This window comes from Panulirus ornatus, chromosome 10, assembly GCF_036320965.1.
Source record: "Panulirus ornatus isolate Po-2019 chromosome 10, ASM3632096v1, whole genome shotgun sequence".
Classification (NCBI taxonomy): Eukaryota; Metazoa; Arthropoda; class Malacostraca; order Decapoda; family Palinuridae; genus Panulirus; species Panulirus ornatus.
Window position 1 is genome coordinate 49,688,488 of NC_092233.1, and position 72,089 is coordinate 49,760,576.

The 72,089-nt window shown below is 40.9% G+C and overlaps 1 protein-coding gene across 1 annotated transcript; it reads right to left on the bottom strand.

The window, feature by feature from the left end:
* Window positions 1-1,442: 1,442 nt before the first annotated feature.
* Window positions 1,443-48,589, bottom strand: LOC139750691 (uncharacterized). The gene is made up of 4 exons (XM_071665372.1): window positions 48,428-48,589; window positions 30,759-30,980; window positions 13,328-13,450; window positions 1,443-1,838 (listed from the first exon to the last, which is right to left on the bottom strand). Exons 1-4 carry the CDS (start codon window positions 48,494-48,496, stop codon window positions 1,785-1,787), a joined length of 468 nt encoding a protein of 155 aa, XP_071521473.1. The 5' UTR covers window positions 48,497-48,589; the 3' UTR covers window positions 1,443-1,784.
* Window positions 48,590-72,089: the final 23,500 nt, after the last annotated feature.

The following is a 72,089-nucleotide window of genomic DNA, read 5'->3' on the forward strand; positions in this document are numbered from 1 at the left end:
TACACATACGTATCTGGTGCTGGTAGTCTCAAAGATGACCACATCTCAAGCGTTCTTCATCAAAGACTTGAACCATTAAATCATGATGAGTGATTTCATACCCTATTTCTTGTCTGATTGGCTCATCCTATTGCAGAAAGGTTGTTGTAGTTATCTACAAACACCTTTAGTTACGATGAGAGTTTGAAAGTAAAAAAGAAAAATTGATGCATGCCTGTTCGCCTTTTCCCACAATAGCACCTAAAACAGACGAAGAAATATCACTCATTTACTCACATCTGGTCTGTAGCTGTTATGTGTAATGTACTAAAAACAGAGACTCGTCCCCCTCCACCCACCCTCCGTTAATCAACAGCCAGGTTGTGCAACATTTCCTTGGTTTCCCCTGCCAACTTCTTGTGCCTCAGTTCAGCCCTTTGATTGCACATGACTCCCTGTTTTCCACGTTGCACAAATTTTCAATAACCCACGCACGCCTCACAACCTCCTCCTGCACGTTCACTTCCCGATTACTCTCGTCACTCCTTCCTTCAGTCTCATCCAAGGTCTTCACCTCCCGCTGTACCTCTCACTTTTGACACATTTCCCCTGTTACTTAGTCTCTCCTCTCTCATCCTCTCCATTTAAAATCCAAACTATTTCAACACACCTGATCAGCTCTCTCAAATATACTTTGCTTGACCCGCACCTTTCTCTTTCAGTGTCATTTCTTACTCGATCGCCTCTCCCCACACCACAGAAATTCCTCATGCATTTCATGTTCAACACTGATGCTTCTTTCTTACTTTTGAATGTAAGCCCACAACTCACGTCCATATAGCATCATATACCAACTCACGTCCATATAGCATCATATACCCATTTTTTAATGTAAGCCCACAACTCACGTCCATATAGCATCATATACCCATTTTTGTCCTCAGAGACAGTGAACACTCGACACATCCCTCAACGCAGCCAGGCCCACACCCTGTGGTTCACTTTACTTCCGATAGTTCCGCCTTGTCAACTCGCAGGTACATGAAGATACCCTACTTCCATAGTGGTCCACATTGATCCGTCTCGTTCCCCTGGTAAAACTCATTACCTTACTTTCGTAATCACATCAATTCTCAACTTCCTCCTTACATACATACATACATACATACATACCCTCCCAAAACTCTAGCACTACGCTCTTAATGGTAACAAAGTAGTGGATGATTGGAAGAAGCTAATGATGAAAGTGAATGTCGAGAGTATACAACGTACGAGTTGTATAACTACAGCAAGGCAAGTTCCACGTGTGTGACAACTACCTCCCTCCCTGTACTGTACGAATAGGTTAACACAGACTCCAACAATATCTCTCATTTTGAGAAAGTCAGATATGGAAATTTTCAGTGATTTCTAAGTTGCTATTAGAATATATGCCTTAGTATGAGGAAAAATGAAGGTGTTGGTCATTCCAGTAGAAGTTTTATACAGTCGGGGTTACACAAGGCATCATTATAAAACATCTCTTACACCCAGCAGTGATGCACAAGTACATGTCATCAGGTGTATAAAAGGAAAAGCTATATTTGCACATCCATAAATGATCCCCTATAACCGTAAATCCATAAGGACCAGCTATACATCTGTTCTAGTGTCACGTACATGTCGTAGTATAGATGATTGGCCTCATTATGTAGTTACTCATAAGAACTATTGTCTAGGTGTCTTCACGCTGCATCATAACACCCGTATGTTTATAGGTGGTGTTTCTCCCACGTCACGCTTTACTTCCAAACTTTTGTGTATCTTTACCTAATCAAACTGACAAGGCGCTGGAAGATGGAATCATCCACTGCAGCGTTCTGAAAGGAGAGAGAGAAAAAAGATCACTGATATATTCATTATGGTCGAATCTTACCAATATCAATGCCAGTCAACTTGTTAAGCCTGCCAGCTACTATATGCATGTCCAGGAATATGTTGCTATTTCATGACGGCAAGACTATATATGTTCGGTATGGTACAGGTATATCCCAACACACCATATTAGTCCATAACCTCCTTGAAACACATTAGGGTTTACAGTCATCCCTGCATGATAACCTCCAACACGAACCCCTGTCTTCTCAGACACGTGCATTCTATTAATTAGCGTGCTCTTAACATGTCCTTTCCATATGCTCATATAATTCAAAATGTTCTTTTTTATCATATAATTCATTTCTTATATTATCATTATCATTATTATTTTGCTTTCTCGCTGTCTCCCGAATTTGCGAGGTAGCGCAAGGAAACAGACGAAAAAAATGACCCAACCCACCCCCATACACATGTATATACATACACGTCCACACACGCAAATATACATACCTATACATCTCAATGTACACATATATATACACACACAGACACATACATATACACCCATGCACACAATTCACACTGTCTGCCTTCATTCATTCCCATCGCCACCTCGCCGCACATGGAATACCATCCCCCTCCCCGCTCATGTGTGCGAGGTAGCGCTAGGAAAAGACAACAAAGGCCACATTCGTTCACACTCAGTCTCTAGCTGTCATGTAATAATGCACCGAAACCACAGCTCCCTTTCCACATCCAGGCCCCACACAACTTTCCATGGTTTACCCCAGACGCTTCACATGCCCTGATTCATCCACTGAAAGCACGTCAACCCCGGTATACCACATCGATCCAATTTACTCTATTCCTTGCCCGCCTTTCACCCTCCTGCATGTTCAGGCCCCGATCACTCAAAATCTTTTTCACTCCATCTTTCAACCTCCAATTTGGTCTCCCACTTCTCCTCGTTCCCTCCACCTCCGACACATATATCCTCTTGGTTAATCTTTCCTCACTCATTCTCTCCATGTGCCCAAACCATTTCAAAACACCCTCTTCTGCTCTCTCAACCACGATCTTTTTAATTCCACACATCTCTCTTACCCTTACATTACTTACTCGATCAAAGCACCTCACACCACACATTGTCCTCAAACATCTCATTTCCAGCACATCCACCCTCCTGCGCACAACTCTATCCATAGCCCACGCCTCGCAACCATACAACATTGTTGGAACCACTATTCCTTCAAACATACCCATTTTTGCTTTCCGAGATAATGTTCTCGACTTCCAAACATTTTTTAAGGCTCCCAGAATTTTCGCCCCCTCCCCCACCCTATGATTCACTTCCGCTTCCATGGTTCCATCCGCTGCCAGATCCACTCCCAGATATCTAAAATACTTTACTTCCTCCAGTTTTTCTCCATTCAAACTTACCTCCCAATTGACTTGACCCTCAACCCTACTGTACCTAATAACCTTGCTCTTATTCACATTTACTCTTAGCTTTCTTCTTTCACACACTTTACCGAACTCAGTCAACAGCTTCTGCAGTTTCTCACATGAATCAGCCACCAGCGCTGTATCATCAGCGAACAACAACTGACTCACTTCCCAAGCTCTCTCATCCCCAACAGACTTCATACTTGCCCCTCTTTCCAAAACTCTTGCATTCACCTCCCTAACAACCCCATCCATAAACAAATTAAACAACCAAGGAGACATCACACACCCCTGCCGCAAACCTACATTCACTGAGAACCAATCACTTTCCTCTCTTCCTACACGTACACATGCCTTACATCCTCGATAAAAACTTTTCACTGCTTCTAACAACTTGCCTCCCACACCATATATTCTTAATACCTTCCACAGAGCATCTCTATCAACTCTATCACATGCCTTCTCCAGATCCATAAATGCTACATTCAAATCCATTTGCTTTTCTAAGTATTTCTCACATACATTTTTCAAAGCAAACACCTGATCCACACATTCTCTCCCACTTCTGAAACCACACTGCTCCTCCCCAATCTGATGCTCTGTACATGCCTTCACCCTCTCAATCAATATCCTCCCATATAATTTACCAGGAATACTCAACAAACTTATACCTCTGTAATTTGAGCACTCACTCTTATCACCTTTGTCTTTGTACAATGGCACTATGCATGCATTCCGCCAATCCTCAGGCACCTCACCATGAGTCATACATACATTAAATAACCTTACTAACCAGTCAACAATACAGTCACCCCCCCTTTTTAATATATATATATATATATATATATATATATATATATATATATATATATATATATATATATATATATATATATATATATATATATATATATATATATATATATATATAATTCGGATAAAAGTGACTGCTCAAATTATAAAGGTATAAGGAGTAGCACTACTCCTGAAACAGGAGTGGTGAGAGTATGCGATAGAGTGTAAGAAAGTAAACTCTACATTGATATGGGTAAAACTGAAAGTGGATGGAGAGAGAGATGGGTGATTATTGGTGCATATGCACCTGGGCATGAGAAGAAAGGTCATTAGAGGCAAGTGTTTTGGGAGCAGCTGGGTGAGTGTGTCAGTGGTTTTGATGCACGAGACCGGGTAATAGTGATGGGTGATTTGAATGCAAAGGTGAGTAATGTGGCAGTTGAGGGAATAAATGGTGTACATGGGGTGTTCATTGTTGTAAATGGAAATGGTGAAGAGCTTGTAGATTTATGTGCTGAAAAAGGACTGGTGATTGAGAATACTTGGTTTAAAAAGAGAGATTTACTTAAGTATACGTATGTAAGTAGGAGAGATGGCCAGAGAGCGTTATTGGATTACTTGTTAATTGATAGGCGAGTGAAAGAGAGACTTTTGGATGTTAGTGTGCTGAGAGGTGCAACTGGAGGGATGTCTGATCATTATCTTGTGGAGGCGAAGGTGAGGATTTGTAGAGGTTTTCAGAAAAGAAGAGAGGATGTTGGGGTGAAGAGGGTGGTGAAAGTAAGTGAGCTTGGGAAGGAGACTTGTGTGAGGAAGTACCAGGAGAGACTGAGTACAGAATGGCAAAAGGTGAGAACGTAAGGACGTGAGCACATAAGGGGAGTGGGGGAGGCATGGGATGTATTTAGGGAAGCAGTGATGGCTTGCCCAAGAGATGCTTGTGGCATGAGAAGCGTGGGAGGTGGGCAGATTAGAAAGGGTAGTGAGTGGTGGGATGAAGTAAGAATATCAGTGAAAGAGAAGAGAGAGGTAATGGGACGATTTTTGCAGGGAGATAATGCAAATGGCTGGGAGATGTATAAAAGAAAGAGGCAGTTCAAGGTGAAAAAGAGGGGAAATTACAGTTGGGGTGAGAGAGTATCATTAAATTCTATGGAGAATAAAAGGTTATTTTGGAAGTGCGTAAGACACGGGAACAAATGGGAACATCCGTGAAGGGGGTTAATGGGGAGGTGATAACAAGTAGTGGTGATGTGAGAAGGCGATGGAGTGAGTATTTTGAAGGTTTGTTGAATGTGTTTGATGATAGAGTGGCAGATATAGGGTGTTTTGGTCGAGGTGGTGTGCAAAGTGAGAGAGTTAAGGAGAATGATTTGGTAAACAGAGAAGAGGTAGTAAAAGCTTTGCTTTTGATGAAAGCCGGCAAGGCAGCGGGTTTGGACTGCATTGCAGTGAAATTTATTAGAAAAAAAAAGGGGGTGACTGTGTTGCTGACTAGTTAGTAAGGTTATTTAATGTATGTATGATTCATGGTGAGGTGCCTGAGGTTTGGCGGAATGCTTGCGTAGTGCCATTGTACAAAGGCAAAGTGGATAAAGGTGAGTGCTCAAATTACAGAGGTATAAGTTTGCTGAATATCCCTGGGAAATTATATGGGGAAATATACAGAAAGGTATTGATTGAGAGGGTGAAGGCATACAGAGCATCTGATTGGGGAAGAGCAGTGTGGTTTCAGAAGTAGTAGAGGATGCGTGGATCAGGTGTTAGCTTTGAAGATTGTATGTGAGAAATACTTAGAAAAGCAAATGGATTGTATGTAGCATTTATGGATCTGGAGAAGGCATACGAGAGTTGATAGAGATGATCTGTGGAAGGTATTATGAATATATTGTGTGGGAGGCAAGTTTTTAGAAGCAGTGAAAAGTTTTTATCGATGATGTAAGGCATGTGTACGAGTAGGAAGAGAGGAAAGTGATTGGTTCTCAGTGAATGTTGGTTTGCGGCAGGGGTGCGTGATGTCTCCATGGTTGTTTAATTTGTTTATGGATGGAGTTGTTAGGGAGGTGAATGCAAGAGTTTTGGTAAGAGGGGCAAGTATGCAGTCTGTTATGGATGAGAGACATTGGGAAGCGAGTCAGTTGTTGTTCGCTGATGATATAAAAATACATAAAAGCCCACACCCGCACATATACATACCTATACATTTCAACGTATACATACATATACATACACAGACATATGCATATATACACATATACATATTCATACTTGCTGCCTTCATCCATTCTCGTCGCCACTCCGCCACACATGAAATGACAATCTCCTCCCCCTGCATGCGCGCGAGGTAGCGTTAGGAAGAGACAACACAAGCCACATTCGTTCACACTCCGTCTCTAGCTATCACGAGTAATGCACCAAAACCACAGCTCCCTTTCCACATCCAAGCCCCACAAAACTTTCTATGGTCTACCCCAGACGCTTCACATGCCCTGGTTCAATCCATTGACAGCACGTCGACCCCGGTATACCACATCGTTCCAATTCACTCTATTCTTTGCACGCCTTTCACCCTCCTATATGTTCAGGCCCCGATCGCTGAAAATCTGTTTCACTCCATCCTTCCACCTCCAATTTAGTCTCCTACTTCTCCTCGTTCCCTCCACCCTTGATACATATCCTCTTTGTCAATCTTTTCTCACTCATTCTCTCCATGTGACCAAACCATTTCAATAACCCTCATCTGCTCTCTCAACCACACCCTTTATTACCACACATCTCTTACCCCTTTCATTGCTTACTAGATCAAACCACCTCACACCACATATTGTCCTCAAGCATCTCATTTCCAACACATCCACCCTCCGCACAACCCATGCCTCACAACCATATTCCTTCAAACATACCCATTTTTGCTCTCTAAGATAACTTTCTCGCCTTCCATACATTCTTCAACGCTCCCAGAACCTTCGTCCCATCTCCTTACCCTGTGATTCACTTCTGCTTCCATGGTTCCATCCGCGCCAAATCCGCACCCAGATATCTAAAACACTTTCAGTTTTTCTCCATTCAAACTTACCTCGCAATTAACTTGTCCCTCAACCGTACTGTACCTAATAACCTTGCCCTTATTCACATTTACTCTAAGCCTTCTCCTTTCACACACTTTTCTCAATTCAGTCACCAACTTCAGCAGTTTCTTACCCGAATCAGCCACCAGCTTTGTATCATCAGCGAACAACAACTGACTCACTTCCCGGACCCTATCATCTCCAACGGACTGCATACTCGCCTCACTCTCTAAGACTCTTGCATTTACCTCCCTAACTACCTCATTCATAAACAAATTGAACAACCATGGAGACATCACACACCCCTGCCGCAGACAGACCTTCACTGGGAACCAATCATTCTCCTCTCTTCCCACTCGTAAACATGCCTTACATCCTTGGTAAAAGCTTTTCACTGCTTCTAGCGACTTACCTCCCACACCATATACTGTTAAGAACTTCCACTAAACATCTCTATCAACCCTATGGTATGCCTTTTCCAGATCCATGAATGCTACATACAAATCCACCACACACATTCATCAAAGCAAACAACTGATCCGCACAACCTCTACCACTTCTGAAACCACATTGATCTTCCCCAGTCTGGTGCTCTGTACATGCCTTCCCCATCTCAATCAATACCCTACCAAATAATTTCCCAGGAATACTCAATAAACTTATGCCTCTGTAGCTGAGCACTCACCTTTATCCCCTTTACCTTTGTACAATGGTAATATGCATGCATTCTGCCAATCCTCGTACATATATACATACACTGAATATCCTTACCAACCAATCAACTGCACAGTCACTCACTTTCATAATAAATTGTACTACATTACCATCCAAACCCGCCGCCTTACCGGATTTCATATTTGCAAAGCTTTCACTCCCTCTTCTCTCTTAACTAAACCATTCTCCCTGACACTCTCCCTTCGCACACCACAACCCGACCAAAACACCCTATATCTGCCACTCTATCATCTAACACATTCAACAAACCTTCAAAATACTCACTCCATCTCCCTCTCACTTCACCACTACTTGTTATCACCTTCTCACTTGCCCATTTCACCTATGTTCCCATTTGTTCTCTTGTCTTACGCACGTTATTCACCTCTTTCCAAAATATCTTTTTACTCTCCCTGAAATTTAGTGAGACTCCCTCATCCCAACTCTCATTTGCCCTCTTTTTCAACCTTTGCACCTTTCTCTAGACCTCCTACAGCTTTCTTTTATACAACTCCCGGTCATTAACACTCTTTCCTTGCAAGTATCGTCCAAACGCCTCTATTTTCTCTTTCACTAATAACCTTACTTCTTCATCCCACCACTCATTACCCTTTCAAATCTGCCCACCTCCCACCTTTCTCATGCCAAATGCATCTTTTGCATAATCCATCACCGCTTCCCTAAATACATTCCATTCCTCCCCCACTCACTTCTGGTCATTTGCTCTTACCTTTGCCATTCTACACTCAATCTTTTCTGATACTTCCTCACACATGTTTCCTTTCCGAGCTCACTTACTCTCACCACTCTCTTCACATTTTCTCCTCTTCTTAGAAAACCTTTTCAAATCTGTCATATATGTGCTCGGGATCGAGCCTGGGGCCAAATGAATAATTACCAACGAGCGCAGACTTCTATACCACCCAGACCAAACAAAAGCCACGCATCTTAGACCACTTTTTATGTGATGAAAGAGATCTTCTATCCCTCTCTAACCACCCCAAACCTAGGAAGAGCCTGCCAGCACCAAGGAGGTGAGGTTTCTGCTCGAGATCGATAAACGGCATTCCCATGACATCGCCTCAGGTTTACAATACGCATTCGATAAAAACTTTTTCACCAAAATGTGCTCAGGATGAAACCTGTCTTGCACTCACTGGTAATCATTCAGTTGATCCCTAAATCGATCCCTGGGGATAAGAAGAAAGAATACTGCCCAGTTATCTACACGTCGGAGTAGGTGTCTAAGAGGAGCAGATGCTGTGGAAAGGAGGCCGGAAAATCCTACCCTCCAGTATCATCTTCCAGAAGAAGGAACGCAGAAAGGAGCCAAACGAGGATTTCTTCTCTTAAGCTTAGTCAACTGTTCTTGACGCTAACTTGCTCACACGGGAAACAATGAATATGCATGAAAGCAAATATATACTAGACTAATCTGACGCCCATCTTATCAACCGGCCCCTGTGGGAGGATGAACAGGTGGACTAACTACTGTCGCGCCTAGGATTCGACCCTCTGCAAACTCGACCAGTGAATGTGTCACGGTGAGAGCCGCTAATCCATCCACCTTAAAGGAGAAATGGAATATAACGACTAAAGATCATTCAAATGGGAACAACATACTGAAATTTAGAAAGTGTGATGGTAATAAATTCTCAAGATATGAGGAACCACGCGAGTGTATAACTTCCTACCAGTGCAGTGAAAGTAGTTAATTGCACACCATTATTATTTGCAGTAGTAATAGTGATGGTAGAGGTAGATTAGTAGTAGGGTTAAGGGTAACAGGAGTAGTAGTAGTTGTTGTTGTTGTTGTTGTTGTTGTTGTTGTTGTACTAGCAGGTACAGTAATATACAACACCAGGATTCATCATCCAGGGGTTTCTGTAGCTCTACGGCTGCACTATACTGTACTGTACTATACTGCATTATACTGCACTTTACTGTACTGCTCTATACTGTACTGTACTGTACTGCACTATACTGTACTGTACTGTACTGCACTATACTGTACTGTACTGTACTCTACTGTACTATACTGTACTATACTGTACTGTACTGCACTATACTGTACTGTACTGTACTGTACTATACTGTACTGTACTGTACTGCACTATACTGTACTGTACTGTACTGCACTATACTGTACTGTACTGTACTCTACTGTACTATACTGTACTATACTGTACTGTACTGCACTATACTGTACTGTACTGTACTGCACTATACTGTACTGTACTGTACTGCACTATACTGTACTGTACTGTACTCTACTGTACTATACTGCACTATACTGTACTGTACTGTACTGCACTATACTGTACTGTACTGTACTGCACTATACTGTACTGTACTGTACTCTACTGTACTATACTGTACTATACTGTACTGTACTGCACTATACTGTACTGTACTGTACTGTACTCTACTGTACTATACTGCACTATACTGCACTGTACTGTGCTGCACTATACTGTACTGTACTGCACTATACTGTACTGTACTGTACTGCACTATACTGTACTGCACTATACTGTACTGTACTAGGTTGCACTATACTGTACTGTACTGTGCTGCACTATACTGTACTGTACTGTACTGCACTATACTGTACTGTACTGTACTCTACTGTACTATACTGTACTGTACAGCACTATACTGTACTGTACTGTACTGCACTATACTGTACTGTACTGTACTATACTGTACTGTACTATACTGTACTGTACTTTGCTGCACTATACTGTACTATACTGTACTGTACTCTACTGTACTATACTGTACTGTACAGCACTATACTGTACTGTACTGCACTGCACTATACTGTACTGTACTGTACTGCACTATACTGTACTGTACTGTGCTGCACTATACTGTACTGTACTGTACTATACTGCACTATACTGTACTGTACTTTACTGTACTGCACTATACTGTACTGTACTGTACAGTACTGTACTGTACTGCACTATACTTTACTGTAGTGTGTTGCACTATACTGTACTGTACTGTACTGTACTGCACTGTAGTGCACTATACTGTACTGTACTGCACTATACTGTACTGTACTGTACTGTACTGTACTGCACTATACTGTACTGTACTGCACTATACTGTACTGTACTGTACTGCACTATACTGTACTGTACTGTACTGTACTGTACTGTACTGCACTATATTGTACTGTACTGCGCTATACTGTACTGTACTGTACTGTACTGCACTATGCTGTACTGTACTGCACTATACTGTACTGTACTGTACTGTACTGCACTATACTGTACTGTACTGTACTGTACTACACTATACTGTACTGTACTGCACTATACTGTACTGTACTGTACTGCACTATACTGTACTGTACTGCACTATACTGTACTGTACTGTACTGTACTGCACTATACTGTACTGCACTATACTGTACTGTACTGTACTGTACTGCACTATATTGTACTGCACTATACTGTACTGTACTGTACTGTACTGTACTGTACTGTACTGTATTATACTGTACTGTTGTGTACTGTGCTGTACTGTACTGTACTGTATTATACTGTACTGTTGAGTACTGTACTGTACTACACTATACTCTACTGTAGTGTACTGTACTGTACTGTACTACACTGCACTTTACTGCACTATACTGTACTGTACTGTACTGCACTATACTGCACTGTACTGTACTGCACTATACTGTACTGTAATGTACTGTACTGTACTGTACTGCACTATACTGTACTGTACTGCACTAAACTGTACTGTACTGCACTATACTGTACTGCACTATACTGTACTGTACTGCACTAAACTGTACTGTACTGTACTGTACTATACTGTACTGTACTGTACTGCGCTATATTGTACTGTGCTGTACTGCACTATACTGTAGTGCACTATACTGTACTGTACTGCACTAAACTGTACTCTACTGTACTGTACTATACTATACTGTACTGCACTATATTGTACTGTACTGTACTGCACTATGCTGTACTGTACTGCACTATACTGTACTGCACTATATAGTACTGTACTGCACTGCACTATGCTCTACTGTACTGCACTGCACTATACTGTACTGCACTATACTGTACTGCACTATACTGTACTGCACTATACTGTACTGTGCTGTGCTGTACTGCACTATACTGTACTGTACTGCACTATATTGTACTGTACTGCACTGAACTATACTGTACTGTACTGCACTGCACTATACTGTACTGTACTGCACTATATTGTAATGTACTGCACTGCACTATACTGTACTGTACTGCACTGCACTATACTGTACTGCACTATACTGTACTGAACTGCACTGCACTGCACTATACTGTACTGCACTATATTGTACTGTACTGCACTGCACTATACTGTACTGTACTGCACTGCACTATACTGTACTGCACTATAATGTACTGCACTATACTGTACTGTGCCGTGCTGTACTGCACTATACTGTACTGTACTGCACTATATTGTACTGTACTGCACTGAACTATACTGTACTGTACTGCACTGCACTATACTGTACTGTACTGCACTGCACTATACTGTACTGTACTGCACTATATTGTACTGTACTGCACTGCACTATACTGTACTGTACTGCACTGTACTTTACTGTGCTGCACTATACTGTACTGCACTATACTGTACTGTACTGCACTAAACTGTACTGTACTGTACTGTACTATACTGTACTGTACTGCACTATATTGTACTGTACTGCACTGCACTATACTGTACTGTACTGCACTGCACTATACTGTACTGCACTATACTGTACTGTGCTGTACTGTACTGCACTATACTGTACTGTACTGCACTATACTGTACTGTAGTGTACTGTACTGTACTGTACTATACTGTACTGTAGTGTACTGCAGTGTAGTGTACTGTACTGTACTATACTGTACTGTAGTGTAATGTAATGTACTGTACTGTACTATACTGTACTGCACTATACTGTACTGTAGTGTACTGTACTGTACTGTACTATACTGTACTGTAGTGTACTGCAGTGTAGTGTACTGTACTGTACTATACTGTAGTGTACTGCAGTGTAGTGTACTGTACTGTACTATACTGTACTGTAGTGTACTGCAGTGTAGTGTACTGTACTGCACTATACTGTACTGGACTATACTCTACTGTATTGTACTGTACTGTACTGTACTATACTGTACTGTACTGCACTATATTGTACTGTACTGTACTTTACTGTACTGTGCTGCACTATAATGTACTGTACTGTGCTGCACTATACTGTACTGTACTGTACTGCACTGCACTACACTGTACTGTACTGTACTGTATTGTACTGTACTGCAGTATACTGTACTGTACTGTCCTCAACAGCCTTTTCACTGGCGGTGTAACCTGTATCAAGCGGAGTCCGGCAACACCTGGTGAGAGGCAGAGATGAAAGGGAACCTCCAGACATACAACATAAGGTGTTTGCCCACCTCCGTCTTGGTTGCTTGCTCCTCCCTCGCCAAGATGTCCTCGAAATCTGAGATGGTGTAGCGTGGGTGGCGACTGTCTGCCTTGGTCTCAGCCTCGACCTGCCTCTGATACAGAGCCTTCACCTGGAAGACGTCAGGACTCATGTTAGCGAATGGGTGTTGATCAACCACGATATGGTTAATCCTTTCACCCGAAAATTCTCTCTCTCTCTCTCTCTCTCTCTCTCTCTCTCTCTCTCTCTCTCTCTCTCTCTCTCTCTCTCTCTCTCTCTCTCTCTCTCGATAAAGAACGGAGGCAGCCACATGATTCTGAAGGACTAATCAGACAGAAATGGGACCAAGCGGAAAACTTGTCCAAGATGAATGTTCAGTTGAACAACACGAAACGTTAAGGTATATTACAAAAAGACTAGATTCTGTATCACAGCCACATTTGCTCCAGTAATGACTACACTCATAATGTCTTCATCCCAAAACTTTTTATATTCTTTGAAAAACTGTCAGCGGACATAATGACAAACACTGGAACTAAAATCCCTAAAGAACGAAATATTTTAATTCATTGGAGACAACACAGAGAATATGAATATGGACGTAGCCATGAATAAAGACTTGATAAAGATATAGATATATGAACACGAAAGTTACCATAGCTATTCCAAGCTTAAGAATTGAGAATTATGGGATGCAAGTGAGTGATATGATTCTCATCCATATGACAGAAATATGGCTTGATGAAGAAAGATAGAATGAAACAGAATACTATGCAGCTCTCACAACTGACAGAATATAAGTAAACCAACAGTCTGTGTTCACACCACATTAAACATCCGATGTATATTAGCCATAGAGATTATGACGTAGTTCTAATATACATCCTAAGACAAACCAAAGTAAACACAGTGACATATTCGCCACACACAGAACTGATCTAGAATTGAATGAGACATCATCACAAGCAAGAGAGATGCAAGTGACGTCCGAGCTTGGCTGGTTGGTTGTTTCAGCTGCAAGACTCTCTCATCAAGGGTCGGTCCACATCAAGATACTACATATGCCATCTGAGAAATCTTGAACACTGTCTTTAGGTCTTAACTAATTGTAAAGCCACCAGCGCTCTCACTGTATATGTGGCCCAGGAAGTTCTAAAAGCGAAAGAATGAACCAATTATCGTGGTCTGAAGACTTGAATTTCCACGTTTTTCATTTGGAAGATCAAAAGGACCAGATTATGGTTGTGAATTGGTTGACCGTTTAGTCGTTAGGGTTTTAGACCTATCAATTGTCGAGGTCATCAAAGACAATCACCAACCGATTAATCTTCACGTGTTGAGGATAATTTGAAGACCATATACGTTATCAATATCTCTGACCCAGGATGGAATATCAAATATGAAACAATAATGGATTGCACATGACGGCTGAGAAATGGATATTAGCGAATGCTGCCTTTATACTTCTGTTCCTGGCGCTACCTAGCTAATGCAGTGAATGATAAAAAATGACATATATATATATATATATATATATATATATATATATATATATATATATATATATATATATATATATATATATATATATACATACTTCTTTTCCTTCATTCGTACATTTCGCCATTTTCCGCGTTAGCGAGGTAGCGTTAAGAACAAAGGAAAATTAAAAAAGAAAAAACGAGAGGGGAGGTTTTCCAGCCACCCGCTCCCTCCCCTTTTAGTCGCCTTCTACGACACGTAGGGAATCCGTGGTGAGAATAAGTGAGCTTGGGGAGGAGACATGTGAGAGGAAGTATTTGGAGAGAATGAGTACAAAATAGAAAAAAGTTGTGTGAGGAAGTATCAGGAGAGATGAGTACAGAATGGAAAAAGGTGAGAACAAAAGACAAAAGGGGAGTGGGGGAGGATGGGGATGTATTTAGGGAAGCAGTGATGGCTTGCGCAAAACATGATTGTGGCATGAGAAGCGTGGGAGGTAGGCAGATTAGAAAAGGTAGTGAGTGGTGGGATGAAGAAGAAAGATTGTTAGTGAAAGAGAAGAGAGAGGCATTTGGACGATTTTTGCAGGGAAATAATGCAAATGACTGGGAGATGTATAAAAGAAAGAGGCAGAAGGTCAAGAGAAAGGTGCAAGAGGTGAAAAAGAGGTCAAATGAGAGTTGGGGTGAGAGATTGTTAAATTTTAGGGAGAATAAAAAGATGTTTTGGAAAGAGGTAAATAATGTGCGTCACAAAAGGGAATCAATGGGAACTTCAGTGAAGAGGTCTGATGGGGAGGTGATAACAAGTTGTGGTAATGTGAGAAGGAGATGGAGTGAGTATTTTGAAGGTTTGTTGAATGTGTTTGATGATAGAGTGGCAGATATAGGGTGTTTTGGTCGAGGTGGTGTGCAAAGTGAGAGGGTCAGGGAGAATGATTTGGTAAACAGAGAAGAGGTAGTAAAAGCTTTGCGGAAGATGAAAGCCGGCAAGGCAGCGGGTTTGAATGGTATTGCAATGGAATTTATTAAAAAAAAAAAAAAAAGGGGGTGACTGTATTGTTGACTGGTTCGTAAGGTTATTCAACGTATGTATGACTCATGGTGAGGTGCCTGAGGATTGGCGGAATGCTTGCATAGTGCCATTGTACAAAGGCAAAGGGGATAAGAGTGAGTGCTCAAATTACAGAGGTATAAGTTTGTTTAGTATTCCTGGTAAATTATATAGGAGATATTGATTGAGAGGTTGAAAACATTTACAGAGCATCAGATTGGGGAAGAGCAGTGTGGTTTCAGAAGTGGTAGAGGATGGGTGGATCACGTGTTTGCTTTGAAGAATGTATGTGAGAAATACTTATAAAAGCAAATGGATTTGTATGTAGCATTTATGGATCTGGAGAAGGCATATGAGAGTTGATAGAGATGCTCTGTGGAAGATATTAAGATAATATGGCGTGGGAGGCAAGTTGTTAGAAGCAGTGAAAAGTTTTTATCGAGGATGTAAGGCATGTGTACTTGTAGGAAGAGAGGAAAGTGATTGGTTCTCAGTGAATGTAGGTTTGCGGCAGGAGAGTGTGATGTCTCCATGGTTGTTTAATTTGTTTATGGATGGGGTTGCTAGGGAGGTGAATGCAAGAGTTTTGGAAAGAGGGGCAAGAACGCAGTCTGTTGTGGATGAGAGAGCTTGGGAAGTGAGTCAGTTGTTGTTCGCTGATGATACAGCGCTGGTGGCTGATTCCTATGAGAAACTGCAGAAGCTGGTGACTGAGTTTGGTAAAGTGTGTAAAAGAAGAAAGCTGGGAGTAAATGTGAATAAGAGCAAGGTTATTAGCTACAGTAGGGTTGAGGGACAAGTCAGTTGGGAGGTAAGTTTGAATGGAGAAAAACTGGAGGAAGTGAAGTGTTTTCGATATCTGGGAGTGGTTTTGGCAACGGATGGAACCATGGAAGCGGAAGTGAATCATAGGGTGGGGGAGGGGGTGAAAGTTCTGGGAGCGTTGAAGAATGTGTGGAAGTCGAGGACATTATCTCGGAAAGCGAAAATGGGTAAGTTTGAAGCAATAGTGGTTCCAACAAGGTTATATGGTTGCGAGGCGGGGGCCTGGTTCAATCCATTGACAGCACGTCGACCCCGGTATATCACATCGTTCCAATTCACGCTATTCCTTGCACGCCTTTCACCCTCCTACATGTTCAGGCCCCGATCACTCAAAATCTTTTTCATTCCATCTTTCCACTTCCAATTTGGTCTCCCACTTCTCCTCATTCCCTCCACCTCTGACACATATATCTTCTTCGTCAATCTTTCCTCACTCATTCTCTTCATGTGCCCAAACCATTTCAAAACACCCCCTTCTGCTCTCTCAACCACACTCTTTTTATTACCACACTTCTCTCTTACCCTATTATTACTTACTCGATCAAAACACCTCACACAACATATTGTCCTCAAACATCTCATTTCCAGCACATCCACCCTCATCCGCATACCTCTATCCATAGCCCACGCCTCGCAACCATATAACATTGTTGGAACCACTATTCCTTCAAACAAACCCATTATTGCTTTCCGAGATAATGCTCTCGACTTCCACACATTCTTCAACGTTCCCAGGAATTTTGCCCCTTCCCCAACCCTATGATTCACTTCCGCTTCCATGGTTCCATCTACTGCCAAATCCACTCCCAGATATCTAAAACACTTCACTTCCTCCAGTTTTTCTCCATTCAAACTTACCTCACAATTGACTAGATCCTCAACCCTATTGTACCTTATAACCTTGCTCTTATTCACATTTACTCTTAACTTTCTTCTTTCACACACTTTACCAAACTCAGTTACCAGCTTCTGCAGTTTCTCACATGAATCAGACCCCAGCTCTGTATCATCAGCGAACAACAACTGACTCACTTCCCAAGCTCTCTCATCCACAACAGATTGCATACTTGCCCCTCTTTCCAAAACTCTTGCATTTACCTCCCTAACAATCCCATCCATAAACAAATTGAACAACCATGGAGACATCACACACCCCTGCCGCAAGCCTGCATTCACTGAGAACCAATCACTTTCCTATCTTCCTACACGTACAAATGCCTTACATCCTCGATAAAAACTTTCACTGCTTCTAACAACCTGCCTCCCACCCCATATATTCTTACTACCTTCCACAGAGCATCTCTATCAACTCTATCATATGCTTTCTCCAGATCTATAAATACTATATACAAATCCATTTGCTTTTCTAAGTATTTCTCACATACATTCTTCAAAGCAAACACTTGATCCACAAATCCTCTACCACTTCTGAAACCACACTGCTCTTCCCCAATCTGATGCTCTGTACATGCCTTCACCCTCTCAATCAATACCCTCCCATATAATTTACCAGGAATACTCAACATACTTATACCTCTGTAATTTGAGCACTCACTCTTATCCCCTTTGCCTTTGTACAATGGCACTATGCAAGCATTGCGCCAATCTTCAGGCACCTCAATATGAATCATACATATATTAAATAACCTTACTAACAAGTCAAGAATACAGTCACCCCTTTTTTAACAAATTCCACTGCAATACCATCCAAACCTGCTGCCTTGCCGGCTTTCATCCTCCGCAAAGCTTTTACTACCTCTTCCCTGTTTACCAAATCATTCACCCTGACCCTCTCACTTTGCACACCACCTCGACCAAAACACCCTATATCTGCCACTCTATTATCAAACACATTCAACAAACCTTCAAAATACTCACTCCATCTCCTTCTCACATCACTACTGCTTATCACCTCCCCTTTAGCCCCCTTCACTGAAGTTCCCATATATATATATATATATATATATATATATATATACCATACAAACCTCCAACAGCCTGGATCGAACCCGGGACCCCTGTGCAAGAGGCAGGCATGCTAACCGCTAGGCTATGGGACTGTATGATAGGAAACAACTATTCGAAATACTAAGTACTCGAATACCCTTCGTCTCACAATGGTGAGCAACGGGGTCTATACTGGTTATTTCCGAACAGACGCACATAGCCAGCTGATAGCGTTTTACCGAACCTAACTGTACAGCGCGGAGGTATATGAATACGAATAAAGTGCATATGAACGCGCACCTTCATAGAACATACAAAGCTCCATCAGCCAGGATCGAACCTGGGACCCCTTGTGCAAGAGGCAGGCATGCCGGTAAAACGCTCACCATTGTGAGACGAAGGGTATTCGAGAACTTAGTATTTCGAATAGTTGTTTCCTATCATACAGTCCCATAGCCTAGCGGTTAGCATGCCTGCCTCTTGCACAGGGGTCCCGGGTTCGATCCTGGCTGTTGGAGGTTTGTATGTTCTATGAAGGTGCGCGTTCATATGCACTTTATTCGTATATATATATATATATATATATATATATATATATATATATATATATATATATTCAAACTATTCGCCATTTCCCGCGTTAGCGAGGTAGCGTTCAGAACAGAGGACTGGGCCTTAGAGGGAATATCCTCACCTGGCCCCCTTCTCTGTTCCTTGTTTTGGAAAATAAAAAAAAAAAAACGAGAGGGGAGGATTTCCAGCCACCCACTCCGTCCCATTGTAGTCGCCTTTTACGACACGGAGGGAATACGTGGGAAATATTCTTAGTCCCCTATCCCCATATATATGTATATATATACGTATATATATGAATATATATATATATATATATATATATATATATATATATATATATATATATATATATATATATATATATATATATATATATATATATATGTATGTATATATATATATATATATATATATATATATATATATATATATATATATATATATATATATATATATATATATATATATATATATATATATATATATAGTGAGAGGACAAGAGCAAGGAAAGGAGTAGCAGTACTCCTGAAACTGGAGTTGTGGGAGTATGTGATAGAATGCAAGAAAGTAAATCCTAGATTAATATGGGTAAAACTTAAAGTTGATGGAGAGAGATGGGTGATTATTGGCGCATATGCACCTGGGCATGAGAAGAAAGATCATGAGAGGCAAGTGTTTTGGGAGCAGCTGAATGAGTGTGTTAGTGGTTTTGATGCACGAGACCGGGTTATAGTGATGGGTGATTTGAATGCAAAGGTGAGTAATGTGGCAGTTGAGGGAATAATTGGTATACATGGGGTGTTCAGTGTTGTAAATGGAAATGGTGAAGAGCTTGTAGATTTATGTGCTGAAAAAGGACTGGTGATTGGGAATACCTGGTTTAAAAAGCGAGATATACATAAGTATACGTATGTAAGTAGGAGAGATGGCCAGAGAGCGTTATTGGATTACGTTTTAATTGACAGGCGCGCGAAAGAGAGACTTTTGGATGTTAATGTGCTGAGAGGTGCAACTGGAGGGATGTCTGATCATTATCTTGTGGAGGCTAAGGTGAAGATTTGTATGGGTTTTCAGAAAAGAAGAGTGAATGTTGGGGTGAAGAGGGTGGTGAGAGTAAGTGAGCTTGGGAAGGAGACTTGTGTGAGGAAGTACCAGGAGAGACTGAGTACAGAATGGAAAAAGGTGAGAACAATGGAAGTAAGGGGAGTGGGGGAGGAATGGGATGAATTTAGGGAATCAGTGATGGATTGCGCAAAAGATGCTTGTGGCATGAGAAGCGTGGGAGGTGGGTTGATTAGAAAGGGAAGTGAGTGGTGGGATGAAGAAGTAAGATTATTAGTGAAAGAGAAGAGAGAGGCATTTGGACGACTTTTGCAAGGAAAAAATGCAATTGAGTGGGAGATGTATAAAAGAAAGAAACAGGAGGTCAAGAGGAAGGTGCAAGAGGTGAAAAAGAGGGCAAATGAGAGTTGGGGTGAGAGAGTATCATTAAATTTTAGGGAGAATAAAAAGATGTTCTGGAAGGAAGTAAATAAAGTGCGTAAGACAAGGGAGCAAAGGGGAACTTCAGTGAAGGGCGCTAATGGGGAGGTGATAACAAGTAGTGGTGATGTGAGAAGGAGATGGAGCGAATATTTTGAAGGTTTGTTGAATGTGTTTGATGATAGAGTGGCAGATATAGGGTGTTTTGGTCGAGGTGGTGTGCAAAGTGAGAGGGTTAGGGAAAATGATTTGGTAAACAGAGAAGAGGTAGCAAAAGCTTTGCGGAAGATGAAAGCCGGCAAGGCAGCAGGTTTGGATGGTATTGCAGTGGAATTTATTAAAAAAGGGGGTAGCCGTATTGTTGACTGGTTGGTAAGGTTATTTCATGTATGTATGACTCATGGTGAGGTGCCCGAGGATTGGCGGAATGCGTGCATAGTGCCATTGTACAAAGGCAAAGGGGATAAGAGTGAGTGCTCAAATTACAGAGGTATAAGTTTGTTGAGTATTCCTGGTAAATCATATGGGAGGGTATTGATTGAGAGGGTGAAGGCATGTACAGAGCATCAGACTGGGGAAGAGCAGTGTGGTTTCAGAAGAGGTAGAGGATGTGTGGATCAGGTGTTTGCTATGAAGAATGTATGTGAGAAATACTTTGAAAAGCAAATGGATTTGTATATAGCATTTATGGATCTGGAGGAGGCATATGATAGAGTTGATAGAGATGCTCTGTGGAACGTATATAGAATATATGGTGTGGGAGGCAAGTTGTTAGAAGCAGTGAAAAGTTTTTATCGAAGATGTAAGGCATGTGTACGTGTAGGAAGAGAGGAAAGTGATTGGTTCTCAGTGAATGTAGGTTTGCGGCAGGGGTGTGTGATGTCTCCATGGTTGTTTAATTTATTTATGGATGGGGTTGTTAGGGAGGTGAATGCAAGAGTTTTGGAAAGAGGGGCAAGTATGAAGTCTGTTGTGAATGAGAGAGCTTGGGAAGTGAGTCAGTTGTTGTTCGCTGATGATACAGCGCTGGTGGCTGATTCATGTGAGAAACTGCAGAAGCTGGTGACTGAGTTTGGTAAAGTGTGTGAAAGAAGAAAGTTAAGAGTAGCTGTGAATAAGAGCAAGGTTATTAGGTACAGTAGGGTTGAGGATCAAGTCAATTGGGAGGTAAGTTTGAATGGAGAAAAACTGGAGGAAGTAAAGTGTTTTAGATATCTGGGAGTGGATCTGGCAGCGGATGGAACCATGGCAGCGGAAGTGAATCATAGGGTGGGGGAGGGGGTGAAAATCCTGGGAGCCTTGAAGAATGTGTGGAAGTCGAGAACATTATCTCGGAAAGCAAAAATGGGTATGTTTGAAGGAATAGTGGTTCCAACAATGTTGTATGGTTGCGAGGCGTGGGCTATGGATAGAGTTGTGCGCAGGAGGGTGGATGTGCTGGAAATGAGATGTTTGAGGACAATGTGTGGTGTGAGGTGGTTTGATCAAGTAAGTAATGTAAGGGTAAGGGAGATGTGTGGAAATAAAAAGAGCGTGGTTGAGAGAGCAGAAGAGGGTGTTTTGAAATGGTTTGGGCACATGGAGAGAATGAGTGGGAAAAGATTGACCAAGAAGATATATGTGTCAGAGGTGGAGGGAACGATGAGAAGTGGGAGACCAAATTGGAGGTTGAAAGATGGAGTGAAAAAGATTTTGTGTGATCGGGGCCTGAACATGCAGGAGGGTGAAAGGCGTGCAAGGAATAGAGTGAATTGGAACGATGTGGTATACCGGGGTCGACGTGCTGTCAATGGATTGAACCAGGGCATGTGAAGCTTCTGGGGTAAACAATGCAAAGTGTGTGGGGCCTGGATGTGGAAAGGGAGCTGTGGTTTCGGTGCATTATTACATGACAGCTAGAGACTGAGTGTGAACGAATGGGGCCTTTGGTGTTTTTCCTAGCGCTACCTCGCACACATGAGGGGGGAGGGGGTTGTTATTCCATGTGTGGCGAGGTGGCGATGGGAACAAATAAAGGCAGACAGTATGAATTATGTACATGTGCATATGTGTATATGTCTGTGTGTGTATATATATATGTACATTAAGATGTATAGGTATGTATATTGTGCATGGGTGGACATGTATGTATATACATGTGTATGTGGGCGGGTTGGGCCATTCTTTCGTCTGTTTCCTTGCGCTACCTCGCTAACGCGGGAGACAGCGACAAAGCAAAATAAATAAAATATATATATATATATATATATATATATATATATATATATATATATATATATATATATATATACATATATATATATATATATATATATATATATATATATATATATATATATATATATATATATATATATATATATATATATATTGTACACAAACACTGTTTCACGTGTCAGCGAGGTAGCGCCAGGAAACATACCAAGAATGACCCATGCACTCATATACACATATATATACATAAACGCCCTCATACGCACATATACATATACATACGCAGACATTAAATAGATACACATGTGCAGATACATATTTCATTGCTTTCCTCCATTCCTCTCGCTACCCCGCCCCACAGGAAAACAGCTTCGCTATCCCTTGCTTCAGCGAGGTAGCGCTAGGAAAACAGACAAAACAGAACGCATTAGTTCACGCTTAGTCTCTAGCTGTCATGCGTAATGCACCGAAACATCAGCTCTTTATCCACATCCAGGCCCTACAGACCTTTCAATGATCTACCCCAGATGCTCACATGCCCAGACTCAGTCCATTGACAGCACGTCGACCCCGGTATACCACATCGTTCCAATTCACTCAATTCCTTGCACGCCTCTCACCCTCCTGCATATTCAGGCCCCGGTCGCTCAAAATCTTTTCCCTCCATCCTTCCACCTCCAATTTGGTCTCACTTCTCCTTGTTCCCTCCACCTCTGACACATATTTCTGTTTTGTCAATCTTTCCTCACTCATTCTTTCCATATGTCCAAGCCATAACAACGCACCCTCTTCTGTTCTCTTAACCAAACTCTCTATTATCATACATATCTCTTACGCGTACATTGCTTAGTTGATCAAACCACCTCACACTACATATCTACATATTGTCCACTAACACTCCATTTCCACCACATCCACTCTACTCTGTACAACCCTATCTATAGCCCATGCCTCGCAACCATATCAACAATGTTAGAACTCCTGTTCCTTCAAACATGCCCAGTTTTGCTCTCCGAGTTAACATTCCCTCGTTCCACACATTCTCCAATGCGCCCATAACCTTCCACCCCTCTCCCATCCTGTGACTGATTTCCGCTTCCATGATTCCATCCGCTGCTACGTCCACTCCCAGATATCTAAAACACTTCACTTCCTCCAGTTCTTCTCCATTTAGACTTACATTCCAATCAACTTGTCCCTCAACCCTACTGTACTTAATACCTTGCACTTAGTCACATTTACTCTCAACTCTGTCCTTTCATACACTTTTTCAAACCCAGTCACCAACCTCTGCAGTTTCTCGCATGAATCAGCCACTAGAGCTGTATCATCGGCGAATAACAGCTGACTCACCTCCCAGGCCCTCTCATCCACAACAGACTACATAGTCGCCCCTCGCTCCAAAACTCTTGCCTTTATCTCTTTAACCACCTCATCCATAAACAGATTATACAACCATGGGGACATCACGCACCCCTGCCGCAGACCGTCATTCACTGAGAACCAATCACCTTCCTCTCTTCCTACACGTACACATGCCTTACATCCTTGGTAAAAACTTTTCACTACTTCTAGCAACTTACCTCCAACACCAAATACTCTTAAAACTTTCCATATATATATATATATATATATATATATATATATATATATATATATACATTCAGTTTTCTAAATTGTTTCTTACATTTTTCATATGTATATATATGTATGTGTGCGTGTGTGCATATGTGCGTATGTATGTGTATGTGTGTGTATGTGTATATGTATATATATATATGTATATTATCCCTGGGGATAGGGGTGAAAGAATACTTCCCACGTATTCCTCGCGTGTCGTAGAAAGCGACTGGAGGGGACGGGAGCGGGGGGCCAGAAATCCTCCCCTCCTTGTATTAACTTTCTAAAATGGGAAACAGAAGAAGGAGTCACGCGGGGAGTGCTCATCCTCCTCGAAGGCTCAGAGTGGGGTGCCTAAATGTGTGTGGATGTAACCAGATGTAAGATGTGAAAAAAGGAGAGATAGGTAGTATGTTTGAGGAAAGGAACCTGGATGTTTTGGCTCTGAGTGAAACGAAGCTCAAGGGTAAAGGGGAAGAGTGGTTTGGGAATGTCTGGGGAGTAAAGTCAGGGGTTAGTGAGAGGACAAGAGCAAGGGAAGGAGTAGCAATACTCCTGAAACAGGAGTTGTGGGAGTATGTGATAGAATGTAAGAAAGTAAATTCTCGATTAATATGGGTAAAACTGAAAGTTGATGGAGAGAGGTGGGTGATTATTGGTGCATATGCACCCGGGCATGAGAAGAAAGATCATGAGAGGCAAGTGTTTTGGGAGCAGCTGAATGAGTGTGTTAGTGGTTTTGATGCACGAGACCGGGTTATAGTGATGGGTGATTTGAATGCAAAGGTGAGTAATGTGTCAGTTGAGGGAATAATTGGTATACATGGGGTGTTCAGTGTTGTAAATGGAAATGGTGAAGAGCTTGTAGATTTATGTGCTGAAAAAGGACTGATGATTGGGAATACCTGGTTTAAAAAGCGAGATATACATAAGTATACTTATGTAAGTAGGAGAGATGGCCAGAGAGCGTTATTGGATTACGTGTTAATTGACAGGCGTGCGAAAGAGAGACTTTTGGATGTTAATGTGCTGAGAGGTGCAACTGGAGGGATGTCTGATCATTATCTTGTGGAGGCTAAGGTGAAGATTTGTATGGGTTTTCAGAAAAGAAGAGTGAATGTTGGGGTGAAGAGGGTGGTGAGAGTAAGTGAGCTTGGGAAGGAGACCTGTGTGAGGAAGTACCAGGAGAGACTGAGTACAGAATGGAAAAAGGTGAGAACAATGGAAGTAAGGGGAGTGGGGGAGGAATGGGATGTATTTAGGGAATCAGCGATGGATTGCCCAAAAGATGCTTGTGGCATGAGAAGAGTGGGAGATGGGTTGATTAGAAAGGGTAGTGAGTGGTGGGATGAAGAAGTAAGAGTATTAGTGAAAGAGAAGAGAGAGGCATTTGGACGATTTTTGCAGGGAAAAAATGCAATTGAGTGGGAGATGTATAAAAGAGACAGGAGGTCAAGAGAAAGGTGCAAGAGGTGAAAAAAAGGGCAAATGAGAGTTGGGGTGAGAGAGTATCATTAAATTTTAGGGAGAATAAAAAGATGTTCTGGAAGGAGGTAAATAAAGTGCGTAAGACAAGGGAGCAAATGGGAACTTCAGTGAAGGGCGCAAATGGGGAGGTGATAACAAGTAGTGGTGATGTGAGAAGGAGATGGAGTGAGTATTTTGAAGGTTTGTTGAATGTGTTTGATGATAGAGTGGCAGATATAGGGTGTTTTGGTCGAGGTGGTGTGCAAAGTGAGAGGGTTAGGGAAAATGATTTGGTAAACAGAGAAGAGGTAGTGAAAGCTTTGCGGAAGATGAAAGCCGGCAAGGCAGCAGGTTTGGATGGTACTGCAGTGGAATTTATTAAAAAAGGGGGTGACTGTATTGTTGACTGGTTGGTAAGGTTATTTAATGTATGTATGACTCATGGTGAGGTGCCTGAGGATTGGCGGAATGCGTGCATAGTGCCATTGTACAAAGGCAAAGGGGATTAGAGTGAGTACTCAAATTACAGAGGTATAAGTTTGTTGAGTATTCCTGGTAAATTATATGGGAGGGTGTTGATTGAGAGGGTGAAGGCATGTACAGAGCATCAGATTGGGGAAGAGCAGTGTGGTTTCAGAAGTGGTAGAGGATGTGTGGATCAGGTGTTTGCTTTGAAGAATGTATGTGAGAAATACTTAGAAAAGCAAATGGATTTGTATGTAGCATTTATGGATCTGGAGAAGGCATATGATAGAGCTGATAGAGATGCTCTGTGGAAGGTATTAAGAATATATGGTATGGGAGGAAAGTTGTTAGAAGCAGTGAAAAGTTTTTATCGAGGATGTAAGGCATGTGTACGTGTAGGAAGAGAGGAAAGTGATTGGTTCTCAGTGAATGTAGGTTTGCGGCAGGGGTGTGTGATGTCTCCATGGTTGTCTAATTTGTTTATGGATGGGGTTGTTAGGGAGGTAAATGCAAGAGTTTTGGAAAGAGGGGCAAGTATGAAGTCTGTTGGGGATGAGAGAGCTTGGGAAGTGAGTCAGTTGTTGTTCGCTGATAATACAGCGCTGGTGGCTGATTCATGTGAGAAACTGCAGAAGCTGGTGACTGTGTTTGGTAAAGTGTGTGGAAGAAGAAAGTTAAGAGTAAATGTGAATAAGAGCAAGGTTATTAGGTACAGTAGGGTTGAGGGTCAAGTCAATTGGGAGGTGAGTTTGAATGGAGAAAAACTGGAGGAAGTGAAGTGTTTTAGATATCTGGGAGTGGATCTGGCAGCGGATGGAACCATGGAAGCGGAAGTGGATCATAGGGTGGGGGAGGGGGCGAAAATTCTGGGGGCCTTGAAGAATGTGTAGAAGTCGAGAACATTATCTCGGAAAGCAAAAATGGGTATGTTTGAAGGAATAGTGGTTCCAACAATGTTGTATGGTTGCGAGGCGTGGGCTATGGATAGAGTTGTGCGCAGGAGGATGGATGTGCTGGAAATGAGATGTTTGAGGACAATGTGTGGTGTGAGGTGGTTTGATCGAGTGAGTAACGTAAGGGTAAGAGAGATGTGTGGAAATGAAAAGAGCGTGGTAGAGAGAGCAGAAGAGGGTGTTTTGAAGTGGTTTGGGCACATGGAGAGAATGAGAGAGGAAAGATTGACCAAGAGGATATATGTGTCGGAGGTGGAGGGAACGAGGAGAAGAGGGAGACCAAATTGGAGGTGGAAAGATGGAGTGAAAAAGATTTTGTGTGATCGGGGCCTGAATATGCAGGAGGGTGAAAGGAGGGCAAGGAATAGAGTAAATTGGAGCGATGTGGTATACCGCATCACCACTACTTGTTATCACCTCCCCATTTGCGCCCTTCACTGAAGTTCCCATTTGCTCCCTTGTCTTACGCACTTTATTTACCTCCTTCCAGAAATCTTTTTATTCTCCCTAAAATTTAATGATACTCTCTCACCCCAACTCCCATTTGCCCTCTTTTTCACCTCTTGCACCTTTCTCTTGACCTCCTGTCTCTTTCTTTTATACATCTCCCACTCAATTGCATTTTTTCCCTGCAAAAATCGTCCAAATGCCTCTCTCTTCTCTTTCACTAATAATCTTACTTCTTCATCCCACAACTCATTACCCTTTCTAATCAACCCACCTCCAACTCTTCTCATGCCACAAGCATCTTTTGCGCAATCCATCACTGATTCCCTAAATACATCCCATTCCTCCCCCACTCCCCTTACTTCCATTGCTCTCACCTTTTTCCATTCTGTACTCAGTCTCTCCTGGTACTTCCTCACACAAGTCTCCTTCCCAAGCTCACTTACTCTCACCACCCTCTTCACCCCAACAGTCACTCTTCTTTTCTGAAAACCCATACAAATCTTCACCTTAGCCTCCACAAGATAATGATCAGACATCCCTCCAGTTGCACCTCTCAGCACATTAACATCCAAAAGTCTCTCTTTCGCGCGCCTGTCAATTAACACGTAATCCAATAACGCTCTCTGGCCATCTCTCCTACTTACATAAGTATACTTATGTATATCTCGCTTTATAAACCAGGTATTCCCAATCACCAGTCCTTTTTCAGCACATAAATCTACAAGCTCTTCACCATTTCCATTTACAACACTGAACACCCCATGTATACCAATTATTCCCTCAACTGCCACATTACTCACCTTTGCATTCAAATCACCCATCACTATAACCCGGTCTCGTGCATCAAAACCACTAACACACTCATTCAGCTGCTCCCAAAACACTTGCCTCTCATGATCTTTCTTCTCATGCCCAGGTGCATATGCACCAATAATCACCCATCTCTCTCCATCAACTTTCAGTTTTACCCATATTAATCGAGAATTTACTTTCTTATATTCTATCACACACATATATATATATATATATATATATATATATATATATATATATATATATATATATATATATATATATATATATATATATATATATATATATATATATATATATATATATATGTATATATATATATATATATATATATATATATATATATATATATATATATATATATATATATATATATATATATATATATATACATATATATATATATATATATATATATATATATATATATATATATATATATATATATATATATATATATATATATATATATATATATATATATATATATATATATATCATCCCTGGGGATAGGGGATTAAGAGTACTTCCCACGTATTCCCTGCGTGTCGTACAAGGCGACTAAAAGGGGAGGGAGCGGGGGGCTGGAAATCCTCCCCTCTCGTTTTTTTTTTAATTTTCCAAAAGAAGGAACAGAGAATTGGGCCAGGTGAGGGTATTCCCTCAAAGGCCCAGTCCTCTCTTCTTAACGCTACCTCGCTAATGCGGGAAATGGCGAATAGTTTGAAAGAAAAAAAAAAATATATATATATATATATATAAATATATATATATATATATATATATATATATATATATATATATATATATATATATATATATATATATATATATATATATATATTATTATTATATATATATATATATATATATATATATATATATATATATATATATATATATATATGTGATATATATATACATTCTATCACATATATATATATATATATATATATACATATATATATATATATATATATATATATATATATATATATATATATATATATATATATATATATATATATATATATATATAATCCCTGGGGATAGGGGAGAAAGAATACTTCCCACGTATTCCCTGCGTGTCGTGGAAGGCAACTAAAAGGGCAGAGAGCGGGGGGGGCTGGAAATCCTCCCCTCTCGTTTTTTTTTTTTTTTTCCAAAAGAAGGAACAGAGATCGGGACCAGGTGAGGATATTCCCTCAAAGGCCCAGTCCTCTGTTCTTAACGCTACCTCGCTGACGCGGGAAATGGCGAATAGTTTGAAAGAAAAAAAAGAATATATATATATATATATATATATATATATATATATATATATATATATATATATATATATATATATATATATATATATATATATATATATATATATATATATTCTTTGTTATACATATTCGCCTTATCCCGCATCAGCAAGGTAGCGTTAAGAACAGAGGACTGGGCCTTAGAGGGTATATCCTCACTTGGCCCAATTTAAAAAAAAAGAAAAATGTAGTGGAATATATAAGGTAACACAAATATCAGATGAACAATGTGATTAATAGGAAAAGGAAGAAAACAGCAACAGATAAAGAAAGGTTGATCTTACTGAATAGAGAAAGAAATGCTGACAAAGAATCCGTTGTAATCACAAAGAAAACGAAAATATAAAATGGAAAAGTAATCAATGGTATAGACAAGAATTCCAAGAGTATTATTTTCAGATAAGGTAAACGCGGCGAACTGAATAAAAAAGCTGACACTGGGCTTTTTCAGAACTGAAAAAAAAAGTGTGAAAATGATTTCAAAGAAATATGTAAACTGCAGGTGTTTGTGACTCACACTGACTAGGTGTTTGATGCAGTGTTAATTTACCATCTCATTATATCCTTTCTTACGTGTTATCTTGTGATGTAGTTAACTCTAAGAACTCGCGTTTTATCTTGTATAATTACAGCCACAGTCTCTGCTGGAATAACTAGTGTTTATACCGGAACAATAACAGTCCTCTGTGATATACATCAGATCTAGATCCCTTGATACACTGTACCTCCACATACTTTAAGGAACGCCTCCGCCGCGACTGGCAAGCAGAGCAACGCAAACCTTTTCCAACGTGAGACCATGAGCGGACTCCTCAGGGTATACCACGGCGCGGAGGACTCGTTCAGAGGGGTCGCTGAGGATGAGGTGGGATGACTCGTCCAGGATGTTGTAGCCTCGGTATATGTTGGCTCCCTGGCCCAGCAGCTCTGCCTCCAGGTCCCACTCTCCTTCTTCCTCGTCCTCCTCTTTTTCGGCCATGGTAAGACTATTCTTCACCGTCACCTGAATGAAGAACCACACTCACATATTCTGATACAAATCAGTAATCAAAATTCTCTGGTTAAATAAAGGCTTTAATCCTGTATGTAGTGTTATCAGGCATGGAGTAATCATCATCATAACCGATCTCATTCACTATAAGCTGGTGAGGAAGACCATATGTGTCCCAGACAGCTTAGTCAAGATACAGTCACATAGGATTACTTTATATGTGCGACGGAGAGAGAGTTTTACCCTTGTGTTGTCCCATCTCTTACCTTTATATATGATGAACAGTCGTTACTGCTATGGATGTAACCATACATACACACACGTATCAAAACACACACACACACACACACACACACACACACACACACACGAGCCTATGCCTGGCACCCATGTTATAGAACAGCACCAAAGGGAGGATGAACAGTTGGGTACACTGTGGACCGGCTGCCACAACTCACGATTGGAACCCGAGCGGGATACCTCTCAGGCGGTCCGTGAATCCGTAATGGTCAGTAGCTCTAACCGTTACAATGAATCTTTGTGCTTTCACCTACACCATTACCTTTTCAGTACACACACACACACACACACACACACACACACACACACACACACACACACACACATTAAATGTATTTTACCTATTTATTACACTTAATTGCAGTCTCCTGGGTTAGCGAGGTAACACAAGGAAACAGGCGAAAGAATGAAACAAACACACCCACATACACATGCATGTATATACATAAACGCCCACAAACGCATATTTTTTTTTTTTTTTTTTTTTATACTTTGTCGCTGTCTCCCGCGTTTGCGAGGTAGCGCAAGGAAACAGACGAAAGAAATGGCCCAACCCACCCCCATACACATGTATATACATACGTCCACACACGCAAATATACATACCTACACAGCTTTCCATGGTTTACCCCAGACGCTTCACATGCCCTGATTCAATCCAATGACAGCACGTCAACCCCGGTATACCACATCGCTCCAATTCACTCTATTCCTTGCCCTCCTTTCACCCTCCTGCATGTTCAGGCCCCGATCACACAAAATCTTTTTCACTCCATCTTTCCACCTCCAATTTGGTCTCCCTCTTCTCCTCGTTCCCTCCACCTCCGACACATATATCCTCTTGGTCAATCTTTCCTCACTCATTCTCTCCATGTGCCCAAACCACTTCAAAACACCCTCTTCTGCTCTCTCAACCACGCTCTTTTTATTTCCACACATCTCTCTTACCCTTACGTTACTCACTCGATCAAACCACCTCACACCACACATTGTCCTCAAACATCTCATTTCCAGCACATCCATCCTCCTGCGCACAACTCTATCCATAGCCCACGCCTCGCAACCATACAACATTGTTGGAACTACTATTCCTTCAAACATACCCATTTTTGCTTTCCGAGATAATGGTCTCGACTTCCACACATTCTTCAAGGCCCCCAGAATTTTCGCCCCCTCCCCCACCCTATGATCCACTTCCGCTTCCATGGTTCCATCCGCTGCCAGATCCACTCCCAGATATCTAAAACACTTCACTTCCTCCAGTTTTTCTCCATTCAAACTCACCTCCCAATTGACTTGACCCTCAACCCTACTGTACCTAATAACCATGCTCTTATTCACATTTACTCTTAACTTTCTTCTTCCACACACTTTACCAAACTCAGTCACCAGCTTCTGCAGTTTCTCACATGAATCAGCCACCAGCGCCGTATCATCAGCGAACAACAACTGACTCACTTCCCAAGCTCTCTCATCCCCAACAGACTTCATACTTGCCCCTCTTTCCAAAACTCTTGCATTTACCTCCCTAACAACCCCATCCATAAACAAATTAAACAACCATGGAGACATCACACACCCCTGCCGCAAACCTACATTCACTGAGAACCAATCACTTTCCTCTCTTCCTAAACGTACACATGCCTTACATCCTCGATAAAAACTTTTCACTGCTTCTAACAACTTTCCTCCCACACCATATATTCTTAATACCTTACACAGAGCATCTCTATCAACTGTATCATATGCCTTCTCCAGATCCATAAATGCTACATACAAATCCATTTGCTTTTCTAAGTATTTCTCACATACATTCTTCAAAGCAAACACCTGATCCACACATCCTCTACCACTTCTGAAACCACACTGCTCTTCCCCAATCTGATGCTCTGTACACGCATATATACATACATATACATTTCAACGTATATATTTATTTTATTTATTTTGCTTTGTCGCTGTCTCCCGCGTTTGCGAGGTACCACAAGGAAACAGACGAAAGAAATGGCCCAACCCACCCCCATACACATATCTATCCATACACGTCCACACACGCAAATATACATACCTATACATTTCAATGTACACATATATATACACACACAGACACATACATATATACCCATGCACACAATTCACACTGTCTGTCTTTATTCATTCCCATCGCCACCTCGCCACACATGGAATACCATCCACGTCCCCCCTCAAGTGTGCGAGGTAGCGCTAGGAAAAGACAACAAAGGCCCCATTCGTTCACACTCAGTCTCTAGCTGTCATGCAATAATGCCCGAAACCACAGCTCCCTTTCCACATCCAGGCCCCACACAACTTTCCATGGTTTACCCCAGACGCTTCACATGCCCTGATTCAATCCACTGAGAGCACGTCAACCCCGGTATACCACATCGATCCAATTCACTCTATTCCTTGCCCTCCTTTCACCCTCCTGCATGTTCAGGCCCCAGGAGGGTGAAAGGAGGGCAAGGAATAGAGTATATATACATATTCATACATACACATGTACAAATTTATGATTGCTGCCTTCATCCATTTTCCGTCGCCACCCCGCCACACATTGAATAGCATCCCCATCCCCCACCCCGAGAGGTAGCGCTAGGAAAAGACAACAAAGGCCACATTCGTTCACACTCCGTCTTTAGCTGTCATGTATAATGCATGGAAACCACAGCTCCCTTTCCACATCCAGGCCCCACAAAACTTTCCATGCTTTACCCAAGACGCTTCACATTCCCTTGTTCAATCCATTGGCAGCACGTTGACCCCGGTATACAACATCGTTCCAATTCAATTTATTCCATGCACACCTTTCATCCTTTTGTATGTTATGGCCCCGATCACTCAAAATCTTTGTCACTCCATCCTTCCACCTCCAATTTGGTCTCCCACTTCTCCTCGTTCCCTCTACCTTTGACACATATATCCTCTTTGTCAATCTTTCCTCACTCATTCTCTCCATGTGACCAAACCATTTCAACACACCCTCTTCTGCTCTCTCAATCACACTCTTTTTGTTACCGCATATCTCTCTTACCCTTTCATTACTTACTCGATCAAAACACCTTACACCACATATTTTCCTCAAACATTTCACTTCCAACATATCCGCTTTCCTCCACACAACCCTATCTGTAACCCATGCCTCGCAACCATATAACATTGCTGGAAACACTGTTCCTTCAAACATACCCATTTTTGATCTCCGAGATAACGTTCTCGACTTCCACACATTCTTCAAGGCCCCCAGAATTTTCGCCCCCTCCCCCACCCTATGATCCACTTCCGCTTCCATGGTTCATCCGCTGCCAGATCCACTCCCAGATATCTAAAACACTTCACTTCCTCCAGTTTTTCTCCATTCAAACTCACCTCCCAATTGACTTGACCCTCAACCCTACTGTACCTAATAACCTTGCTCTTATTCACATTTACTCTGAACTTTCTTCTTTCACACACTTTACCAAACTCAGTCACCAGCTTCTGCAGTTTCTCACATGAATCAGCCACCAGCGCTGTATCATCAGCGAACAACAACTGACTCACTTCCCAAGCTCTCTCATCCCCAACAGACTTCATACTTGCCCCTCTTTCCAAAACTCTTGCATTTACCTCCCTAACAACCCCATCCATAAACAAATTAAACAACCATGGAGACATCACACACCCCTGCCGCAAACCTACATTCACTGAGAACCAATCACTTTCCTCTCTTCCTAAACGTACACATGCCTTACTTACTTGATTAAAAACTTTTCACTGCTTCTAGCAACTTACCTCCCACACCATATAGTCTTAATACCTTCCACAGAGCATCTCTATCAACTCTATCATATCCCTTCTCCAGATCCATAAATGCTACATACAAATCCAACTGTTTTTCTAAGTATTTCTCACATTTCTATTTCATTTATTTTGCTTTGTCGCTGTCTCCCGCGTTAGCGAGGTAGCGCAAGGAAACAGACGAAAGAAATGGCCCAACCCACCCACATACACATGTATATACATACACGTCCACACACGCAAATATACATACCTATACATCTCAATGTACACATATGTATACACACACAGACATATACATATATACACATGTACATAATTCATACTGTCTGCCTTTATTCATTCCCATCGCCACCTCGCCACACATGGAATAACAACCCCCCTCCCCCTTCATGTGTGCGAGGTGGCCCAGGAAAAGACAACAAAGGCCCCATTCGCTCACACTCAGTCTATAGCTGTCATGCAATAATGCCCGAAACCACAGCTCCCTTTCCACATCCAGGCCCCACACAACTTTCCATGGTTTACCCCAGACGCTTCACATGCCCTGATTCAATCCACTGAGAGCACGTCAACCCCGGTATACCACATCGATCCAATTCACTCTATTCCTTGCCCTCCTTTCACCCTCCTGCATGTTCAGGCCCCAGGAGGGTGAAAGGAGGGCAAGGAATAGAGTATATATACATATTCATACATACACATGTACAAATTTATGATTGCTGCCTTCATCCATTTTCCGTCGCCACCCCGCCACACATTGAATAGCATCCCCATCCCCCACCCCGAGAGGTAGCGCTAGGAAAAGACAACAAAGGCCACATTCGTTCACACTCCGTCTTTAGCTGTCATGTGTAATGCATGGAAACCACAGCTCCCTTTCCACATCCAGGCCCCACAAAACTTTCCATGCTTTACCCAAGACGCTTCACATTCCCTTGTTCAATCCATCGACAGCACGTTGACCCCGGTATACAACATCGTTCCAATTCAATTTATTCCTTGCACACCTTCCATCCTTTTGTATGATATGGCCCCGATCACTCAAAATCTTTGTCACTCCATCCTTCCACCTCCAATTTGGTCTCCCACTTCTCCTCGTTCCCTCTACCTTTGACACATATATCCTCTTTGTCAATCTTTCCTCACTCATTCTCTCCATGTGACCAAACCATTTCAACACACCCTCTTCTGCTCTCTCAATCACACTCTTTTTGTTACCGCATATCTCTCTTACCCTTTCATTACTTACTCGATCAAAACACCTTACACCACATATTTTCCTCAAACATTTCACTTCCAACATATCCGCTTTCCTCCACACAACCCTATCTGTAACCCATGCCTCGCAACCATATAACATTGCTGGAAACACTGTTCCTTCAAACATACCCATTTTTGCTCTCCGAGATAACGTTTTCGCCTTCCACACATTCTTCAACGTTCCCAGATCCTTCGCCCCCTCCCCCACACTGTGACTCACTTTCGCTTCCATATTTCATCCGCTGCCAAATCCACTCCAAGATATCTAAAACACTTCTCTTCCTCCAGTTACTCTCCATTCAAACTTACCTCCCAATTGACTTGTCCTTCAATCCTACTAAACCTAATAACCTTGCTCTTATTCACATCTACTCCCAGCTTTCTTCTTTCAAACACGTTACCAAACTCAGTCACCAACCTCTGCAGTTTCTCACTCGAATCAGCCACCAGCGTTGTATCGTCAACGAACAACAACTGACTCACTTCCCAAGCCCTTTGGGATTGCATACTTGCCCCTGTCTCCAAAACTCTTGCATTCACCTCCCTAACAACCCCATCCATAAACAAATTAAACAGCCATGGAGACATCACGCTCTCCTTCCGCAAACTGATATTCACTGGGAACCAATCACTCTCCTCTCTTCCTACTCGTACACATGCCTTACTTACTTGATTAAAAACTTTTCACTGCTTCTAGCAACTTACCTCCCACACCATATAGTCTTAATACCTTCCACAGAGCATCTCTATCAACTCTATCATATCCCTTCTCCAGATCCATAAATGCTACATACAAATCCAACTGTTTTTCTCACATTTTTATTTCATTTATTTTGCTTTGTCGCTGTCTCCCGCGTTAGCGAGGTAGCGCAAGGAAACAGACGAAAGAAATGGCCCAACCCACCCACATACACATGTATATACATACACGTCCACACACGCAAATATACATACCTATACATCTCAATGTACACATATGTATACACACACAGACATATACATATATACACATGTACATAATTCATACTGTCTGCCTTTATTCATTCCCATCGCCACCTCGCCACACATGGAATAACAACCCCCCTCCCCCTTCATGTGTGCGAGGTGGCCCAGGAAAAGACAACAAAGGCCCCATTCGCTCACACTCAGTCTCTAGCTGTCATGTAATAATACACCGAAACCACAGCTCCCTTTCCACATCCAGGCCCCACACAACTTTCCATGGTTTACCCCAGACGCTTCACATGCCCTGGTTCAATCCATTGACAGCACGTCGACCCCGGTATACCACATCGTTCCAATTCACTCGATTCCTTGCACGCCTTTCACTCTCCTGCATGTTCAGGCCCCGATCACTCAAAATCTTTTTCACTCCATCTTTCCACCTCCAATTTGGTCTCCCACTTCTCCTCGTTCCCTCCACCTCCGACACATATATCCTCTTTGTCAATCTTTCCTCACTCATTCTCTCCATGTGAACAAACCATTTCAAAACACCCTCCTATGCCCTCTCAACCATACTCTTTTTATTTCCACACATCTCTCTTACCCTTACATTACTTACTCAATCAAACCACCTCACACCACATATTGTCCTTTCCGAGATAATGTTCTCGACTTCCAAACATTCTTCAAGGCTCCCAGAATTTTCGGCCCCTCCCCCACCCTATGATTCACTTCCGCTTCCATGGTTCCATCCGCTGCCAGATCCACTCCCAGATATCTAAAACACTTTACTTCCTCCAGTTTTTCTCCGTTCAAACTTACCTCCCAATTGACTTGACCCTCAACCCTACTGTACCTAATAACCTTGCTCTTATTCACATTTACTCTTAACTTTCTTCTTTCACACACTTTACCAAACTCCGTCATCAACTTCTGCAGTTTCTCACATGAATCAGCCACCAGCGCTGTATCATCAGCGAACAACAACTGACACACTTCCCAAGCTCTCTCATCCACAACAGACTGCATACTTGCCCCTCTTTCCAAAGCTCTTACATTCACCTCCCTAACAACCCCATCCATAAACATATTAAACAACCATGTAGACATCACACATCCCTGCCGCAAACCTACATTCATTGAGAACCAATCACTTTCCTTTATATATATATATATATATATATATATATATATATATATATATATATATATATATATATATATATATATATATATATATATATATATATATTTGAAAGGATCACAATTTTGCGCGTGACCAAGATATTCCTATGAGTCCACGGGGAAAATGAAACACGTTAAGTTCCCAAGTGCACTTTCGTGTAATAATCACATCATCAGGGGAGACACAAGAGAGAAATATAAGTCAGTTGACATACATCGAAGAAACGAAGCTAAGGCGCCATTTGTTGAACATGTGATTGCCCAAGACAGACAACGAGCGTTCATAAACTTATCATTTTACAAATTCTATCAACAATAAAGTTATCTAATTTGTATAGACCATCACTAATATTAAGATTATCATTATTTGTGTATTTAATAATAGAAGATTCAATGATATTTCTCTTGGTAATAGAGTTAGAGTTGATAACTGAGATGGCATTACTCCAGTCAATTCAATGATCATAGATTTTAACATGATTAAACAAGGCATTTGATTCTTGTCCCGTTCTCATACTATATTTATGTTGCTTGAGTCTGACAGAGAGATCCTTACCAGTCTGACCAACATAGAAATTATCACAATTTTCACAAGGCACTTTATAGATGCATCCAAGAGAACTTACTGGTGAATTCCTCATTAAGTTATTCTTCAGGGTATTATTGCTGCTAAAGGCAACATTTACATTGAAGGATTTAAGCAACATAGGAAGTAAAGTGAAATTATTATCAAAAGGGAGAACTAAAAGATTCTTGGTGTCAATGGGAGGCTTGGGCTCAACTCTATGAAATGATTTCTTTGCTAACTTAAGGGATTTATCAATGAAAGATCTAGGGTACTTTAACTTAGATCCAATAGAATATATCTTCTCAAACTCATCATCAATAAACTCTGGACTGCAAATACGTAATGCCCTAAGGAACATAGATTGAAATGATGATAATTTAACTCTGTCATGAAGAGATGAGTAATAATGGATATATGAGCATACATTGGTGGGTTTTCTGTATATGCTAAACTTAAACTTGTTTCCTTGCCTATGAATCATGCAATCTCAAAATGGTAACATACCATTATTTTCATTTTCTACAGTAAATTTGATGGAAGGTACTAAATTGTTAGGTAAGGGGAGAAATATTTGTAAATTTTCATTTGTAGGCCAAACACAAAGAACGTCATCTACATACCTAAACCAAATTGCATTAGAAGGTAAGATATCCTTTAGTAATTTTGTTTCAAAAAATTCCATATAAAGATTACTTAGCACAGGTGAAAGAGGGTTACCCATTGCCATACCAAATTTTTGAGCATAATAATCTCCATTGAATTGAAATACACTGTCATTTATACACAATTTTATCAGTTCATTGAAAACATACTTTGAAACAGGTAAATGAATATCATCCAAGACATCAAATATATGTTCTAAAAGGTCATCAACTGGAACTTTAGTGAAAAGTGAGGAAACATCAAAGCTAACTAGTCCGAAATCAAGATTAACATTGATATTGTTTAGCTTCTTGACTAAATCTACATTGTTCATGATATGAGAATTTGGTACCTTACCCACTAAAGGGCTTCATAAAGAAACCAACCATTTTGACAATTTATATGTGATGGAGCCTACTGAACTCAATATAGGTTCTGTTCATGTGTTTTGATAAGTCCATACATATATGGCAATGACGGGGACAAAGATGACAAACATTTGATAAGAGAACTATTACCTTTCAACAACAACTTCATCTCTTTATTGAAATGAAAATTAACTGCTTCTAAGGGATTTTTACTAAGTTTAGAATATGTTGTCTCATCGTTTAGAGATCATTCATTTTAGATAAATAGTTACATTCGTCTAAAAGCACAACAGTGTTAGCCTTATCTGCTTTAGTAATATGTATATCTTTGTCTTTTTTTAAGGTGTTAATAGCTCTTATAAATCTTTTAGGGCAATTAGGTTCCACTGGTTTTGACAAACTGGCATACACTAAACCCTTACAGATATCAATTTCAGCATTACTTAAATTACTGTATTTCTCTAAATTACAAGAAGATTTTGTGACATCAACACACCTGGCTTCCCTGTTAGAGTACACAAAACTTAAACCATAGCCTAATACTCACAAGGAATCCTTATCCAGTTGTTTATTAGAAAGGTTTACTACAAAAGATGAGTTTATGTTCTTGGTCCAATCGTTATCTTTAATGAGATGGTCCAACTTACAATTTAGTGGCATTTGTAGCCTATTGCGTTCATTCCTTAATCTATCATAGCAATAGTCCAACATCCGGTTCTTTCGGTATGGCCATTTGAAAAGCACGTTTCTTCTCTCTTGTAATGCGAAAGGCCTCCTCCATTTCAGGTTTCTTAATTCAATGTTTTTCTTTAAGATAATATTTTGGAATTGGTCAAATGGTCGACCTGACAGCTGCAACAATCATTAAGGTATGACAGATCTTGGCATCACTTGTTCATCAAGGCATTTTCTAAAGAATCCAAATCGTAACTTCAGTTGGTGAGCCTTGATTAGCGATTTGGAGAAAGCAGTAACGAAAGGAGAAAGTCCAGGACAGCTTGTAGAGAAGTATTGGAAGAGCCGTGTGGAATCCATGTTGGAAAGGATCACAATTTTGCCCGTGATCAAGATATTCCCATGAGTCCATGGGGAAAATGAAACACAAGTTCCCAAGTGCACTTTCGTGTAATAATCACATCATCAGTGGAGACAAGAGAGAAATATGAGTCAGTTGACATACATCGAAGAGACGAAGCTAGGACGCCATTTGGTAAACATGTGATTGTCCAAAACATACAACGAGCGTTGATTTCAAACTAATTAGCTTTGATGTTTCCTCACTTTTCACTAAAGTTCCAGTTGATAACCTTTTAGAAAATCTATTTGATGTCTTGGATGATATTCATTTACCTGTCTCAAAGCCTGTTTTCTTGGAACTGATAAAACTGTGTTTTAATGACTGTGTATTTCAATTCAATGGAGATTATCATGCTCAAAAATTTGGTATGGCAATGGGTAACCCTCTTTCACCCGTACTAAATAATCTTGATATGGAATTCTTTTGAAACAAAATTACTAAAGGATATCTTACCTTCTAATGCACTTTGGTTTAGGTATGTAGATAATGTTCTTTGTGTTTGGCCTACAAATGAAAATTTACAAATATTTCTCCCCTTACCTAACAAATCAGTACCTTCCATCAAATTTACTGTAGAAAATGAAAATAATAGTATGTTACCATTTTTAGATTGCATGATTTATAGGCAAGGAAACAAGTTTAAGTTTAGCATATACAGAAAACCCACCAATGTATGCTCATATATCCATTATTACTCATCTCAACATGAAAGAGTTAAATTATCATCATTTCAATCTATGTTCCTTAGGGCATTACGTATTTGCAGTCCAGAGTTTATTGTTGATGAGTTTGAGAAGATATATTCTATTGGATCTAAGTTAAAGCACCCTAGATCTTTCATTGATAAATCCCTTAAGTTAGCAAAGAAATCATTATATAGAGTTGAGCCCAAGCCTCCCATTGACACCAAGAATCGTTTAGTTCTCCCACCAATGTATGCTCATATATCCATTATTACTCATCTCAACATGAAAGAGTTAAATTATCATCATTTCAATCTATGTTCCTTAGGGCATTACGTATTTGCAGTCCAGAGTTTATTGTTGATGAGTTTGAGAAGATATATTCTATTGGATCTAAGTTAAAGCACCCTAGATCTTTCATTGATAAATCCCTTAAGTTAGCAAAGAAATCATTATATAGAGTTGAGCCCAAGCCTCCCATTAACACCAAGAATCGTTTAGTTCTCCCTTTTGATAATAATTTCACTTTACTTCCCAAGTTGCTTAAATCCTTTAATGTAAATTTTGCCTTTAGCAACAATATTACTATACAGAATATCTTAATCAGGAATTCACCAATAAATTCTCTTGGATGCATCTATAAAGTGCCTTGTGGAAAGTGCGATAAATCTTATGTTGGTCAGACTGGTAAGGATCTTTCTGTTAGACTTAAGCAACATAAATATAGTATAAGAACGAGACAAGAATCAAATACCTTGTTTAATCACGTCAAAAACTATGATCATTGTATTGACTGGAGTAATGCCATCTCAGTCATTAACTCTAACTCTATTACCACGAGAAATATCATTGAATCTTCTATTACTGAATACTCAAAGAATTAGAATCTTAATATTAGTGATGGTCTATACAAATTACATAACTTAATTGTTGGTAAAATTTGTAAAATGATAAGTTTATGAACGCTCGTTCTTTGTTTTGGGCAAATACGTGTTTACTCAATGGCGTCCTAGCATCGTCTCTTCGATATATGTCAACTGACTTATATTTCTCTTTTGTGTCTCCCCTGATGATCTGATTATTACACGAAAGTGCACTTGGGAACTTATCGTGTTTCACTTTCCCCATGGACTCATAGGAATATATATGTATATATATATATATATATATATATATATATATATATATATATATATATATATATATATATATATATATATATATATATATATATATTTTTTTTTTTTTTTTTTTTTTGCTTTGTCGCTGTCTCCCGCGTTTGCGAGGTAGCGCAAGGAAACAAACGAAAAGAAATGGCCCAACCCACCCCCATACACATGTATATACATACGTCCACAAACGCAAATATACATACCTACACAGCTTTCCATGGTTTACCCCAGACGCTTCACATGCCTTGATTCAATCCACTGACAGCACGTCAACCCCGGTATACCACATCGCTCCAATTCGCTCTATTCCTTGCCCTCCTTACACCCTCCTGCATGTTCAGACCCCGATCACACAAAATCTTTTTCACTCCATCTTTCCACCTCCAATTTGGTCTCCCTCTTCTCCTCGTTCCCTCCACCTCCGACACATATATTCTCTTGGTCAATCTTTCCACACTCATTCTCTCCATGTGCCCGAACCATTTCAAAACACCCTCTTCTGCTCTCTCAACCATGCTCTTTTTATTTCCACACATCTCTCTTACCCTTACGTTACTTACTCGATCAAACCACCTCACACCACACATTGTCCTCAAACATCTCATTTCCAGCACATCCATCCTCCTGCGCACAACTCTATCCATAGCCCACGCCTCGCAACCATACAACATTGTTGGAACCACTATTCCTTCAAACATACCCATTTTTGCTTTCCGAGATAATGTTCTCGACTTCCACACATTCTTCAAGGCTCCCCCACCCTATGATCCACTTCCGCTTCCATGGTTCCATCCGCTGCCAGATCCACTCCCAGATATCTAAAACACTTCACTTCCTCCAGTTTTTCTCCATTCAAACTCACCTCCCAATTGACTTGACCCTCAACCCTACGGTACCTAATAACCTTGCTCTTATTCACATTTACTCTTAACTTTCTTCTTTCACACACTTTACCAAACTCAGTCACCAGCTTCTGCAGTTTCTCACATGAATCAGCCACCAGCGCTGTATCATCAGCGAACAACAACTGACTCACTTCCCAAGCTCTCTCATCCCCAACAGACTTCATACTTGCCCCTCTTTCCAAAACTCTTGCATTCACCTCCCTAACAACTCCATCCATAAACATATCAAACAACCATGGAGACATCACACACCCCTGCCGCAAACCTACATTCACTGAGAACCAATCACTTTCCTCTCTTCCTACACGTACACATGCCTTACATCCTCGATAAAAACTTTTCACTGCTTCTAACAACTTGCCTCCCACACCATATATTCTTAATACCTTCCACAGAGCATCTCTATCAACTCTATCATATGCCTTCTCCAGATCCATAAATGCTACATACAAATCCATTTGCTTTTCTAAGTATTTCTCACATACATTCTTCAAAGCAAACACCTGATCCACACATCCTCTACCACTTCTGAAACCACACTGCTCTTCCCCAATCTGATGCTCTGTACATGCCTTCACCCTCTCAATCAATATCCTCCCATATAATTTACCAGGAATACTCAACATATATATATATATATATATATATATATATATATATATATATATATATATATATATATATATATATATATATATATATATATATATATATATTGGAAAGTATCACAATTTTGCGCGTGATCAAGATATTCCTATGAGTCCACGGGGAAAATGAAACACGATAAGTTACCAAGTGCACTTTCGTGTAATAGTCACAGTATCAGGGGAGATACAGGAGAGAAATATAAGTACATATATATCGAAGAGACGAATCTACGACACCATTTGGTAAACATGTGATTGTCCAAGACAGACAACGAGCGTTCATAAACTTATCATTTTACAAATTCTATCAACAATAAAGTTATCTAATTTGTATAAGCCATCACTAATACTAAGAATATGATTCATTGTGTATTCAGTATTAGAAGATTCAATGATATTTATTATGGTAATAGAGTTAATAACTGAGATGGCGTTACTCCAGTCAATACAATGATCATAGTTTTTAATATGATTAAACAAGGCATCTGATTCTTGTCCCGTTCTTATACTATATTTATGGTGCTCGAGTCTAACAGAAATATCTTTACCAGTCTGCCCAACGTAAAACTTATCACAATTTCGACATGGCACTTTATAGATGCATCTATAAGAATTTTCTGGTGAATTCCAGATTAAGATATTCTTTATAGTATTATTGTTGCTAAAGGACACATTGATTTAAGCAACATGAAAAGTAAAGTAAAATCATTACTAAAAGGGAGAATTAAAAGATTCTTAGTGTCAATGGGAGGTTTAGGCTCAACTCTATAAAATGATTTCTTTGCTAACTTAAGGGATTTATCACTGAAAGATCTAGGATACTTTAACTTAGATCCAATAGAATATATCTTCTCAAACTCATAATCAATATACTGTGGATTGCAAATACGTGCGTCATGTAGCAAGTGAATCACCCGATGCATCATGTAACAAGGAATCATCTGGTGCATCATGTAGCAAGTGAATCATCTGATGCATCATGTAGCAAGTGAATCATCCGGTGCATCATGTAGCAAGTGAATCATCTGGTGCATCATGTAGCAAGTGAATCATCTGATGCATCATGTAGCAAGTGAATCATCTGGTGCATCATGTAGCAAGTGAATCATCTGATGCATCATGTAGCAAGTGAATCATCCGGTGCATCATGTAGCAAGTGAATCATCTGGTGCATCATGTAGCAAGTGAATCATCTGGTGCATCATGTAGCAAGTGAATCATCTGGTGCATCATGTAGCAAGTGAATCATCTGATGCATCATGTAGCAAGTGAATCATCCGGTGCATCATGTAGCAAGTGAATCATCTGGTGCATCATGTAGCAAGTGAATCATCTGATGCATCATGTAGCAAGTGAATCATCTGGTGCATCATGTAGCAAGTGAATCAACTGGTGCAACATGTAGTAAGTAATTCATCTTGTGTATCATGTAGCAAGTGAATCATCTGGTGCATCATGTAGCAAGTGAATCAACTGGTGCAACATGTAGCAAGTAATTCATCTTGTGTATCATGTAGCAAGTGAATCATCTGGTGCATCAGGTACCAAGTGAATCATCTTTTGTATCATGTAGCAAGTGAATCATCTAATGTATCATTTAGCAAGTGAATCATCCGGTGCATCATGCAGCAAGTGAATAATCTGGTTAGGTTAGTGTAGCAAGTGAAACATCTGGTGTGTCATGTAGCAAATGAATCATCTGTTTAGGTTAGTGTAGCAAGTGAAACATCTGGTGTGTCATGTAGCAAGTGAATCATCTGGTGTATCATGTAGCAAGTGAATCATCTGGTGCATCATGTAGCAAGTGAATCATCTGGTGTGTCAGTTAGTAAGTGAATCATCTGGTGTATCATGTAGCAAGTGAATCATTTGGTGCATTATGTAGCAAGTGAATCATCTGGTATGATATGTAGCAAGTAAATCATCTAGTGTATCATGTAGCAAGTGAATCATCTGGTGTATCATGTTGCAAGTGACTGATCTGGTGCATTATATAGCGAGTGAATCATCTGGTGCATCATGTAGCAAGTGAATCATCTTGTGTGTCATGGAACAATTGGATCATCTGGTTTATCATGTAGCAAGTGAATCATCTGGTGCATCATGTAGGAAGTGAATCATCTGGTGTATCATGTAGCAAGTGAATCAACTAGTGCATCATGTAGCAAGTTATTCTTCTGGTGTATCATGTAGCAAGTTAATCATCTGTTGTATCATGTAGCAAGTGAATCATCAGCCTTATCATGTAGGAAGTGAATCATCTGGTGCATCATGTAGCAAGTGAATCATCTGGTGCATCATGTAGCAAGTGAATCATCTGGTGCATCATGTAGCTAGAGAATAAACTGGTGCATCATGTAGCAAGTGAATCATTTGGTGCATCATGTAGCAAGTGAATCATCTGGTGCATCATGTAGCAAGTGAATCATTTGGTGCATCATGTAGCAAGTGAATCATCTGGTTCATCATGTAGCAAGTGAATCATCTGGTGCATCATGTATCAAGTGAATCAACTGGTGCATCATGTAGCAAGTGAATCATCTGGTGTATCATGTATCAAGTGAATCATCTGTTGTATCATGTAGCAAGCTGAATCATCTGGTGCATCATGTAGCAAGTGAATCTTCTTGTGCATCATGTAGCAAGTGAATCATCTGTTGCATCATGTAGCAAGTGAATCATCTGGTGCATCATGTAGCAAGTGAATCATCTGTTGCATCATGTAGCAAGTGAATCATCTGGTGCATATGGTAGCAAGTGAATCAATTGGTACATTAGAACAAGGATTCTGGTGCAGTAGTAGCAAGTGAATCAGCTGGTGCATCAATGTAGCAAGTGAATCATCTGGTGTGTTATGTAGCAAGTGAATCAGTCTGGTGCATCATGTAGCAAGTGGAATCATCTGTGTGCTTATTGTAGCAAGTGAATCATCTGGTGCATCATATATCAAAGTGAATCATCTGGTGGTCTTATGGCAGCAAGTGAATTCATCTGTTGCAATCATGTAGCAAGTGAATCTTCTGGTGCATCATGTTGCAAGTGAATCATCTGGTGTGATTATGCAGCAGTGGAATCATCTGGTGATATTCGGTAACAATTAATCATCTGGTGTGTTATGTAGCAAGTGAATCATCTGGTGCATCATATAACAATTAATCATCTGGTGTGTTATGTAGCAAGTGAATCATCTGGTGCATCATATAACAATTAATCATCTGGTGTGTTATGTAGCAAGTGAATCATCTGGTGCATCATGTAGCAAGTGAATCACCTGGTGCATCATGTAGCAAGTGAATCATCTGGTGTATCATGTAGCAAGTGAATCATCTGTTGCATCATGTAGCAAGTGAATCATCTGGTGCATCATGTAGCAAGTGAATCATCTGGTGTATCATGTAGCAAGTGAATCATCTGGTGCATCATGTAGCAAGTGAATCATCTGGTGCATCATATAACAATTAATCATCTGGTGCATCATGTAGCAAGTGAATCATCTGGTGCATCATGTAGCAAGTGAATCACCTGGTGCATCATATAACAATTAATCATCTGGTGTGTTATGTAGCAAGTGAATCATCTGGTGCATCATGTAGCAAGTGAATCATCTGGTGCATCATGTAGCAAGTGAATCATCTGGTGCATCATGTAGCAAGTGAATCACCTGGTGCATCATATAACAAGTTAATCATCTGGTGCGTCATGTAGCAAGTGAATCATCTGGTGCATCATGTAGCAAGTGAATCATCTGGTGCATCATGTAGCAAGTGAATCATTTGATGTGTCATGAAGCAAGTGAATCACCTGTTGTATTATGTAAAAAATGAATCACCTAATGTATCATACACTAAGTGAACCACCTGGTGTTTATATCACCTGGTGCTATATTTCATTATGCAGGTAGTTACCTTGTGTGCCCTGGCTAGGCTGGCCACAAACACTAACATTCCCAGAAGTAACACAAGGGTTTCCCTCATCTTTTTCCGCGTTAGCTGTCTGGGTTTATGATGCTGTTGCTGCTGCTGTTGGTGGTGGTACAGCCGCTACTCTCTCCGCCACAGTGAAGGGCCCGTGGAGATATGATGACGTATACCCAGCCTTATTTACACCTGTTGCCAGAAGACCTTGAACAAAATATTTGAAAAGGAAATGAATATTGGAGATTTTTGCCTCCTGTCCTTCACCTGCTGTAAACTTCATTGTCTCCTGTTTCAGTGGATCTTTATCCCCATTCCCTCTCTCTAAGTTGAAGAAAATATGGGCTTAGATATATACGTCTACATCCATATATTTATATATGAAACTAGTAACTAATTCCCAGAATTAACTAGGCTTGGCACTTGTCAGGTGTGAGGATGTGGGCCACCTTAACTGGCCACAGGTGTTGGTTGTCGTGGCTCTCATGTTTAATGCGATCTCTTCACCTGCCACTCATCCCGGCCATTTATGTCCCATACCAGTCATTTTCATACAGTTTTTTTTCAATGAGCTTTTATTTCATCCATAATGACAATAACAACAGAACAATGGGTGGTCGGCAGGCCTCTCTGTGAAGAAAGCCTCGCCACTCCCCAACACATCATTACAAAACCAAACCAAAGGCTAAGTTTACGTTATGTCATACTGGATGAACTTACGTAATATCTATTACTGCTTAAAAGTCACAACTCACCCATGTTGCATCACAGAAAATATCAAATACAGTATGGATATTGACGTCCCTAATAATACGGTATGTGTACAGGACAATCACACCTAGCTCACATCAAGCAAAGACACATGCTAATAGTGATCATTTACTAAGGTTCGCGTTCACTTACACTGAGGGATTATTATCTAATCATGTGTTTTCCGGAAGGTTGTATCCATAGGGGAAAATACGCAGTTTATGCTTAATTTATGCTTATTAAAACATCATAAGCCCTGCATGCCAAATACAGCCATACACTTGTCAGTTCTCGAACGATTTTATTTTTCTGAACGATTTGAGACAAAACCGCTTTGCAGATGTATAAGACAGGTAGTCGGTCCCCAGAGCCATTCTTCTTCTAAAGTGTCTGCCAAGTCTTGTTAGGTGATGTGATGGCCGTCAGCCTAGTTAGGTTAGCTCTGTTGTGACAGTCTGATCACATGGAAAACTTGTAGATCTAGTTTTGATTGTACCCTCAACTGTGACCGTGTGTTTCTGTATCTGTCTTACTTTGTGTGTTCATGAATCAGAGCCCACGTTCGTGATCGTGTATTCCCTGGCTGAAGTATGCGGCAAACCAGATGATCAGTTACTGATAATGAAGAAAAGGTACAAGAACGACAATAACAATATCAAAAGAAAGAAAATAAGCACAGAATGAAGGTCTGCAAGAGTAGTAAGAATACACCCGATGAGAGACTGTCATGAATGAAGAAATATGTACAAGACGGAGAGAATGATTCGCGGAATATTAATATAATAATGCATGATATGTCAACTGCAGGGAGGGGGTTGTCAGGAAAGGGTAGAGGAAGTGTGCATGAATATACCACTGTGAACACTGTAGCAGAGAAGCATAAGTGTGCATAAATATACTACTGTGAACACTGTAGCAGAGAAGCAATGTATTCAACAAGAAGAGGACAGTTGGTTGTGCCATTCTAATGCACGGGAATGCATTATGAGATGGACTGGAATGCACTATTGGAAATACTTGAAAGTTATGGTGTTCGTGGAAACCTGTTAGGCTTAATGAAATCATTCTAGATAAATTCTGAAGTATGTGTGAAAATGGATGGTTTGGTTGAGTACGAAAGGCTTGTGATTAGCCTGGGAGTAAGACAGAACTTTCCAACACACATATAGTTTAAACTGTGAGGGAGATGACAAGAGAGGATGCAAAGTTTGAGTTGGAAGCTGATATTTGGTGGTTGATGGAAAATACGGACGTATTACACGTGGGTACATGCCATGTACAGTCGCTCCAAAAGTGCCTGAAGATTTTGTGTTAGACAATATGACACAACGGACGATGGCTTTGGACAAATGGTTGAGGGAGACCATTTGCGATAATGGTAGCCATGGAATCTGAAAGACATTTCCTGTTGTATGTCATTATACGTTTCATGTGCATTTATTCAATATGATTTACTTAAAAAGCGAGTGATGACATATATTCATAGGATAGATGGAGAAATGTGAAGACAAACTGTTAAAAAATTCAAATGTACTAGATGATTTGATAAAGAATCTTGGTCATTTAGAAACTAAAAGAAGAGATGAGTTTATACAAATAATGAATGACTTTAGGTGTTTGTTTTATGATGTCCCCTAGGAGAACTGATGTATTACATGACGTCGAAATTGACGATGCAACACTCTCAAGCAGCACCCTTATAGCGTGAATCCTAAAATAACAGATTATGAGAAAAGAAGTGCAGTATATGTTTGATAATGGTCTGATTGAAAAAAATAATAGTCCTTGCAGTTCACCTTGTGTGTTGATAACTAAACCTGATGGTATTTCCAACAGATTTTGTACTGATTTCAGAAAGGTGAACAATGTCTCTAAAGTTGACTCTTATCCTATTCCAAGAGTGGATGTTTGTAGTGATCAGATAGGAGATACTAATCTTGTAACTAAGTTGTACTCATTGAAAGGGTATTGGGAAGTACCTTTGACCGAAAGACCTAAAGAAATTTCTGCATTTGTAACTATGGATAGTTTGTATCAGTATAAATTAATGCCCGTTGGCATGAAAAACTGCTAGTACCTTCCAAAGATTAGTAAATCAAGTATTGTGTGATGTTAAAGATTGTTCTGGATATAGAGATGATGTAGCATTGTATTCAAAAACTTGGGAAGAACATTTGTATTTAATGAGGGAGGTGTTTAATAAGTTGGACAAAGTAAATTTTACTATAAACCTTGTAAAGAGTGAGTTTGCCGGAGAACCGTAGAATATCTAGGTTATGTTGTTGGTCAGAGATGTGTCAAACCAATTAATGGTAAAGTGAAAAGTATTGTGAAATTTCCAGCACCTACAGATAAGAAAGAATTTAGAGATTTCTGGGTATGGCTGGATATCATCGTGGGATATCTAAGACTTTTTCAATCATTGCCTTACCATTAACCAACTTATTGTTAAAGAAAGTCAAATTTGTGTGGAGTGATCATTGTAATGAGGCCTTTAAGAAATTGAAGGATACTTGTATTTACACCCGTACTCTCTTCTCCAAATTATGAAAGACCGCTTGAATTGTATATAGATGCTAGTGATTCTGGAGTTGGTGGAGTTTTACTGCAGGAAAAGATGGTAGTGATTTTCCAATCTGTTATTTTTCAAAAATGCTTTTGTCATATCAGAAAAACTACAGTACTATTGAAGAGGAAATATTGGTCTTGACTTTAAGTTTGAATCATTTTGATGTTTACTGGAGAGGATCAGGTAGGCCGATCCAAGTGTTTACGGATCACGATCCCCTTGCAGTATTTTTGCATAAGATGAAATTTGTAAACCAACGTTTAACAAGGTGGAGTCTTTTGTTACAAAATTATAATTTGATAATAAAGCATATAAGAGGAAAGGACAATGTTATAGCTATGTCTTGTTTACCAGTCAGTCATGAGTCAGCTAGTGGCTGACTCATGTCTCTTTCGGGAGGGGGATGATGTAGCTATCTCCCCTCCTTACCAATAATTGTTTCAGTTACCCATTACTCTTAGTTTTCTTTAAGGAATGATATGTTCAGTTTTCGAAATTACATTATCCAGGGTACATTACATTGTTTTGAAGAATCTTATTATCGTATAATATGAAATTTTATCAAAGTGTAAATAAATAAGGAGTAAATGTGTTTACTATTATTATAAATTATGGAAGGACAAAACACATGTAAGAGACAAAAGAAAGTAATAGGAAGTGAACGTGTTCAAATATAGAATAAGCGTGGAATCTGTTTACAAGCTGTAAACCTCTCCCTATAAAATGGCCTCTTGATAAGACGTGCAACAACGCTGTTGGGTAAATCTATAATTTTAATCTGTACACACCTCCGTTATTTCAAATACTAATGTTATAAAAGTGGGGCCAGTGAATTTCCCTAAGATTTGTTAAGTAAAGTAAACTAGAGGGAGCTCAATGTATCAAGAGTAGATTGTATTATTTATGTTCAGAGAGAGCCCATGTTTATCTTTGTCATTGTAAATATATTTTTCATAACTTTTTACCACTGTGTTAGGTATTTGACCCAATCTATAAAAAAGAAAAGGATATATATGTATATGTCAGCCAGATGATAAGGAAATCTGCGTCTAGCCCAAATCTTTCTGTATAACAAAAGCCATTATTACAGAGTTATCTGTTTTAATGGGCCTATGTTTTAATGGGCCTATTATACAACCTTAATGTAAGGGGTGGAGGCAGTGCGTAACAGTAGCATTTATGGATCTGGAGAAGGCATATGATAAGAGTTGACAGAGATGCTTTGTGGAAGGTCTCAAGAGTATATGGTGCGGGAGGTAAATTGCTAGAAGCAGTGAAAAGTTTTAACAAAGATATAAAATATGTGTACGAATAGGAAGAGAGGAAAGTTATTGGTTCCCAATGAAGGTTGGTCTGTGGCAGGGGTGTGTGATTCCCCATGGATGTATAATTTGTTTATGGATGGGGTGGTTAGGGAGGGAAATGCAAGAGGTTTGGAGAGAGGGGCGAGTATACAGCCTGTTGGGGATGAGAGGGCCTGTGAAGTGTGTCAGTTGTTGTTAGCCGATGATAGAGCTTTAGTGACTGATTCGAGTGAGAAACTGCAGAAGTTGGTGACTGAGTTTGGAGAAGTGTGTTAAAGGAGAAAGTTGAGAGTAATTGTGAATAAGACAAGTTGATTGGGATGTAAGTTTGAATGGAGAAAAATTAAGTGTTTTAGATGTCTGGGAGTGGACTTAGCAGCGAATAGAACCAGGGAAGCGAAAGTGAGTCAAAGGATGGGGGAGAGCAAAAATGGGTGTTTCAAGGAATAGTAGTTCCAACAATGTTCTGTGATTTCGAGGCATGGGCTATAGATAGGGTTGTATGGAGGAGGTTGGATATGTTGGAAATGGAATGTTTGACAATATGTGGTGTGAGATGGTTTAATCGAGTAATACTAAAAGGGTAAAAGAGATGTATGGTAATAAAAAGAGTGTGGTTGACACACCAGAAGAAGGTGTGTTGAAATGGTTTGGACATATTCAGAGAATAAGTGAGGAAAGATTGACAAAGAGGATCTATGTGTCATAGGTGGAGGGAACGAGGAGAAGCGGGAGACCAGATTGAAGGTGGAAGATTGGAGTGAAAGATATTTTCTTCGATCGGGGCCTGAACATACTGGAGGGTGAAAGGCTACGTGTAAGGAATAGAGTAAATTGGAACGATGTGGTATACCGGAGTAGATTTGCTGTTAATGGACTGAACCAGGGCTTGTGAATCGTCTGGGGTAAACTGTGGAAAGTTCTCTGGGACCTGGATGTGGATAGGGAGCTGTGGACTCGGTGCCTTACACATGAAAGCTAGAGACTATATATATATATATATATATATATATATATATATATATATATATATATATATATATATATATATTTTTTTTTTTTTCCTTTGTCGCTGTCTCCCGCGTTGGCGAGGTAGCGCAAGGAAACAGACGAAAGAAATGGCCCAACCCACCCCCATACACATGTATATACATACGTCCACACACATAAATATACATACGTACACAGCTTTCCATGGTTTACCCCAGACGCTTCACATGCCTTGATTCAATCCACTGACAGCACGTCAACCCCGGTATACCACATCGCTCCAATTCACTCTATTCCTTGCCCTCCTTTCACCCTCCTGCATGTTCAGGCCCCGATCACACAAAATCTTTTTCACTCCATCTTTCCACCTCCAATTTGGTCTCCCTCTTCTCCTCGTTCCCTCCACCTCCGACACATATATCCACTTGGTCGATCTTTCCTCACTCATTCTCTCCATGTGCCCAAACCATTTCAAAACACCCTCTTCTGCTCTCTCAACCACGCTCTTTTTATTTCCACACATCTCTCTTACCCTTACGTTACTTACTCGATCAAACCACCTCACACCACACATTGTCCTCAAACATCTCATTTCCAGCACATCCATCCTCCTGCGCACAACTCTATCCATAGCCCACGCCTCGCAACCATACAACATTGTTGGAACCACTATTCCTTCAAACATACCCATTTTTGCTTTCCGAGATAATGTTCTCGACTTCCGCACATCCTTCAAGGCTCCCAGGATTTTCGCCCCCTCCCCCACCCTATGATCCACTTCCGCTTCCATGGTTCCATCCGCTGCCAGATCCACTCCCAGATATCTAAAACACTTTACTTCCTCCAGTTTTTCTCCATTCAGACTTACGTCCCAATTGTCTTGACCCTCAACCCTACTGTACCTAATAACCTTCCTCTTATTCACATTTACTCTTAACTTTCTTCTTTCACACACTTTACCAAACTCAGTCACCAGCTTCTACAGTTTCCCACATGAATCAGCCACCAGCGCTGTATCATCAGCGAACAACAACTGACTCACTTCCCAAGCTCTCTCATCCACAACAGACTTCATACTTGCACCTCTTTCCAGAACTCTTGCATTCACCTCCCTAACAACCCCATCCATAAACAAATTAAACAACCATGGAGACATCACACACCCCTGCCGCAAACCTACATTCACTGAGAACCAATTACTTTCCTCTCTTCCTACACGTACACATGCCTTACATCCTCGATAAAAACTTTTCACTGCTTCTAACAACTTGCCTCCCACACCATATATTCTTAATACCTTCCACAGAGCATCTCTATCAACTCTATTATATACCTTCTCCAGATCCATAAAAGCTACATACAAATCCATTTGCTTTTCTAAGTATTTCTCACATACATTCTTCAAAGCAAACACCTGATCCACACATCCTCTACCACTTCTGAAACCACACTGCTCTTCCCTAATCTGATGCTCTGTACATGCCTTCACCCTCTCAATCAATACCCTCCCATATAATTTACAAGGAATCCTCACCAAACTTATACCTCTGAAATTTGAGCACTCACTCTTATCCCCTTTGCCTTTGTACAATGGCACTATGCACGCATTCCGCCAATCCTCAGGCACCTCACCATGAGTCATACATACATTGAATAACCTTACCAACCAGTCAATAATACAGTCACCCCCTTTTTTAATAAATTCCACTGCAATACCATCCAAACCTGCTGCCTTGCCGGCTTTCATCTTCCGCAAAGCTTTTACTACCTCTTCTCTGTTTACCAAATCATTTTCCCTAACCCTCTCACTTTGCACACCACCTCGACCAAAACACCCTATATCTGCCACTCTATCATCAAACACATTCAACAAACCTTCAAAATACTCACTCCATCTCTTTCTCACATCACCACTACTTGTTATCACCTCCCCATTTGCGCCCTTCACTGAAGTTCCCATTTGCTCCCTTGTCTTTACCTCCTTCCAGAACATCTTTTTATTCTCCCTAAAATTTAATGATACTCTCTCACCCCAACTCTCATTTGCTCTCTTTTTCACCTCTTGCAACTTTCTCTTGACCTCCTGTCTCTTTCTTTTATACATCTCCCACTCAATTGCATTTTTTTCCTGCAAAAATCGTCCAAATGCCTCTCTCTTCTCTTTCACTAATAATCTTACTTTTTCATCCCACCACTCACTACCCTTTCTAATCAACCCACCTCCCACTCTTCTCATGCCACAAGCATCTTTTGCGCAATCCATCACTGATTCCCTAAATACATCCCATTCCTCCCCCACTCCCCTTACTTCCATTATTCTCACCTTTTTCCATTCTGTACTCAGTCTCTCCTGGTACTTCCTCACACAAGTCTCCTTCCAAGCTCACTTACTCTCACCACCCTCTTCACCCCAACATTCACTCTTCTTTTCTGAAAACCCATACAAATCTTCACCTTAGCCTCCACAAGATAATGATCAGACATCCCTCCAGTTTCACCTCTCAGCACATTAACATCCAAAAGTCTCTCTTTCGCGCGCCTGTCAATTAACACGTAATCCAATAACACTCTCTGGCCATCTCTCCTACTTACAGACGTATACTTATGTATATCTCGCCTTTTAAACCAGGTATTCCCAATCACCAGTCCTTTTTCAGCACAAATCTACAAGCTCTTCACCATTTCCATTTACAACACTGAACACCCCATGTATACCAATTATTCCCTCAACTGCCACTTTACTCACCTTTGCATTCAAATCACCCATCACTATAACCCGGTCTCGTGCATCAAAACCACTAACACACTCATTCAGCTGCTCCCAAAACACTTGCCTCTCATAATCTCTCTTCTCATGCCCAGGTGCATATGCACCAATACTCACCCATCTCTCTCCATCAACTTTCAGTTTTACCCATGTTAATCGAGAATTTACTTTCTTACATTCTATCACATACTCCCACAACTCCTGTTTCAGGAGTACTGCTACTCCTTCCCTTGCTCTTGTCCTCTCACTAACCCCTGACTTTACTCCCAAGACATTCCCAAACCACTCTTCCCCTTTACCCTTGAGCTTCGTTTCACTCAGAGCCAAAACATCCAGGTTCCTTTCCTCAAACATACTACCTATCTCTCCTTTTTTCACATCTTGGTTACATCCACTCATTTAGACACTTCAGTCTGAGCCTTCGAGGAGGATGAGCACTCCCCGCGTGACTCCTTCTTCTGTTTCCCATGTTAGAAAGTTAAAAAAATACAAGGAGGGGAGGATTTCTGGCCCCCCTTTAGTCTCCTTCTACGACACGCGAGGAATGCGTGGGAAGTATTCTTTCACCCCTATCCCCAGGGGTAATATACATATATATGCATATATATATATATATATATATATATATATATATATATATATATATATATATATATATATATATATATATATATATATATATATATATATTTTTTTTTTTTTTTTATACTTTGTCGCTGTCTCCCGCGTTTGCGAGGTAGCGCAAGGAAACAGACGAAAGAAATGGCCCAACCCCCCCCATACACATGTACATACACACGTCCACACACGCAAAATATACATACCTACACAGCTTTCCATGGTTTACCCCAGACGCTTCACATGCCTTGATTCAATCCACTGACAGCACGTCAACCCCTGTATACCACATCGCTCCAATTCACTCTATTCCTTGCCCTCCTTTCACCCTCCTGCATGTTCAGGCCCCGATCACACAAAATCTTTTTCACTCCATCTTTCCACCTCCAATTTGGTCTCCCTCTTCTCCTCGTTCCCTCCACCTCCGACACATATATCCTCTTGGTCAATCTTTCCTCACTCATTCTCTCCATGTGCCCAAACCATTTCAAAACACCCTCTTCTGCTCTCTCAACCACGCTCTTTTTATTTCCACACATCTCTCTTACCCTTACGTTACTTACTCGATCAAACCACCTCACACCACACATTGTCCTCAAACATCTCATTTCCAGCACATCCATCCTCCTGCGCACAACTCTATCCATAGCCCACGCCTCGCAACCATACAACATTGTTGGAACCACTATTCCTTCAAACATACCCATTTTTGCTTTCCGAGATAATGTTCTCGACTTCCACACATTTTTCAAGGCTCCCAAAATTTTCGCCCCCTCCCCCACCCTATGATCCACTTCTGCTTCCATGGTTCCATCCGCTGACAGATCCACTCCCAGATATCTAAAACACTTCACTTCCTCCAGTTTTTCTCCATTCAAACTCACCTCCCAATTGACTTGACCCTCAACCCTACTGTACCTAATAACCTTGCTCTTATTCACATTTACTCTTAACTTTCTTCTTCCACACACTTTACCAAACTCAGTCACCAGCTTCTGCAGTTTCTCACATGAATCAGCCACCAGCGCTGTATCATCAGCGAACAACAACTGACTCACTTCCCAAGCTCTCTCATCCCCAACAGACTTCATACTTGCCCCTCTTTCCAGGACTCTTGCATTTACCTCCCTAACAACCCCATCCATAAACAAATTAAACAACCATGGAGACATCACACACCCCTGCCGCAAACCTACATTCACTGAGAACCAATCACTTTCCTCTCTTCCTACACGTACACATGCCTTACATCCTCGATAAAAACTTTTCACTGCTTCTAACAACTTGCCTCCCACACCATATATTCTTAATACCTTCCACAGAGCATCTCTATCAACTCTATCATATGCCTTCTCCAGATCCATAAATGCTACATACAAATCCATTTGCTTTTCTAAGTATTTCTCACATACATTCTTCAAAGCAAACACCTGATCCACACATCCTCTACCACTTCTGAAACCGCACTGCTCTTCCCCAATCTGATGCTCTGTACATGCCTTCACCCTCTCAATCAATACCCTCCCATATAATTTACCAGGAATACTCAACAAACTTATACCTCTGTAATTTGAGCACTCACTCTTATCCCCTTTGCCTTTGTACAATGGCACTATGCACGCATTCCGCCAATCCTCAGGCACCTCACCATGAGTCATACATACATTAAATAACCTTACCAACCAGTCAACAATACAGTCACCCCCTTTTTTAATAAATTCCACTGCAATACCATCCAAACCTGCTGCCTTGCCGGCTTTCATCTTCCGCAAAGCTTTTACTACCTCTTCTCTGTTTACCAAATCATTTTCCCTAACCCTCTCACTTTGCACACCACCTCGACCAAAACACCCTATATCTGCCACTCTGTCATCAGACACATTCAACAAACCTTCAAAATACTCATTCCATCTCCTTCTCACATCACCACTACTTGTTATCACCTCCCCATTTACGCCCTTCACTGAAGTTCCCATTTGCTCCCTTGTCTTACGCACCCTATTTACCTCCTTCCAGAACATCTTTTTATTCTCCCTAAAATTTACTGATAGTCTCTCACCCCAACTCTCATTTGCCCTTTTTTTCACCTCTTGCACCTTTCTCTTGACCTCCTGTCTCTTTCTTTTATACTTCTCCCACTCAATTGCATTTTTTCCCTGCAAAAATCGTCCAAATGCCTCTCTCTTCTCTTTCACTAATACTCTTACTTCTTCATCCCACCACTCACTACCCTTTCTAAACAGCCCACCTCCCACTCTTCTCATGCCACAAGCATCTTTTGCGCAATCCATCACTGATTCCCTAAATACATCCCATTCCTCCCCCACTCCCCTTACTTCCATTGTTCTCACCTTTTTCCATTCTGTACACAGTCTCTCCTGGTACTTCCCCACACAGGTCTCCTTCCCAAGCTCACTTACTCTCACCACCTTCTTCACCCCAACATTCACTCCTCTTTTCTGAAAACCCATACTAATCTTCACCTTAGCCTCCACAAGATAATGATCAGACATCCCTCCAGTTGCACCTCTCAGCACATTAACATCCAAAAGTCTCTCTTTCGCACGCCTGTCAATTAACACGTAATCCAATAACGCTCTCTGGCCATCTCTCCTACTTACATAAGTATACTTATGTATATCTCGCTTTTTAAACCAGGTATTCCCAATCATAAGTCCTTTTTCAGCACATAAATCTACAAGCTCTTCACCATTTCCATTTACAACACTGAACACCCCATGCATACCAATTATTCCCTCAACTGCCACATTACTCACCTTTGCATTCAAATCACCCATCACTATAACCCGGTCTCGTGCATCAAAACCGCTAACACACTCATTCAGCTGCTCCCAAAACACTTTTCCATAGCCAGAGGTTGAACCATTATGTGACATTCATTTTTTTCATTCATTTCAAGCTAAAAGTTTGTTTTCTAAATTGTTTCTTACATTTTTCATATGTATATATATGTATGTGTGTGTGTGTGTGTGTGTGTGTGTGTGCGTGTGTGTGTGTGTGTGTGTGTGTGTGTGTGTGTATATGTATATATATATGTATATTATCCCTGGGGATAGGGGTGAAAGAATACTTCCCACGTATTCCTCGCGTGTCGTAGAAAGCGACTAGAGGGGACGGGAGCGGGGGGCCGGAAATCCTCCCCTCCTTGTATTAACTTTCTAAAATGGGAAACAGAAGAAGGAGTCACGCGGGGAGTGATCATCCTCCTCGAAGGCTCAGAGTGGGGTGCCTAAATGTGTGTGGATGTAACCAAGATGTGAAAAAAGGAGAGATAGGTAGTATGTTTGAGGAAAGGAACCTGGATGTTTTGGCTCTGAGTGAAACGAAGCTCAAGGGTAAAGGGGAAGAGTGGTTTGGAAATGTCTGGGGAGTAAAGTCAGGGGTTAGTGAGAGGACAAGAGCAAGGGAAGGAGTAGCAATACTCCTGAAACAGGAGTTGTGGGAGTATGTGATAGAATGTAAGAAAGTAAATTCTCGATTAATATGGGTAAAATTGAAAGTTGATGGAGAGAGATGGGTGATTATTGGTGCATATGCACCTGGGCATGAGAAGAAAGATCATGAGAGGCAAGTGTTTTGGGAGCAGCTGAATATATATATATATATATATATATATATATATATATATATATATATATATATATATATATATATATATATATATATATATATATATTGGTTCTCAGTGAATGTAGGTTTGCGGCAGGGGTGTGTGATGTCTCCATGGTTGTTTAATTTGTTTATGGATGGGGTTGTTAGGGAGGTAAATGCAAGAGTTTTGGAAAGAGGGGCAAGTATGAAGTCTGTTGGGGATGAGAGAGCTTGGGAAGTGAGTCAGTTGTTGTTCGCTGATGATACAGCGCTGGTGGCTGATTCATGTGAGAAACTGCAGAAGCTGGTGACTGAGTTTCGTAAAGTGTGTGGAAGAAGAAAGTTAAGAGTAAATGTGAATAAGAGCAAGGTTATTAGGTACAGTAGGGTTGAGGGTCAAGTCAATTGGGAGGTGAGTTTGAATGGAGAAAAACTGGAGGAAGTGAAGTGTTTTACATATCTGGGAGTGGATCTGGCAGCGGATGGAACCATGGAAGCGGAAGTGGATCATAGGGTGGGGGAGGGGGCGAAAATTCTGGGGGCCTTGAAGAATGTGTGGAAGTCGAGAACATTATCTCGGAAAGCAAAAATGGGTATGTTTGAAGGAATAGTGGTTCCAACAATGTTGTATGGTTGCGAGGCGTGGGCTATGGATAGAGTTGTGCGCAGGAGGATGGATGTGCTGGAAATGAGATGTTTGAGGACAATGTGTGGTGTGAGGTGGTTTGATCGAGTGAGTAACGTAAGGGTAAGAGAGATGTGTGGAAATAAAAAGAGCGTGGTTGAGAGAGCAGAAGAGGGTGTTTTGAAGTGGTTTGGGCACATGGAGAGGATGAGTGAGGAAAGATTGACCAAGAGGATATATGTGTCGGAGGTGGAGGGAGCAAGGAGAAGAGGGAGACCAAATTGGAGGTGGAAAGATGGAGTGAAAAAGATTTTGTGTGATCGGGGCCTGAACATGTAGGAGGGTGAAAGGAGGGCAAGGAATAGAGTGAATTGGAGCGATGTGGTATACCGGGGTTGACGTGCTGTCAGTGGATTGAATCAAGGCATGTGAAGCGTCTGGGGTAAACCATGGTAAGCTTTGTAGGTATGTATATTTGCGTGTGTGGACGTATGTATATACATGTGTATGGGGGGGGGTTGGGACATTTCTTTCGTCTGTTTCCTTGCGCTACCTCGCAAACGCGGGAGACAGCGACAAAGTATAAAAAAAAAAAAAAATATATATATATATATATATATATATATATATATATATATATATATATATATATATATATATATATATATATACACATACATACGCACATATCCACACATACACACACATACATATATATACATATGAAAAATGTAAGAAATAATTTAGAAAACTGAAACTTCTAGCTTGAAATGAAATGAAAAAAAATAAATGTCACATAATGGTTCAACCTCTGGCTATGGAAAAGGGAAATGTATAATCTATTTACACAAACGTCAATAGTAGTTTTCATCAATTTAACCACTGTATCATACTCCCTGGTCCTTATGTATATATATATATATATATATATATATATATATATATATATATATATATATATATATATATAAAACGCGACTAGAGGGGACGGGAGCAGGGGGCCAGAAATCCTCCCCTCCTTGTATTTTAACTTTCTAAAAATGGGAAACAGAAGGAGTCACGCGGGGAGTGCTCATCCTCCTCGTAGACTCGGATTGGGGTGTCTAAATGTGTGTGGATGTAACCAAGATGTGAAAAAAGGAAAGATAGGTAGTATGTTTGAGGAAAGGAACCTGGATGTTTTGGCTCTGAGTGAAACGAAGCTCAAGGGTAAAGGGGAAGAGTGGTTTGGGAATGTTTTGGGAGTAAAGTCAGGGGTTAGTGAGAGGACAAGAGCAAGGGAAGGAGTAGCAGTACTCCTGAATCAGGAGTGGTGGGAGTATGTGATAGAATGTAAGAAAGTAAATTCTCGATTAACATGGGTAAAACTGAAAGTTGATGGAGAGAGATGGGTGATTATTGGTGCATATGCACCTGGGCATGAGAAGAAAGATCATGAGAGGCAATTGTTTTGGGAGCAGCTAAATGAGTGTGTTAGTGGTTTTGATGCACGAGACCGGGTTATATTGATGGATGATTTGAATGCAAAGGTGAGTAATGTGGTAGTTGAGGGAATAATTGGTATACATGGGGTGTTCAGTGTTGTAAATTGAAATGGTAAAGAGCTTGTACATTTATGTGCTGAAAAAGGGCTGGTGATTGGGAATACCTTGTTTAAAAAGCGAGATACACATAAGTATACGTATGTAAGTAGGAGAGATGGCCAGAGAGCGTTATTGGATTACGTGTTAATTGACAGGCGTGCAAAAGAGAGACTTTTGGATGTTAATGTGCTGAGAGGTGCAACTGGAGGGATGTCTGATCATTATCTTGTGGAGGTTAAGGTGAAGATTTGTATGGGTTTTCAGAAAAGAAGAGTGAATATTGGGGTGAAGAGGGTGGTGAGAGTAAGTGAGCATGGGAAGGAGACTTGTGTGAGGAAGTACCAGGAGAGACTGAGTACAGAATGGAAAAAGGTGAGAACAATGGAAGTAAGGGGAGTGGGGGAGGAATGGGATGTTTTTAGGGAATCAGTGATGGAGTGCGCAAAAGATGCTTGTGGCATGAGATGCGTGGGAGGTGGGTTGATTAAAAAGGGTAGTGAGTGGTGGGATGAAGAAGTAAGATTATTAGTGAAAGAGAAGAGAGAGGCATTTGGACGATTTTTGCAGGGAAAAAATGCAATTGAGTGGGAGATGTATAAAAGAAAGAGACAGGAGGTCAAGAGAAAGGTGCAAGAGGTGAAAAAGAGGGCAAATGAGAGTTGGGATGAGAGAGTATCATTAAATTTTAGGGAGAATAAAAAGATGTTCTGGAAGGAGGTAAATAAAGTGCGTAAGACAAGGGAGCAAATGGGAACTTCAGAGAAGGGCGCTAATGGGAGGTGATAACAAGTAGTGGTGATGTGAGAAGGAGATGGAGTGAGTATTTTGAAGGTTTGTTGAATGTGTTTGATGATAGAATGGCAGATATAGGGTGTTTTGGTCGAGGTGGTGTGCAAAGTGAGAGGGTTAGGGTAAATGATTTGGTAAACAGAGAAGAGGTAGTAAAAGCTTTGCGGAAGATGAAAGCCGGCAAGGCAGCAGGTTTGGATGGTATTGCAGTGGAATTTATTAAAAAAGGGGGTGACTGTATTATTCACTGGTTGGTAAGGTTATTTAATGTAAGTATGACTCATGGTGAGGTGCCTGAGGATTGGCGGAATGCGTGCATAGTGCCATTGTACAAAGAGAAAGGGGATAAGAGTGAGTGCTCAAATTACAGAGGTATAAGTTTGTTGAGTATTCCTGGTAAATTACATGGGAGGGTATTGATTGAGAGGGTGAAGGCATGTACAGAGCATCAGATTAGGGAAGAGCAGTGTGGTTTCAGAAGTGGTAGAGGATGTGTGGATCAGGTGTTTGCTTTGAAGAATGTATGTGAGAAATACTTAGAAAAGCAAATGGATTTGTATGTAGCATTTATAGATCTGGAGAAGGCATATAATAGAGTTGATAGAGATGCTCTGTGGAAGGTATTAAGAATATATGTTGTGGGAGGCAAGTTGTTAGAAGCAGTGAAAAGTTTTTATCGAGGATGTAATGCATGTGTTCGTGTAGAAAGAGAGGAAAGTGATTGGTTCTCAGGGAATGTAGGTTTGCGGCAGGGGTGTGTGATGTCTCCATGGTTGTTTAATTTGTTTATGGATGGGGTTGTTAGGGAGGTAAATGCAAGAGTTTTGGAAAGAGGGGCAAGTATGAAGTCTGTTGTGGATGAGAGAGCTTGGGAAGTGAGTCAGTTCTTGTTCGCTGATGATACAGCGCTGGTGGCTGATTCATGTGAGAAACTGCAGAAGCTGGTGACTGAATTTGGTAAAGTGTGTGAAAGAAGAAAGTTAAGAGTAAATGTGAATAAGAGCAAGGTTATTAGGTACAGTAGGGTTGAGGGTCAAGTCGATTGGGAGGTAAGTTTGAAAGGAGAAAAACTGGAGGAAGTAAAGTGTTTTAGATATCTGGGAGTGGATCTGGCAGAGGATGGAACCATGGAAGCGGAAGTGAATCATAGGGTGGGGGAGGGGGCGAAAATCCTGGGAGCCTTGAAGAATGTGTGGAAGTCGAGAACATTATCTCGGAAAGCAAAAATGAGTATGTTTGAAGGAATAGTGGTTCCAACAATGTTGTATGGTTGCGAGGCGTGGGCTATGGATAGAATTGTGCGCAGGAGGGTGGATGTGCTGGAAATGAGATGTTTTAGGACAATGTGTGGTGTGAGGTGGTTTGATCGAGTAAGTAATGTAAGGGTAAGAGAGATGTGTGGAAATAAAAAGAGCGTGGTTGAGAGAGCAGAAGAGGGTGTTTTGAAATGGTTTGGGCACATGGAGAGAATGAGTGAGAAAAGATTGACCAAGAGGATATATTTGTCGGAGGTGGAGGAAACGAGAAGTGGGAGACCAAATTGGAGGTGGAAAGATGGAGTGAAAAAGATTTTGTGTGATCGGGGCCTGAACATGCAGGAGGGTGAAAGGCGGGCAAGGAATAGAGTGAATTGGATCGATGTCGTATACCGGGGTTGACGTGCTATCAGTGGATTGAATCAGGGCATGTGAAGCGTCTGGGGTAAACCATGGAAAGTTGTGTGGGGCCTGGATGGGGAAAGGGAGCTGTGGTTTCGGGCATTATTGCATGACAGCTAGAGACTGAGTGTGAACAAATGGGGCCTTTGTTGTCTTTTCCTAGCGCTACCTCGCACACATGAGGGAGGGGGGGATGGTATTCCTTGTGTGGCGAGGTGGCGATGGGAATGAATAAAGACAGACAGTGTGAATTGTGTGCATGGGTATATATGTATGTGTCTGTGTGTGTATATATGTGTGTGCATTGGGATGTATAGGTGTGTGTGTTTGCGTGTGTAGACGTGTATGTGTGTGCATGTGTATGCGGGTGGGTTGGGCCATTTTCTTTCGTCTGTTTCCTTGCGCTGCCTCGTAGGCGCGGAGGGCGGTGACGGGGCAGAATGAAAAATGGAAAAATAAATAAATATATATATATATATATATATATATATATATATATATATATATATATATATATATATATATATATATATATATATATATATATCCCTGGGGATAGGGGAGAAAGAATACTTCCCACGTATTCCCTGCGTGTCGTAGAAGGCGACTAAACGGGGAGGGAGCGGGTGACTGGAAAGCCTCCCCTCTCGTTTTTTTTTTTTTTTTAATTTTCCAAAAGAAGAAACAGAGAAGGGGGCCAGGTGAGGATATTCCCTCTAAGGCCCAGTCCTCTATTCTTAACGTTACCTTGCTAACGCGGGAAATGGCGAATAGTATAAGATATATATATATATATATATATATATATATATATATATATATATATATATATATATATATATATATATATATATATATATATATATATAACTTTTTTTTTCACACTATTCGCCATCTCCCGCATTAGCGAGGTTGCGTTAAGAACAGAGGACTGGGCCTTTCAGGGAATATCCTCACCTGGCCCCCTTCTCTGTCCCTTCTTTTGAAAAAAAAAAAAAAAAAGAGAGCGGAGGATTTCCAGAACCCCTGCTCCCTTTCCTTTTAGTCGCCTTCTACGACACGCAGGGAATACGTGGGAAGTATTCTTTCTCCCCTATCCCCAGGGATGATATATATATATATATATATATATTTGCTTTGTCGCTGTCTCCCGCGTTTGCGAGGTAGCGCAAGGAAATAGACGAAAGAAATGGCCCAACCCACCCTCATACACATGTATATACATACGTCCACACACGCAAATATATATACCTACACAGCTTTCCATGGTTTACCCAAGACGCTTCACATGCCCTGATTCAATCCACTGACAGCACGTCAACCCCGGTATATCACATCGATCCAATTCACTCTATTCCTTGCCCTCCTTTCACCCTCCTACATGTTCAGCCCCGATCACACAAAATCTCTTTCACTCCATCTTTCCACCTCCAATTTGGTCTCCCACTTCTCGTTCCCTCCACCTCCGACACAAATATCCTCTTGGTCAATCTTTCTTCACTCATTCTCTCCATGTGCCCAAACCATTTCAAAACACCCTCTTCTGCTCTCTCAATCACGCTCTTTTTATTTCCACACATCTCTCTTACCCTTACGTTACTTACTCGATCAAACCACCTCACACCACACATTGTTCTCAAACATCTCATTTCCAGCACATCCATCCTCCTGCGCACAACTCTATCCACAGCCCACGCCTCGCAACCATACAACATTGTTGGAACCACTATTCCTTCAAACATACCCATTTTTGCTCTCCGACATAATGTTCTCGACTTCCACACATTCTTCAAGCCTCCCAGGATTTTCGCCAACTCCCCCACCGTATGATCCACTTCCGCTTCCATGGTTCCATCCGCGGCCAGATCCACTCCCAGATATCTAAAACACTTTACTTCCTCCAGTTTTTCTCCATTCAAACTTACCTCCCAATTGACTTGACCCTCAACCCTACTGTACCTAATAACCTTGCTCTTATTCACATTTACTCTTAACTTTCTTCTTTCACACACTTTACCAAACTCAGTTACCAGCTTCTGCAGTTTCTCACATGAATCAGCCACCAGCATGGTATCATCAGCGAACAACAACTGACTCACTTCCCAAGCTCTCTCATCCCCAACAGACTTCATACTCGCCCCTCTTTCCAAAACTCTTGCATTCACCTCCCTAAAAATCCCATCCATAAACAAATTAAACAACCATGGAGACATCACACACCTCTGCCGCAAACCTACATATATATATATATATATATATATATATATATATATATATATATATATATATATATATATATATATATATATATATATATAAATATATATATATAGTGGTTAGTGGTTTTGATGCACGAGACCGGGTTATAGTGATGGGTGATTTGAATGCAAAGGTAAGTAATGTGGCAGTTGAGGGAATAATTGGTATACATGGGGTGTTCAGTGTTGTAAATGGAAATGGTGAAGAGCTTTTAGATTTATGTGCTGAAAAAGGACTGATGATTGGGAATACCTGGTTTAAAAAGCGAGATATACATAAGTATACTTATGTAAGTAGGAGAGATGGCCAGTGAGCGTTATTGGATTACGTGTTAATTGACAGGCGCGCGAAAGAGAGACTTTTGGATGTTAATGTGCTGAGAGGTGCAACTGGAGGGATGTCTGATCATTATCTTGTGGAGGCTAAGGTGAAGATTTGTATGGGTTTTCAGAAAAGAAGAGTGAATGTTGGGGTGAAGAGGGTGGTGAGAGTAAGTGAGCTTGGGAAGGAGACTTGTGTGAGGAAGTACCAGGATAGACTGAGTACAGAATGGAAAAAGGTGAGAACAATGGAAGTAAGGGGAGTGGGGGAGGAATGGGATGTATTTAGGGAATCAATGATAGATTGCGCAAAAGATGCTTGTGGCATGAGAAGAGTGGGAGGTGGGTTGATTAGAAAGGGTAGTGAGTGGTGGGATGAAGAAGTAAGAGTATTAGTGAAAGAGAAGAGAGAGGCATTTGGACGATTTATGCAGGGAAAAAATGCAGTTGAGTGGGAGACTTATAAAAGAAAGAGACAGGAGGTCAAGAGAAAGGTGCAAGAGGTGAAAAAAAGGGAAAATGAGAGTTGGGGTGAGAGAGTATCATTAAATTTTAGGGAGAATAAAAAGATGTTCTGGAAGGAGGTAAATAAAGTGCGTAAGACAAGGGAGCAAAGGGGAACTTCAGTGAAGGGCGCAAATGGGGAGGTGATAACAAATAGTGGTGATGTGAGAAGGAGATGGAGTGAGTATTTTGAAGGTTTGTTGAATGTGTTTGATGATAGAGTGGCAGATATAAGGTGTTTTGGTCGAGGTGGTGTGCAAAGTGAGAGGGTTAGGGAAAATGATTTGGTAAACAGAGAAGAGGTAGTAAAAGCTTTGCGGAAGATGAAAGCCGGCAAGGCAGCAGGTTTGGATGGTATTGCAGTGGAATTTATTAAAAAAGGGAGTGACTGTATTGTTCACTGGTTGGTAAGGTTATTTAATGTATGTATGACTCACGGTGAGGTGCCTGAGGATTGGAGGAATGCTTGCATAGTGCCATTGTACAAAGGCAAAGGGGATAAGAGTGAGTGCTCAAATTACAGAGGTATAAGTTTGTTGAGTATTCCTGGTAAATGATATGGGAGGGTATTGATTGAGAGGGTGAAAGCATGTACAGAGCATCAGATTGGGGAAGAGCAGTGTTGTTTCAGAAGTGGTAGAGGATGTGTGGATCAGGTGTTTGCTTTCAAGAATGTATGTGAGAAAAGCAAATGGATTTGTATGTAGCATTTATGGATCTGGAGAAGGCATATGATAGAGCTGATAGAGATGCTCTGTGGAAGGTATTAAGAATATATGGTGTGGGAGGCAAGTTGTTAGAAGCAGTGAAAAGTTTTTATCGAGGATGTAAGGCATGTGTACGTGTAGGAAGAGAGGAAAGTGATTGGTTCTCAGTGAATGTAGGTTTGCGGCAGGGGTGTGTGATGTCTCCATGGTTGTTTAATTTGTTTATGGATGGTGTTGTTAGGGAGGTGAATGCAAGAGTTTTGGAAAGAGGGGCAAGTATGAAGTCTGTTGGGGATGAGATAGCTTGGGAAGTGAGTCAGTTCTTGTTCGCTGATGATACAGCGCTGGTGGCTGATTCATGTGAGAAACTGCAGAAGCTGGTGACTGAGTTTGGTAAAGTGTGTGAAAGAAGAAAGTTAAGAGTAAATGTGAATAAGAGCAAGGTTATTAGGTACAGTAGGGTTGAGGGTCAAGTCAATTGGGAGGTAAGTTTGAATGGAGAAAAACTGGAGGAAGTAAAGTGTTTTAGATATCTGGGAGTGGATCTGGCAGTGGATGGAACCATGGAAGCGGAAGTTGATCATAGGGTGGGGGAGGGGGCGAAAATTCTGGGAGCCTTGAAGAATGTGTGGAAGTCGAGAACATTATCTCGGAGAGAAAAAATGGGTATGTTTGAAGGAATAGTGGTTCCAACAATGTTGTATGGTTGCGAGGCGTGGGCTATGGATAGAGTTGTGCGCAGGAGGATGGATGTGCTGGAAATGATATGTTTGAGGACAATGTGTGGTGTGAGATGGTTTGATCGAGTAAGTAACGAAAGGGTAAGAGAGATGTGTGGAAATAAAAAGAGCGTGGTTGAGAGAGCAGAAGAGGGTGTTTTGAAATGGTTTGGTCACATGGAGAGAATGAGTGAGGAAAGATTGACCAAGAGGATATATGTGTCGGAGGTGGAGGGAACGAGGAGAAGTGGGAGACCAAATTGGAGGTGGAAAGATGGAGTGAAAAAGATTTTGTGTGATCGGGGCCTCAACATGCAGGAGGGTGAAAGGAGGGCAAGGAATAGAGTGAATTGGAGCGATGTGGTATACCGGGGTTGACGTGCTGTCAGTGGATTAAATCGGGGCATGTGAAGCGTCTGGGGTAAACCATGGAAAGCTGTGTAGGTATGTATATTTTGCGTGTGTGGACGTATGCATATACATGTATATGGGGGTGGGTTGGGCCATTTCTTTCGTCTTTTTCCTTGCGCTAACTCGCAAACGCGGGAGACAGCGACAAAGCAATATATATATATATATATATATATATATATATGGCCCAACCCACCCCCATACACATGTATATACATACGTCCACACACGCAAATATACATACCTACACAGCTTTCCATGGTTTACCCCAGAAGCTTCACATGCCTTGATTCAATCCACTGACAGCACGTCAACCCCGGTATACTACATCGCTCCAATTCACTCTAATCCTTGCCCTCCTTTCACCCTCCTGCATGTTCAGGCCCCGATCAAACAAAATCTTTTTCACTACATCTTTCCACCTCCAATTTGGTGTCCCTCTTCTCCTCGTTCCCTCCACCTCCGACACATATATCCTCTTGGTCAATCTTTCCTCACTCATTCTCTCCATGTGACCAAACCATTTCAAAACACCCTCTTTTGCTCTCTCAACCACGCTCTTTTTATTTCCACACATCTCTCTTACCCTTACGTTACTTACTCGATCAAACCACCTCACACCACACATTGTCCTCAAACATCTCATTTCCAGCACATCCATCCTCCTGCACACAACTCTCTCCATAGTCGACGCCTCGCAACCATACAACATTGTTGGAACCACTATTCCTTCAAACATACCCATTTTTGCTCTCCGAGATAATGTTCTCGACTTCTACACATTCTTCAAGGCTCCCAGAATTTTCGCCCCCTCCCCCACCCTATGATCCACTTCCGCTTCCATGGTTCCATCCGCTGCCAGATCCACTCCCAGATATCTAAAACACTTCACTTCCTCCAGTTTCTCTCCATTCAAACACACCTACCAATTGACTTGACCCTCAACCCTACTGTACCTAATAACCTTGCTCTTCTTCACATTTACTCTTAACTTTCTTCTTTCACACACTTTACCAAACTAAGTCACCAGCTTCTGTAGTTTCTCACATGAATCAGCCACCAGCGCTCCATCATCAGCGAACAAGAACTGACTCACTTCCCAAGCTATCTCATCCCCAACAGACTTCATACTTGCCCCTCTTTCCAAAACTCTTGCATTCACCTCCCTAACAACCCCATCCATAAACAAATTAAACAACCATGGAGACATCACACACCCCTGCCGCAAACCTACATTCACCGAGAACCAATCACTTTCTTCTCTTCCTACACGTACACATGCCTTACGTCCTCGATAAAAACTTTTCACTGCTTCTAACAACTTGCCTCCCACACCATATATTCTTAATACCTTCCACAGAGCATCTCTATCAACTCTATCATATGCCTTCTCCAGATCCATAAATGCTACAAACAAATCCATTTGCTTTTCTAAGTATTTCTCACATACATTCTTCAAAGCAAACAC

Bases quoted from the DNA above. Each gene is read 5' to 3' on its own strand.
- LOC139750691 (XM_071665372.1), bottom strand. From the start codon at position 48,496: ATGAGGGAAACCCTTGTGTTACTTCTGGGAATGTTAGTGTTTGTGGCC. The intron at 30,981-48,427 runs GTAACTACCTGC...TTCTTCATTCAG, and splicing joins GCCTAGCCAGGGCACACAAG to GTGACGGTGAAGAATAGTCT. The intron at 1,839-13,327 runs GTGGGCAAACAC...CTCTCCTTTCAG, and splicing joins AGCAAGCAACCAAGACGGAG to AACGCTGCAGTGGATGATTC.